At 42.0% G+C, this 52,597-nt stretch overlaps 2 protein-coding genes across 2 annotated transcripts in view; both read right to left on the bottom strand.

The window, feature by feature from the left end:
* Nucleotides 1–20,213: 20,213 nt before the first annotated feature.
* Nucleotides 20,214–32,370, bottom strand: LOC125466484 (patched domain-containing protein 3-like). Its single transcript, XM_048561010.2, has 4 exons — nt 31,396–32,370; nt 28,291–28,412; nt 28,045–28,190; nt 20,214–23,512 (listed from the first exon to the last, which is right to left on the bottom strand). The coding sequence occupies exons 1-4, from the start codon at nt 32,113–32,115 to the stop codon at nt 21,744–21,746; spliced, it is 2,757 nt and encodes a 918-aa protein (XP_048416967.2). The 5' UTR covers nt 32,116–32,370; the 3' UTR covers nt 20,214–21,743.
* A 17,821-nt stretch (nt 32,371–50,191) lies between these two features.
* Nucleotides 50,192–52,597, bottom strand: part of LOC125466994 (patched domain-containing protein 3-like) — a 15,560-nt gene continuing 13,154 nt past the window's right edge. Inside the window, exon 4 of the mRNA XM_048562275.2 lies at nt 50,192–52,597. This exon is cut by the window's right edge and continues 363 nt beyond it. Within this exon, the coding sequence (XP_048418232.2) occupies nt 51,324–52,597 (1,274 nt within the window). The 3' untranslated portion in view covers nt 50,192–51,323.

The following is a 52,597-nucleotide window of genomic DNA, read 5'->3' as shown; positions in this document are numbered from 1 at the left end:
ATTCAGAAAAAAAGGAAATCAAAGCAATGGTGAGCAAAGATATTGAGTTAGAAATTCATGAGGTGGGATCCCTATGGGGAGATAAGAAACAACAAGGATCAAAAAAAATAACAAAGTGTGTAGCAGGATGAACACAGCAGGCCAAGCAGCATCTCAGGGGCACAAAAGCTGACGTTTCGGGCCTAGAGACTTCAGCTTTTGTGCTCCTGAGATGCTGCTTGGCCTGCTGTGTTCATCCAGCTTCACACTTTGTTATCTGGGAAATAGAGGCATTCAGTTATAAGGGAAGGCTGGACTGGCTGAGACTTCTTCTTTCTCTGGAGTGTAGGAGGTGACCTTTACAGGTTTCTGAAATTATGCGGGATATAGTTAAGATGAATGGTAGAAGTCCTTTCCATCAAGTGGTAGATTTCAAGACTAGGGGCATATTTTTAAGGTGATAGGGGAAATATTTATGGAAGATATGAGATGCAATTTTTTTAATATCAACAGTGGTTCGTGTGTGGAATGAACTTCCAGAGGATGCGTTGAATTCGGGTCATAGTTACAATGTTTAAGCGACATTTGGGTATGTACTTGAAGAAGAAATATTTGGAGGGGCATGAGTCAAATGCACGCAGGTGGGAAGGGTTTAGTTTGGGATATGGTTGGCATGGTGTGGTTGGACTGAAGGGTCTGTTGCTGTGCTGTATGAATCTATGAATCTATGAACAATTCTCTTTTTCGCAATTTTAACCAATCCATAAACATAACTTTTGCTAAGCTAAAACTGGTTCCTTTGCATTTCAAAGTCTATGTGAATGAATAGTTTCTCTGACTAATATTCATTCAGTATTTCTCCATTCTCGCCATCTTCGCTCAAAGTTGAATTATGACAAATGCAAATAAGCACTTGGAAATTTCAGTTCCACCATTTTGACCTTTGAAGGTGTGATGGATTTCCCAGTTATCAGACTTCCTTGTTTTTAATGCACTAAAAATTTCTATATATCTTCATCACTTTACTTCTGGAAAGGTGCTTTGCATTTTTAGTTAATAATAAATGAAACTGTACACAGCTGATTTACTCTCAGGACATAGCAACTAATCTTTACACAGTGGTAACTGTGTCGCTCTGTTATTCCTTAACATAGAAGAGTGTCAGGGAAACAAAAGTTTTTTTTGCAAAATAAGTAGCTGTTTTTGAGGGAAATATAACCTTTGAAAGGGAACAAAAACGTAAAGGTATGGCAGAAGGGCAGGGAGTGTGACTAAATAGTACTTCTTTGAGAACTGACAAAGGCAACCTGGACTGAATGGCCTGTTAAATGGGCAGTGCAGCTGACTCCAAGATAACAAAGTGTGTAGCAGGATGAACACAGCAGGCCAAGCAGCATCTCAGGGGCACAAAAGCTGACGTTTCGGGCCTAGAGACTTCAGCTTTTGTGCTCCTGAGATGCTGCTTGGCCTGCTGTGTTCATCCAGCTTCACACTTTGTTATCTGGGAAATAGAGGCATTCAGTTATAAGGGAAGGCTGGACTGGCTGAGACTTCTTCTTTCTCTGGAGTGTAGGAAGTGACCTTTACAGGTTTCTGAAATTATGCAGAGTATAGTTAAGATGAATGGTAGAAGTCCTTTCCATCAAGTGGTAGATTTCAAGACTAGGGGCATATTTTTAAGGTGATAGGGGAAATATTTATGCAAGATATGAGAAGCAATTTTTTAAATATCAACAGTGGTTCGTGTGTGGAATGAACTTCCAGAGGAAGCGTTGAATTTGGGTCATAGTTACAATGTTTAAGCGACATTTGGGTATGTACTTGAAGAAGAAATATTTGGAGGGGCATGAGTCAAATGCACGCAGGTGGGAAGGGTTTAGTTTGGGATATGGTTGGCATGGTGTGGTTGGACTGAAGGGTCTGTTGCTGTGCTGTATGAATCTATGAATCTCTGAACAATTCTCTTTTTCGCAATTTTAACCAGTCCATAAACATAACTTTTGCTAAGCTAAAACTGGTTCCTTTGCATTTCAAAGTCTATGTGAATGAATAGTTTCTCTGACTAATATTCATTCAGTATTTCTCCATTCTCGCCAACTTCACTCAACGTTGAATTATGACAAATGCAAATAAGCACTTGGAAATTTCAGTTCCACCATTTTGACCTTTGAAGGTGTGATGGATTTTCCAGTTATCAGACTTCCTTGTTTTTAATGCACTAAAAATTTCTATATATCTTCATCACTTTACTTCTGGAAAGGTGCTTTGCATTTTTAGTTAATAATAAATGAAACTGTACACAGCTGATTTACTCTCAGGACATGGCAACTAATCTTTACACAGTGGTAACTGTGTCGCTCTGTTATTCCTTAACATAGAAGAGTGTCAGGGAAACAAAAGTTTTTTTTGCAAAATAAGTAGCTGTTTTTGAGGGAACTATAACCTTTGAAAGGGAAAAAAAAATAAAGGTATGGCAGAAGGGCAGGGAGTGTGACTAAATAGTACTTCTTTGAGAACTGACAAAGGCAACCTGGACTGAATGGCCTGTTAAATGGACAGTGCAGCTGACTCCAAGATAACAAAGTGTGTAGCAGGATGAACACAGCAGGCCAAGCAGCATCTCAGGGGCACAAAAGCTGACGTTTCGGGCCTAGAGACTTCAGCTTTTGTGCTCCTGAGATGCTGCTTGGCCTGCTGTGTTCATCCAGCTTCACACTTTGTTATCTGGGAAATAGAGGCATTCAGTTATAAGGGAAGGCTGGACTGGCTGAGACTTCTTCTTTCTCTGGAGTGTAGGAGGTGACCTTTACAGGTTTCTGAAATTATGCGGGATATAGTTAAGATGAATGGTAGAAGTCCTTTCCATCAAGTGGTAGATTTCAAGACTAGGGGCATATTTTTAAGGTGATAGGGGAAATATTTATGGAAGATATGAGATGCAATTTTTTTAATATCAACAGTGGTTCGTGTGTGGAATGAACTTCCAGAGGATGTGTTGAATTCGGGTCATAGTTACAATGTTTAAGCGACATTTGGGTATGTACTTGAAGAAGAAATATTTGGAGGGGCATGAGTCAAATGCACGCAGGTGGGAGGGTTTAGTTTGGGATTATGGTTGGCATGGTGTGGTTGGACTGAAGGGTCTGTAGCTGTGCTGTATGAATCTATGAATCTATGAACAATTCTCTTTTTCGCAATTTTAACCAGTCCATAAACATAACTTTTGCTAAGCTAAAACTGGTTCCTTTGCATTTCAAAGTCTATGTGAATGAATAGTTTCTCTGACTAATATTCATTCAGTATTTCTCCATTCTCGCCAACTTCACTCAACGTTGAATTATGACAAATGCAAATAAGCACTTGGAAATTTCAGTTCCACCATTTTGACCTTTGAAGGTGTGATGGATTTTCCAGTTATCAGACTTCCTTGTTTTTAATGCACTAAAAATTTCTATATATCTTCATCACTTTACTTCTGGAAAGGTGCTTTGCATTTTTAGTTAATAATAAATGAAACTGTACACAGCTGATTTACTCTCAGGACATAGCAACTAATCTTTACACAGTGGTAACTGTGTCGCTCTGTTATTCCTTAACATAGAAGAGTGTCAGGGAAACAAAAGTTTTTTTTGCAAAATAAGTAGCTGTTTTTGAGGGAACTATAACCTTTGAAAGGGAAAAAAAATGTAAAGGTATGGCAGAAGGGCAGGGAGTGTGACTAAATAGTACTTCTTTGAGAACTGACAAAGGCAACCTGGACTGAATGGCCCGTTAAATGGGCAATGCAGCTGACTCCAAGATAACAAAGTGTGTAGCAGGATGAACACAGCAGGCCAAGCAGCATCATAGGAGCACAAAAGCTGACGTTTTGGGCCTAGACCCTTCACCAGAAAAAGAGGATGGGGAGGGGATTCTGAAATAAATAGGGAGAGAGGGGGAGGCGGACTGAAGATAGATAGAGGAGAATATAAGTGCAGTGTATTGTATGGGTGGGGAGGTAGGGAAGGGATAGATCAGTCCAGGGAGGACAGACAGGTCAAGGGGACGGGATGAGGTGAGTAGGTAGGAAATGGAGGTGCTGCGTGAGGTGAAACTAGGGGATAGATTAGAGGAAGAACAAGTTAGGGAGGCGGGGACGAGCTCGGCTGGTTTTGGGATGCAGTAGGGGGAGGGGAGATTTAGAAGCTGGTGAAATTCACATTGATGCCATTGGGCTGCAGGGTTCCCAAGCGGAGTATGAGTTGCCTTTCCTGCAACCTATGGGTGGCATCATTGTGGAACTGCAGGTGGCCCAGGATGGACATGTCGTCTAAGGAATGGGAGGGTGAGTTGAACTGGTACGCGACTGGGAGGTGCAGTTGTTTATAGCGAACCGAGCGTAGGTGTTCTGCAAAGCGGTCCCCAAGCCTCCACTTGGTTTCCCCAATGTAGGGGAAGCCACACCGTGTACAGCGGATGCAGTATACCATATTGATGGATGTGCAGGTGAACATCTGCTTGATGTGGAAAGTCATCTTGGGGCCTGGGGTTTGCAGGAATGTGTATTCCAGGTAGCTGTGGGAGTTGATGGGCTTGACCCATCTTCTTGCAAAAATTTCATCCCCTATTCACAATTCCTTCACCTCCGCCACATCTACTCCCAGGATGGGGTATTTCACTCCCATACATCCCAGATGCCCTCGTTCTTCAAGGGCCGCAACATCACCACGGCAGTGGTCGAGAAGGCCCTCGACCGTGTCTCCCGCATTTCCCGCACCTCATCCGTCGCACCCCGCAATAACGGCCCAAAGAGAATCCCCATAGTCCTCACATACCACCACCAATCTCCGGATACAGCGCATCATCCTCCGACACTTCCGTCATCTACAATCCGACCCCACCACCCAAGACATTTTTCAATCCCCACCCTTGTCTGCCTTCCGGAGAGACCACTCTCTCCGTGACTCCCTTGTTTGCTCCACACACTCCTCCAACCCCATCACACCCGGCACTTTCCCCTGCAACCACAAGAAGTGCTACACCTGCCCCCACACCTCCTCCCTCACCCCCATCCCAGGCCCCAAGATGACTTTCCACATCAAGCAGATGTTCACCTGCACATCTGCCAATGTGGTATACTGCATCTGCTGTACACGGTGTGGCCTTCTCTACGTTGGGGAAACCAAGCGGAGGCTTGGGGACCGCTTTGCAGAACACCTAGGTTCGGTTCGCAATAAACAACTGCACCTCCTAGTCGCGAACCATTTCCACTCCCCCTCCCATTCCCTAGATGACATGTCGATCCTGGGCCTCCTGCAGTGCCACAATGATGCCATCCGTGGGTTGTAGGAAAGGCAACTCATATTCCGCTTGGGAACCCTGCAGTCCAATGGCATCAATGTGGATTTCACCAGCTTCTAAATCTCCCCTCTCCCTACTGCATCCCAAAACCAGCCCAGCTCGTCCCTGCCTCCCTAACCTGTTCTTCCTCTCACCTATTCCCTCCTCCCACCTAAAGCCACACCTATTCCATCCCTACCTCCCCACCCATACACTCCTCTGCACCTATCTTCTCCTCTATCTATCTTCAGTCTGCCTCCCCCCTCTCCCTATTTATTTCAGAATCCCCTCCCCCTCTCTGCTGAAGAGTCTAGGCCCGAAACGTCAGCTTTTGTGCTCCTAAGATGCTGCTTGGCCTGCTGTGTTCATCCAGCCCCACACTTTGTTATCTTGGATTCTCCAGCATCTGCAGTTCCCATTACCTCTGATTGCAGCTGACTCTTCTGGATGAGCTGCTGCTCTTATTGAAGTCTGAGGTCACCATTCTCTGAGGAGACTAAGGGCCTGCTTGTTCTAGTGTGGCAGAGGAAAACAATTTCCTGCACTAACTAGAAGAGTCTCTTGCAGTTAACAAAATATAACTTAATGCATACAAAAACAGAAATTGCTGGAAAAACTCAGCAGGTCTGGCAACATCTGTGAAGAGAAAGCACAGTCTATGTTTCGGACCAAGTGACCTTTGTTCAGAACTGGTTATTTAATGCATGTTATTAATTGGTTACATCTTACATTGATATGCAGGTGAACATCTGCTTGATGTGGAGGTCGAGGGCGTTCTCGACCACTGCCGTGGTGATGTTGCGGCCCTTGAAGAACGAGGACATCTGGGATGTATGGGAGTGAAATACCCCATCCTGGGAGTAGATGTGCTGGAGGTGAAGGAATTGGGAATAGGGGATGAAATTTTTGCAAGAAGATGGGTCAAGCCCACCAACTCCCACAGCTACCTGGAATACACCTCCTCCCACCAACATTCCTGCAAACCCCAGCCCCCAAGATGACTTTCCACATCAAGCAGATGTTCACCTGCATATCAATGTAAGATGTAACCAATTAATATATGATAGGCATTGTCACTGGGACTTTGTGGAAGAATAGCTGTTAAAACTCATTCCTTTAAGATCCTAGATAACAAAGTGTGAAGCTGGATGAACACAGCAGGCCAAGCAGCATCTCAGGAGCACAAAAGCTGACATTTCAGTCCCAGACCCTTCATCAGACCAACCTTTAAGATCCTACACTGCTTTATTTAGAGGTTCACATGATATCATCATGTAAAGTCATTGTTTTAGCTGTCGTTTGGTGGTAGTTCCTCAATAGTAACCCTGTCAGATCCTTTCAGGGTCATGTACACTATCGTGCCCCCACCAACTAGTTTTCTCTTTTATTATTAGTATGATATATAGTGCAGATATATTGCATTTATTGGTACTTCAACTCTTTGCAGTTTTCCAAGTTTACAAATCCAGATGACCTGGAGGTTTCATTATCCTCCCCAACATAATTCTCTGGAACTGGAAGTTGGATAGTTTGCTGGGTGGGAGATCATTGTCTTTGATTCTTTTTTGACTGTTCCTGAAGATCATTTTAAATTGTAGGATTTTTAATCTTTTGAATTTCCTGAGTGGAGGATGTCTTCCTGCTGAAATCACAATTTCTTCTTTGCATGATCCAGAATCTCTGAGACAGCCACTTTCTTTCTTGCAGTATCTTTTATTGTTAGAAATTGATCTTCCTTTTTCATGTCTTTCATAGTGTTGGGGCACCACTCTTGGTAAAACCGGTATATTCTCTCCTCAAGTTCTACAGTTTGTGGATTGCTTCTAGCTTGGTATGATCACTGCCACAGTTACTGAGGATTCTTCCTGGGAAGAAGGTCAATTATTCTGCTTCAATTTGTCACTTCCACATGTCATTTGCATCGTGTACCAGACTTGAATCTATCTTAGCTGTGTGTCCACCGAGCTGTGTTGCACTTAAAATTCCTTCATTTGTACATTTGTCAGTTAGCTTGTGTGGGATAAGCTAGTCATTGATTGTTTTACTGCTTGTTTTTCTTCCAAACCTTGCTCACTCTCGCACTCTGAATGCTTACTAATGTTAATAGTAATGGAAAGCATTTGTGTAATTTCAATAGTCACATGCTTCCAGCTTATTGACAGCATGAAATTTTTTTTTACCAACGTAACTGACCTGGTTCAGTTTTAGTTTAGATTATACAATGACTCGAATGATCCCTGTAAAATCTTCTGACAGCTGTCGTGTGAATGTTTTCTCCTCAACTTGTTGTTTCTTGACTGGTAGTTCCTTGATTTGCTGTTCATTGACTTTAACTCCTTCTGCTATTTGAAGGTGATTGTGTTCAACAAATGCCTTCTTACCCAAGATTCTTGATGGTAAAATATTTGTAGTGTTTCTATTACTTGGCATCACATAAGTTGGAGAGTTGATGTTAGCATAGTTTGAAGTTTGCATGCTGACCTTCCCAAACCGTGTAGATGTTTTGTCACTTTCTTAACCACGGATCACAGTCTGAAATTGGTGTGACAATCACTACTAATGTCTAACTGAAAATTTGTGAGATGACCACTGTTATAAATTTCAGTTTACCAACATGTAATATCTGGATGGATCATGGATTTCTCCCAGGAATACTTGTTAAGTTTTTCCGTGTTGTAGTCTATGCTACTACATGAATGTCATTAAGTGGGTAGCTATTGGATTTCATGCTTTTCTGAGACTGTGTCCACACCCTTTAAGAAAAAGATCCATTGTGTGACAGATAAAGCATTCACTTCTGATAGCTGAACACTGTGCTCGTGAGATTTCTTTGCACCACAGTGCTTTCAGTGCTTTTTGCCTGACCTACATGCTGAGTTGGTTTTTCGCATTATGCCTTTTTTTAACCTTAAGAATGGAATGCAATTTTCTGCTCTCCTGTAATATCACCAGCTATACTCCCAAGTGAGTACAATGGTGCATGTTTTTTTTGATCAATTTCTGATTTAGTGGATAATTTGGATCATATCTTAAAAAGTATTTTCTCCAACATGTCCAATTTCATAAGAACCAAAAGAACTGCGGATGCTGTAAATCAGGAAAAAAAAAACAAAATTGCTGGAAAAGCTCAGCAGGTCTGGCAGCATCTGTGGAAGAGAAAAAAGAGTTAACGTTTTAGGTCCGGTGACCCTTCCTCAGAACTGCCAAACCTGATGAGCTTTTCCAGCAAGTTTGTTTTTTTAATGTCCAATTTCATGTTATATTTGAAGTGGTTTTGAACACACATGTGGAGACAATTGTTAAGAAGGATGTTGATAGCTAGTGCCCTAAAAAATGCCAACGAAGTGAATAATGACCAGAAGCATGAAAAGAGATTTTAAATGATGCTTTTTCTTAAAAAAAAACAATTCTCTTGTCTATCGTTTTCAAATGGGCATGTTTTGCTTTGGATTCTTGAATTGAAACTGCACTCATTCAGGGAAGTGGGGAGTGTTCCATGTTCTATGACTCTATAAATTCCAGTGAAAACAAGTCCAGCCTGTCCAATCCTTCCTCAGAAGTCTACACGTGGAATTTTGGTGAGCTTTCATCAATATTCTCCATCACTTCTTCAAAAATCTCAATCAAATTAAAGTTCTAAATTGGGGGTAGACTAATTTTGACAGCATTAGGCAATAACTTTAAAAAGTTGATTGGAGGCAAATATTCACAGGTAAAGGGATGACTAGAAAGTGAGATGACTTCAAAATTGAGATAACGAGAATCCAGACACAGCACATTCCTGTTAGGGTGAAGGGCAAGGCTGGTAGGTGTAGGGAATGCTGGATGACTGGAGAAATTTAGGCTTTGGTCAAGAAAAAAGAAGCACACACCAGGCATAGACAGCAGGGATTGAGTAAATCCAAAGAAGAGTATAGAGGCAGTAGCAGTATTCTTAAGAGCGAAATAAGGAGATAGTTTTGGCAAATAGGGTGAGGAAAATCCAAAGGGATTCTACAATAACATTAGGGACTAAAGAGTAATGAGGGAGAGAATAGGGCCTTAATACTTAACCGAAGAATAACATCATGGATTCATGTTATCATTAGACTCTTACTTCTAGATTTTTTTCACAGAAATTCAAATGCCACCATTTGAAATGGCAGGATTCAAACCCAACTCCAAACCCAAATCCAAACCCAACAGAATATTACCTGGGTCTCTGGATTAACAGCCCAATGATAATACCATTAGGGCATTATCTCCCATATGCCACGCAGTATTAAAACATACCCAGGTGTTTCATGAGAGGAGTATGTAACAGAATCTGATAATGGGCCACATAAAGCGTTATTAGAACTGTTGAGTTTTAAGGAGTTTTCAAAGGAGTTTCAAGTAAGAAATTGAGATAGACAGGCAGAGAGGTCTGGGGAGAGAATTTCAGAATTTAGGACAAAGGCAGCGAAATTCAGGCATATTGATGGTGGAGCAGACGAATTAGGGATGTTCTTAAGGTCAGTAATTAAGGAGTGGAGATAACTTGGAGGGTTGTGGGACTAGACGAGCATACACAGGGGCAAGACAATGCAAGGATTTGAATAAAAGGACATTGGTTAGAACAATTTTCCCTCTAAGCTGCGTGGCAGCATGTTTGATGCTCTGCGCACTGCCATCTGCACGCCAGTTGTAGCATTAACTTCTGGGTCTGGAAATAGCTGCTGTGCACTGGCCTTGGAGGATTACGCAGCCAATGAGCAAATTAGAGGGAACGTGAGTTCAAACCAGGGTGCAATCACTATTTAAATGTAAATTACTGAATATTGTGTGATATGTAAATACAATGGTCACGGACACTGGAAATTTTGCTGACCTCAAGTTTGTAAAGTATACAATGTAGAAGGTGCACATCAGAATAGTTAACACTAGACAAAAAACAAAAGCATCAATACAGATTTTAGTGAGCTAAGCCAGCAACAGATTTACAGTATGTTACTGAGACTGGAGGCTTTGAGTTAAAAGGAGAGGCGAGCTCAACCGGGAATTCTTTCCCTGTAACAAGGGGTGACCTTATTGATGTTTATAAAATCGTGAGCGGCACATATAAGGTGAATAGCCAAGGCCTTTTCTTCAGGATAGGGCAGTCCAAAACTAGAGGGCATAGATTTAAGGTGAGCGGGAAAAGATTTAAAAGGGACCTAAGGAACAACATTTTCAGACAGAGAGTGGTGCGTATATGGAATAAGCTGCCAGAGGACAAAAACAGTAATTACTGGGAATGCTCAGCAGGTCTGGCAGCATCTGTGAAGTAAAAATCAGATCTAATGTTTTGTATCCCGTGACCCTTCCTCAGAACAGCGAACCTGAAACGTTAACTCCTGATTTTTTTCTTCATAGATTCTGCCAGACCTGCTGAACTTTTCCAGCAACTCCTGATTTATAGCATCCACAGTTCTTTCAGTTTTTTATTTAGCTGCCAAAGGAAGTGGTAGAGACAAGTGAAATTACAAACTTTAGAAGAGATTTGGACATAGATAGGAAAGGTTTAGAGGGATATAGGCCAAATGCAGGCAAATGGGACTAGTTCACTTCAGAAAACCTGGTCAACACGGACAAGTTGAACTGAAGGGTCAGTTCCCATGCTGTAATATTCTATGGACATATGACAGAGTCAGACAATGTTATAGAGGTGAAAATAGGAAGTTTTAAGGGCACAAATACATTATCAGAAGCCAAACCCCAGGTCAAATATGACACCAGAATTGTGGACAGTCTGCCTTAACATAATGCATCTGCCAGAGAAATGCATCGAGTCAGAGTTTATTGGTTAGAGATTGTGGTGGGGCCCAAAGATAGTGTCTTCCGTCTTCCTAATACTTAGCTGGATAAAATTTCAACTCATCCAATATGCAAGTTAGTCAAGCAGACTTAGAATTCAGAGAAACTGTTGGAATGCCGCTGATGTAGAACTACCTGTGACCAGTGTGCACGTGAAAATTATTAACTATACAAACAGATCAGCACTTCAGTTGCACAACTGGCATTAATATTTATGCTCAAAGTGCAGTAAGTCCACTAACTTTATTGTGATGTTACCATTCTACTATTCTTTTGCCAAGCTCAGATTAAGTCCTTTGCAATTCTACGGTGATGCAAAGTATTATTTGGTATTCTTCCCTTGTCAACTTCACTCAAAGCTGAATTATGACAGTTGATGAGAATTGTGTTGGAAAGGACTTATTGCCCTTTGAAAGCACAGTAGATTTCCCCATTTTCTAACTTCCTTGTTTTAATGGGCTATAGATTTGCATTTTTCAAAATCAATTTCCTTATGAACAAATGTTTTACTTACGAATAAACCAAAGAACTTCAGATGCAGGTGACCTGAAATAAAAACAGAAATTGAAAATTGATAAGCAGAACATCAAATAAAGAGTCATCAGACTCAAATTTGAATTCTATTTTCCTCCCTCAGATTCTGCCACACCTGCTCTGTTTCTCAAGCAATTTCTGTTTTTTTATTAAGTTAATTTATGGAAAAACATAGTAAGTGTACAACTAAGAGTTCACTAATTTATTCCTCAGTGTTCCTAGTTTATAAATTAATTGTCAAAAAAGCCAGAAGTAAGTACTAGAATCATACAGTATAGACAAGGCCCTTCAGCCCATCAAGTCTGTACTGCCAAAGATACACAAAATCTACACTAGTCCCTCGAGATTATTTGTTCAAAATTCGGAAGGTTATGACCTGGAAACAAAATTCGACATTTATTTTTCAGAAATTTCAGGCCCTTTCCAACCTCGTTAGTAGCCCACTCTGAAGATCGAGAGCAATTTTTTTGAGAGACCACACATGATCAGCAACACATTATGATGGAGGAGGTGGTGACAGTGCTAGGAGTGTTCAGCAACATTGAGTAGAGACACAAATGGCAACATGAAAGACTGCAAGGTGGATCTTGAGTGCCATAGCACAGGAATTAGAAAGTTTGCAGCAGCAACACATTCCACTGGATCATTGGAGAGGGAGGACACAGTATTAGCTCAGAAAAGGGGCAGGGAGTTATGATCTAATGCTGTCAAATCTTTAAGAATAGTCAAAGTGAGAGAACAGGCTGGCACTTAAAAGTTAAGACACCTTTTTATTATCTACTCTTTTCTAAAGGTCATTTCTAAACATACCACTGAGAAGGATGTCTCTCCACCACAAAGAGTTGCACATTTGTAACCATTTATAACTCTTTTGCCTCTGTGGATCAGGAGTTGAAAGGTTCAGCTGCCTTTCCCCTTTGGGTGATTGCATCAAGCCTTCTCCTAACATATTCTCTTACCATTGTAATGTTCTTTCTTGTAATCCCTGATGTCATCTCACCAAGTTGTGTATCATTCACTGATAAGATATTTCCCACAAAATCAATTTCTAGTGACAAGGGTGTTTATTGAAAGGAAATGCAGCCTTTGGCTAATGCACAATCCATTGGTAATAACAGAGCAGCACTTCAGTAAATTTTCTCAAGCCCCAGAATCTAGGCCCAGCAGAAGCAAATTTATTGGACACTGGAAAAGGTGTTCTCTTCCCGGATGTATCCAGAGGAAGTTGTACCACCTGAACCTGCCAGACTCTTCTCTTTGGAGAAAAGAAGGTTTGATGGGGACTTAATAGAGGTATTCAAATCATGATGGGCTTGGAGGCGATAATTAGTAAGAAACCATTCCCATTAAGGAAAGGATAAGGAAACAGTGGACACTGATTTTAAATGATTTGGCAAAAAAAAATGGAGTGGTGACAAGGAAAAGTTTTTATGCATTGAACAGTGATCTGGAATGCACTTCCTGACAACAATGTGACAGAAGAATTGATCATGGCACTTCACAAAATAGTAAATTACAAGAAATGATAAAGATGAATGACAAATGGCAGTATGGTTGATTTTATATATGTGAATTTTCAAAAGGTGTTTGGTAGGTTCCATAGAGTAGATTGTTGAGAAAAATAGTGGCTGTGGCAAAGTGGAAACGGAAATGGGCTATTTGACAGAAAACAGATGATGGTGATAAAGAATGTAAGAACATAAGAAATAGGAGCAGGAGTAGGCCATCTAGTCATCAAGCCTGCTCCATCATTCAATAAGATCATTTCGTGGACTGAGCTCCACTTACCTGCCCTGTCCTTAGTAACTTTAAACTTTAATTTCTTTACTGTTCAAAAATCTATCTATCTTTGCCTTGAACACATTTAAAAAGGTAGCCTCAACTGGGCAGGGAATTCCATAGATTCACAACCCTTTGGTGAAGAACTTCCTCCTCAACTCTGTCCTAAATCTACTCTATTATTTTGAGGCTATGCCCCTGGTTCTAGTCTCACTTGCCAGTGGAAACAACCTCCTTGTTTCTTTCTTATCTATTCCCTTCATCATTTTACATGTTTCAATAAGATCCCCCTTCATTCTTCTAAATTCCAATGAGTATAGTCCCAGTCTACTCAATCTCTCCTCATAAGCCAGCCCTCTCAACTCTGGAATCAAACTAGTGAAATTCCTCTGCACGCACCCCAGTACCATAACATCTTTTCTCAAGTAAGGTGACCAATAAGGAGACCAAAACTATACACAGTACTCCAGGTGTGGCCCTCCCAGCAGCCTACGCAGCTGCAGCATAACCTCCCTGTTTTCAAACTCCATCCATCTAGCAATAAAGGACAATATTCCATTCACCTTCTTAATTACCTATTGCACCTGCAAACTATTTTTTTGTGATTCATGCACAAGGACAAACTATCGCAGATATATTCTATGGACTTCTTGACTGTTGACTGACTTGGTTTGACCAATCAACATGTAAATTAAACGCCCCCCCCCCCCGATAATTAACATACTATTCTTACATGCATTTGTTATTTCTTTGTTTATTGCCCACCCCACTGTGGTGTTATAATTTGGTGGCCTATAGATTATGCCTATCAGTGACATTTTCCCCTTTCTATTTCTAATTTTCACCCACACTGATTCAACTTTTTTCTCCATAGAACCCATATCATTTCTCACTACCCCGCTGATGCCATCCTTAAATATCTTCCAAATCGTCTGATACCTCTGGATATTTAACACCTGGTCATGATCACCCTGCAACCATGTCTCTATCATGACCGCTAAATCATGCCCATTCACAATGATTTGTGCTGACAATTCATTTACCTAGTTTCAAAAGCTGCAAGCATTCAGGTAGAGTGCCCTTCTGCAAGTTTTTATACCTTTTTGAATCCTAACACCTCCATCAGAAGAACCTTTGTTTGAAAGTGGGGTACAGGAACAAAGAGACATGGAAAACTAATATTTACAAAGTTTTTAAAAGCCAAACTCATAAAGCTATTTAATAAAAAAAAGCACATAGAATCATTAGAATAGAGAAATGAAGTATAAAACCAAGAAATTTATGCTAAACTTTTTTCTCTCACTAGCAAGGCTTTAATTCAACTATCATGTCCTAACCTGGGAAGAACATTTTTAGAAAGGAAAACGAGACCTTGTAGAGCATGCAAGTCAGATTTGGTAAAATGTTATCAGGAATGACAGAGAAATTGGGATTGTTCTTAGAGCAGAGTAAGTTAACAGAAGATTGAATACTGTGGGTCAAAATAGTCAGAAAATAGTGCAAAACTCTCTATTGACAGGAAGGTTGGTAACCAAAGGGCACAATTATAAGATCAAGAGAATTAAGAACACATATTTAGGCGGTCATTTATTATGATCTGGGATGAGATAACTGAAAGGATGGTGTAGCAAATTCATTGGTGACTTTTAAAGTGACTTTTGAGTGACTTCCAAATAATTGAAGAGAAAATAAAGACTTTCAGCTTTGGCCAGGTACTTTAGCCTTTGGTACACCCAACTGTGTGCCTAATGTTTCCATGGTTGCATTGTACCTGAACCCTTTAGTTGTAATGGGACTTTGAAAGGGTACTATGGAGATGGCGATGTTGTGGTGCTGCCAATGTGCTAGTAATTCAGAGGCTATGAGGACATATGTTCAAATCCCCCCATGGCAGCTGGTGGATTATTCATGATTTAATGATTAAGTCTGAAATATAGCTAATTGTAATAATGACAACCATGTAGATTGTTGTAAAAACCCAGTTGTTTCACTGACATCCTTTCAGGAAAGAAATGTGTTGTCCATACCTGGTCTGGTCTATATGTGACTTCAGATCCAATGTGACTGACTTTTAACTACCATCTGAAATGGTCCAGCAAGCCATTCATTCAGGGGCAATAATAGATAAGCAATAAATGCTGGTTTTGCCAGCAATGTTATGATAAAAAAAAGCCATCAGCTATGTGTGCAGCAACCTTGGCCCCAAACTGGTATTCTATGAAAGAGTTGGGAAGTGATAGAAGTGAGTGCTGCAGGAAACCTGTCAAACTAGCCCAGATATTTGCGATCCTTCTTCAACTGGATTTTGATTGGATGGCAAAAGCTTCTGGCTCATTTGTTCGCCTTCCTGCTCCTCTGAAGCTGCTTGGCCTGCTATCTTCATCCAGCTCTACACCTTGTTATCTCAGATTCTCCAGCATCTACTGTCTACTATCGTACTCTCTGGCTGATTTGTTGGTGCTTAAATGGATACAAGAATGATATCTGCAAACACTATTCCTGTCAATCTCACACCTGATTTTTTAGTGTTCTCATCATGTCAAAGGTGATACTTTGTCTCCATCCCAGTATCCCCTTGATGTTGCTCTGTATTGCTGACCTGGAAATGCAGGCAGAACTGCATATAACAGCCTGGAAGGCATCTGAGTTACTCATTGGCACAGTACTGCTATCTATTTCATTAACGAATAGCAACTGGTTCAGGAAGCTGTATAGCCTATCTGGTGACTTGAAATATTCCACTTCAGAAATATTTGGAAATTGTTTCATGACCTATATTGACCAAATTCAGGCTTCTTCAGGCACTTGCCTCACCTGCAATCTTCTCATTGCTCTGCATACTGACTGCTGTAGCTGCTGCTGTTATAGCTACTTAAACTCTTCCAAAGTAATGAAACAAAAATGATTCGAATTCTGTGACAGCTTAACCCTGGGGTGGGGGGAAGTGTGTGTGTGTGTGTGTGTGTGTGTGTGTGTGTGTGTGTGAACATTGGGAATCCACTAAGCAAAATGGCGTAATGAGCCAAGAACCTTTTAAATAGCATTTCCTGTCAAACAGTCAGGGTCTCTGACACCTGGTCGTTCTTTTCACTCATGCAGTACATATGTCATTAACAAGGCCAGCATTTATTAGTCATTCCCGATTACCCTTGAGAGAGTGGTGTTGAGCTGCCTACTTGAGCCATTGTAGTTCATGTTAGTCTGTACTGTGATGGGCTGATTGAGAACAATCTATCACAAGTCTTACCTGAAAATATAGTTGTCATTTGCTTAACATGATGGTGCACAAGTTGGCACAGGGACATAGGACTTTGGAGTCCTGTGGCCTTTCAAACTTGCTCCGCCATTCAATGAGATCATGGCTGATTTGATTGTGGTTTCAACTCAATTATGAGAAAAGACAGGCAACTAACAAAAAAGGGAATCCCAAAGTGTTCTGCAGGCTTACAAATAGTAAAAGAGTGGTTATAGGAAGAGTAGGGCTGAATAGAGACCAAGAAGGTGTTTTAAACATGGAGACAGAGGCATTGAAAAGGTATAAGTTCCCAGGCCGTGATGACAGAGGAGGAAACTCGGTCACTAGAACAGTTCAAGCTTAATAAGGAAGAACTATTGGATAGACAGGTAGTATTTAAATTTGATAAAGCATTGGAAACAAATAAGATACATAAAGGATTTTAAATCAACATGAACAACCTGCTTACTGACATCCAGTTTGGGTTCCACCAGGGTCTTTCAACTCCTGATACAAAGATAGGTGGATAAGTGGACAGGCAGGTAGTACTGAGGGGATGGGGAAGCTGCAGAAAGATTTAGACAGTTTAGGAGAGTGGTCCAGAAAATGGCTGATGAAATTCAATGTGAGTAAATGTGAGATTTTACACTTTGGAAAAAAGAATACAAGCATGGACTATTTTCTAAATGGTGAGAAAATTCGCAAAGCAGAAGTACAAAGGGATCTGGGAGTGTTAGTCCAGGATTCTCTAAAAGTTAACTTGCAGGTAGAGTCCGTGATTAAGAAAGCGAATGTAATGTTGTCGTTTATCTCAAGAGGGTTGGAATATAAAAGCAGCAATGTGCTTCTTAGACTTTATAAAGCTCTAGTTAGGGTCCATTTAGAATACTGTGTCCAATTTTGGGCCCCACACCTCAGGAAGGACATACTAGCCCTGGAGCATGTCCAGCAGAGATTCACACGGATGATACCCGGAATGTAGGTTTAACGTACGATGAATGGCTAAGGATCCTGGGATTGTACTCATTAGAGTTTAGAAGGTTGAGGGGAGATCTAATAGAAACTTACAAGATAATGTATGGTTTAGAAGGGGTGGACGCTAGGAAGTTGTTTCCATTAGGCGGGGAGACTAGGACCCGTGGGCACAGACTTAAAATTAGAGGGGGTAAATTTAAAATGGAAATAAGGAGACATTTCTTCAGCCAGAGAGTGGTGGGCTTTTGGAATTCATTGCCACGGAGTGCAGTGGAGGCCGGGACGTTAGATGCCTTCAAGGCTGAGATCAACAAGTTCTTGATGTCAGAAGGAATCAAGGGCTACGGGGAGAGTGCAGGGAAGTGGAGTTGAAATGCCCATCAGCCATGATTTAAATGGCGGAGTGGACTTGATGGGCCGAATGGCCTTACTTCCACTCCTATGTCTTATGGTCTTATTACAGCCTTGGTTCAAACATGGACGAAAGAGCTGAATTCAAGAGATGAGGTGAGAGTGACATCCCTTGACACCAAGGCTGCACTCAAGGGAATATGGCATCAACTCGCCCTAGCAAAGCTGGAATCAATGGGAAACAGGGAGCAAACTCTCTGTTGGTCGGAGTCAAACCTGGCACATAAGAAGATGGTTGTGGTTATTGAAAATTAATCATCTCAGCTCCAGGTCATCCCTTCAGGAGTTCATCAAGGTAATGTCCAAAGCCCAACCATCTTCAACAGCTTCATTAATGAACTCAAGGTCATTCAGGTCATTGTGCAATCTTTAGCAAACATTCCCACTATGTTCAGCATCATTTGCAACCCCTCAGATAGTGAAGCAGTCCAGGTTCATGTGCAACGAAATCTGGACAATATCCAGGCTTAGGCTGACAACTGGCAAGTGTTAATTGTGCCATGCATTGCCAGGCTGTGACCATCTTCAGTTCGAGACATGTAACAATCCACTCCTTGACATCAATAGTGTTATCATCACTAAAACCCCACTATCAACATCCTTGGGACCTCCATTGACCAGAAACTGAACTAGACTTGCCACATAAACACAGTGGCTGCAACAGCAGGTCACAGCGTAGGAATACTGCAGTGAGTAACTCACCTCCTGACTCCCCAAAGCCTGACAGGAGGTGAGACTTCAAAGCCCGTCCACCATCTATATGTCAGCAGTGTGATGGAATACTCCCCATTTATCTAGAACAGTGCAGCCTAACAACACCCAAGAAACATGACAACATCCAGGACAAAGTCTCCGCTGGATTGGCAACACATCCACAAGCCTCCACTCCTTCCACCACCAATGACCCATAGCTGCAGTGTGTGCTATCTTCACTGCAGATATTCACCCAAGCTCCTGAGACAGCATCTTCCAAACCATGACCACTTCCATCTAGAATGACAAGGGCAGAAGATAAATGGCAATACTATCAACTGAAAGTTCCCCTCCAAGCCACTCACCATCCTGACTTGGAAATATATCACTGTTCCTTCATTGTCGCTGATTAAAAATCTGGAATTCCCTCTCGAAGACATTGTGGTCAACTTACAGCACGTGGTCTACAGCAATTCAAGAAGGTAGCCCATCAGTACCTTGTCAAGGATTACTAGGGATGGGATGGGCAATAAATACTGGTCCAGCCAGTGAGGCAAATGCCATACGAGAATAAAAAAATGGACGTTAATCGATTTAATGAATAGACAAAATGCGGCATAAGAGATAACAAAGTGTGAAGCTGGATGAACACAGCAGGCCAAGCAGCATCTCAGGAGTACAAAAACTGACGTTTCGGGCCTAGAAGGCTCTAGGCCCGAAACGTCAGCTTTTGTGCTCCTGAGATGCTGCTGGGCCTGCTGTGTTCATTCAGCTTCACTCTTTGTTATCTTCGATTCTCCAGCATCTGCAGTTCCCATTATCACACAAAATGTGGCAGATGGATTTCAAGGCAACCTATTGTGAAAACATCCACTTTGGACCGCAAGATATATCAGAATACTTACTAAACTATGTAAAGCTAGAAGCAGTGGTGGTCCAAAGATACTTAGAGGCCCTGATAAATAAATAATTAAAATATCACAAATAGGTACAACAATAATCACAAAGGCTAATGGATTATTGACTTTTGTATCCAAATGACTAAAATGCAAAGATTTAGAAGTCAAGTTGCTACTCTATAAAAGCTGGAATACTGTGAGCACTCCTGGACACCAAAATAGTGTTGGAGGGAGTGTTGCATAGATCTTTTACATTAACAGCTGGATTAATGCTGAATTGAATTCATATTACCATGCAACATAATTGTAAAAGATAGCAATGAAAACCTTTGAATTATATAAAGTTAGACAACAAATAAATATATATTGCAGTATTGGTGAGTATAACGTGTTTTCATTTGGTAAATTACGTTATTTAAAAAGTTGTAACACAATAAATTGTAAAACTCAGAAATAAGTATTCAACGAGTGGAATGACTATTTTAAGCATTTCTATAAAATTATTCTGTGCACTCTAACATGAACAAAACTGATTTTTGCTTATTAGAAATCATAAAAGCCCCATGATGCCCAGGTTTTCACTTTATTGTAAATTATTTAAAAAAAGAACACATCATCTGGTAGAAATTATAAGTGAAATATCTTCTCTGATAAAAATTATGTTGTAAAATGTTTTGAAGTATTCAACAAAGTGTTTTTCAAAAGCTGTAACATTCCAGTGCAACATTAAAAGATGTGTGCCCAAGGTATAATGTGCTAATTTCACTACCCCAGCAAGAAAAGAGTCTCACTGATATCAGGCAAATATCTAATTGAGTCTACTGATAGATGACGTTCTACTCAAATGTAAAGTAGGAGAATTATTCCTTGTTACTTGACACAGACAGCTTCTAGAATTCTATAAATCATCACATAAAATTTATAAAGATATTTTGCTTTGACATCCGACAACGCAATAAATGTCTCCATGCTCAACACTTGTTGATTAATTGTGTTGTAGGATGAATAATTTCATCACACATCTTAAGGTGTTGACAAATAAATATTAATATTTTCATCTGAAGTTCAATTTCTGGTCGCTTAACCACATCAGTATGCTATTACTTTGTCAAGGATCCATAACTGCATGGCAGATACATCCAGGGAAAAAAACAACTTGTATTTGAATACTGCCATACCACATGCTCAATACAGCCATTGAATTGCACTTGAACTTATGCTGTTGTCATGAAAGCCGACAATCCTATGTGGATAAATGATGTTCCAAATTGACTTTTCTGCCCCTGAATTTTAATGTTTTGATAAATTCACCTCATCAAGAAGAAGAAAAATATAAGAATAAAAACAAAGAACAGAGAGAAAGAACATTAATAAGGAAAGAGAAATGAAACAGAAAAGGGACAAAATAAACATATTTCACAGCAAAACTCAAAGTACCACAAATAAACATTGCATTTAATTATTGGAATGTGTCTGCTAAAACCATGGAGAGAAACTCTTTACAAGTTCCCGGTATGGTCCTATCCATTATTGCATGGCATTTCTGGTTAAAATGTCATCAAAACATCCTAGAGAACTATGGAAAATCTGGAATAAAAACAGAAAGTGCTGGAACAGCCAATAAGGTCAGGCAATATCTGTGGAGACAGAACAGTGTTTCACATGTAATATGGCTCTTCTTTGGAGGTGAACAGTGGAAGAAATGTGATGGATTTTATCCTGGAGAAAAGTGGGCAGGGTCAGGTAGAATGAAAGGGAAGGTCAGTGATTGTATACAGGGCGTGGGAGAAATTAAACAACAAAGATGTCAAGGGTCAGAAGGTTCAGAGAGTACTAATGGTTCTAGTGAATAAAGATTGATCCAGGGCGGGACAGAAATGTCTGTGTGAGAAAAAGGGGGTGAATTAGAATGACAGGCCGCTGAAGGTTGGGGTCATGCTCATGAACTGCCCAGTGGTGTTCTGCAAAGTACTCACCAAGTTCATGTTTGATCTCCCCGGTGTTGAGGAACTCACATTGTGTGCAGCAAATACAGTCAGCTAAATTGAAAGAAGTTTAGGAAGATTGTTGCTTCAAACGGAAGGGATGTTGGGGGCCTTGGGAAGTCAGGACAGGTGATCCAAAAGGGTGGGTGTTACATTCACGCGATTACAAGGGACGGTGCGAGGAAGGGGAAAGCTGTTGGAGGCATTTGAAACAAAGAAACCAGGACAATCGCGACTCAGCTCTCCTGAAATGCTTTTAAGTGGATTTGTATAACTTGTCTCATTCTGTTCAATTGCCTTATTGGAATGGATATGGTTGCCCGGCAGGTGAGACATCTTATCTGATTTTGCACTGCTTGACTTTTCACAGCTTGCACTAAATGTCAGAAACACAGGCAGAAATATAAGACCATGAACAGCCCCAAATGTTATGACAAGAAACATGATTTTAAAAAATGTCCTAAATATGTAACTTGCTGCAGCAGCCAATACAACCACACCCAGTATGGTTGAAAGGGCTCCCTGGATGATGGGATATCCAAGGCTATATAATGCATCAACACTTCGCTCATTTGCACTTTTGCTGTCACTGGACACAAATGCATACGAAATATGAGCTGAAAAGTCCACAGAAAAACCAATACAAATGACCAGATTAATCATTGATATAGAATCTAAATTGACACTCCAAAAAGCCATAAAACCAGCAACACCCACTAAAACTGATGCAGTGGAAAGTGTTACCCATACAGAGCAAATTAGGTTAGGTATTAAAAATAGTGCAACGATCAGCATTACACCAGCAGCGACAACTACATTCTGTATTGTGTTGGATACTATAACAAGATATTGATCAAAATAGATAAATGCAGGATGATACACCGACAGAGGGATTTCACATTCCTCTGCAAGCTTTCTTAATTCATTCAGCATGTTTTTCTCAGCAACTGAAGTATTTATATTAATGGTCTGAATGAAAAAGCGAGAAGCATTAATTTGTTGCTTACTTTCTGAAAACCTAATGTCTTGTTTAAATAAAGGAACAACTTGAAACAATATAGATAAATTTCCCATGAATGCAGTTTTCTCCTGTATGTCTATTGACATCTTTTTAGATAGATCAATGTAAACACGAAGCCAAGACTCTGACAAATCAGGATCGACATACGAGCTGTTTTCCAATCTGCCCATGCAGGTTTCAATTTCATCCTGAGCAGTGGAATCCCAATATTCCACGGGTTCAGTGACAGCAACCATAACACGTGGTCCATGTTTTGAGAAATAAGCACTTTGATCATCATAGAATTTAATCACATATGAACCATCAAAGGCAAGATTTCTCAGATCAATTCCCTCTTTGATATTTAAACAGCCATAAATACTGATGGACAAATAACCAATGTATAGGACAACCACAATTGCCTTGGCCCAAATGTTTGTAAGGCATGGACCGTAATATTTCTTAAAGAAGAAATAAATTGGATGTTCTATTTCTGTACCAGTCTCACTATCGTAAGCTCCCCCTACACAACACATTGCATAACATTTAGATTCTTCTGATTTATTATCACTTTCAACTTTTCTAAACGTCAGCCAATGCCTGTTACTGGCTTCTCTCCTCCCATTAAGTGCAAGAACAGCTCCAAAAAATGTAATGTTATAAATGAAGCAAAACAGAACTGTTGTGCCAGTGTAAACACAGAATGACTGCACAGATCGAAAAGGTGTCATAATGCCAATATAAAAGGCCAAAACATCAGTTAGAGTGGTGATTGTAACAGAGACAGCTGCTTCAGCATATGTGTCCGCAAGGCGATCTTCAACTTTATCTGTGACCTTGGTCTTTTGCCAGCTGGCAAGCATAACAAACATATCATCTACGCCAATACCTAGAGAAATGAGAGAAGGTGAATTAGTATACCATTGATTATCAGTCAATAACTACAAATATAGGTGTTTAAAATTCAACATTCTCATCAGCATGATGAAGAATCATTACTTATTATCAAACTTTTTAAATTCATTCCATGGGATATGGGCATTGTTTACTAGTTTTAAAAAGACCTACCTCCTTTTGTACTTCATTCCCTTTGAAATAAAAGCCAACTTTCCTACTACCTGCCTTCCCAACTACCTGCTGAACTTGCAAGCTAACATTTTGTAATTTTTTTGTTCATTCACAGAATGTGAGCCTCACTGGCTAGGCCACCATTTCTTGCCTATCCCTCATTGTCCAGAGGGCAGTTGAGCATCATTCCCATTGCTGAGTGTCTAAAGTCATATATAGGCCCAGACCAGAAATGAATGACAGATTCCTTCCCCAAAAGATATTTGTGAAACATATGGTGTTCTGAAACAATTAACAATTGTTTCATCATTGGATCATCATTAGACTCTTACTTCCAGATTTTTATCAAATTCCATTTCACTATTTGAACCCATGCCTCCAAAACTTTACCTGAGTGTTCGGATTAATCGTCTCATGATAATACCACAAAGGCCTTGCCTTGAATTTTTAAATTACATTTCAACAATTCAAAAGAAATTAAAATCCAAATGCTGCAAATAAATGGAGACAGTATGCCAAAGTTGCTATTGTAATTATATTTTCTACCTGATTACAGGGCTAACCTGCAATTTTTCCAATGAATACAGACATAATTCTGCATTATAGTTATAGTCTGTGCCATACAGGAGTGTGATACAAAATGGTTAGCTCATTTGGCTGGCAGATGGTGAATGGTGCCAATTGTGTAAGTTCAATTCCTTCATCAGCTGAAGTTACCATAAAGATCCTGTCTTCTCAAGCCCTTTCGTAGCTTGAAGCATTGTGACACCCAGATTACACTCACCACCAGCTGTCTCTCTGTAATGAAAGAGCAGCCTTGGGTCTATGTGATGTTATCTTTACAGTTAGAACCAGAATAATATCTGTTCAACTTCGATGGTTCCTGCAAGCCTGCCTGATCACATCAAGAGAGTACAGAGCAAGGACATTGTGCAATATACTTCACTACAGACTTAAGAACTTCAACAACTGTTACCAACAGCAAGACTTTCACTCCTCTAAAATATAATGACAGACATGTATGTTTACAGCAGAACACAGAACTGCAGAATAGAATAATGAACGCCTACAGCACAGAAGAACATCATTTGGCCTGACGTGTATGTTCCGGCTCTTGACAAGCATATCTCATGGGGATCCACTTTTTGAATCTGCCTTCACCTCTATAAGCCAGTGTGTTCTAGCAGTGCTGAATTTAGACATAAGCTTAGAACGCTACCTCGCAAGAATTTTTCTTACTATTTCATGTGATGTGAGTGCCATAGGTTTGGCCAGTATTTATTGTCCATCCCTAATTGCACTGGAGACTCCAAATCCAATCGTTATGCTAAACATGACATGTCTTTCACTAAGCCATGCTGACTCTTCCCTTTAATTTTTCAAAGTACACAGCGAAAATCTCTTTATTGATTGATTCTAACATGTTACCCACAACAGACATCAAGCTAACCGGGTTACATTTTCCTGTTTACTGCCTCCTTCCCTTTTTGAATCATATGGTATTTGTTGTTTTCCAATTGGATGAAACATTTTACTAAATTTAGGGAATTTTGGAAAAGGAAGTACAACATCAGATAGTACCTAGTTACCACCCCATTAGCCACAGCTTTTAAGACTCTGTGAAGAAATCCATCTGAACCCAGAGACATGTCGGCCCACAGCTCCATCAGTCTATACCACTTCACTTGCGATTGTAATTTCTTTAAGTTCCTCACTCCCTCCTCCTCCTGATGTACATGTACATGCCTTTTCCTTACGTTTGTTGCTTTCCTTTCCTTCTTTAGTTAACCACTACTGGTGGGGCCTTTCTTAAGAACTTTCCCTTATAGTAGCAGTATGCCTATCCTCAGTATTCTGAAATACCGTTTACAATACATATTAATGACTTGGATAAGTAAAGTGAATGTAATATGGTCAAGTTTGCAAATGACTCAAAAATAGGAGGGATGGCAAGTGGCAAGTCTGCAGATTGATATAGCCAGGGTAAGTGAGTGGGCAAAAGCTTGGCAGATGGAATTGAATGTTGGAAAATGTGAGGATATGCACTATGCCAGGAAGAATAGAGTAGTTGAATATTATTGAAATGGAAAAAGACTGCAGAAAGCTACAGAACAGTGGATTTGTGACTCTTGGTCAATGTATCACAAAAATCTAGCAGCAAAGTTCAATGGGTAATAGTGAAGGCAAATGTTTTGTTGGTCTTCATTTCAAAAGGAATCAAGTATGTAAGTTGAATGTCCTGGCAGAAGTAAACAAAACACTAGTCAGACCACAACTGGAATAATATGAACAGATTTGATCCCCTTATCTAAGGAACGATATACTAGCACTGAAGTCACTCCAGACACTGTTAACCTCATCAGATGAAGGGTCTAGGCCCGAAACATCAGCTTTTGTGCTCCTGAGATGCTGCTTGGCCTGCTGTGTTCATCCAGCTTCACGCTGTGTTATCTCGGATTCTCCAGCATCTTCAGTTCCCATTATCTCCCATCTGACCCAGGCCCATTTGCCAGCATTTGGCCATATCCCTCTAAACCCTTCCAACTTATGTACCCATTCAGATGCCTTCTCCACCACTTCCTCTGGCAGCTTATTCCAAACATGCATCACCCTCTATGTGAAAAAGTTGTCCCTTAGGTCCCTTTTAAGTCTTAACCCTCTCACCTTAAATCTAAACCCCCGAGTTTTGGATTCCCGCACTCTCAGAAAAAGACCTTGACTGTTCACTCTATTAATGTCCCTCATGATTTTATAAACCTCTACAAAATCACCCCTCAGTCTTCAACACTGCGAAGAGCCCCAGCCTGTTCAGCCTCTCCTTACAGCTCAAACCCTCCAGTCCCAGCAACTTTCCTGTAAATCTTTTCTGCACCCTCTCACGTTTAACAACTTCCTTCTGATAAAATAGTGACCAGAGCTGAAGACTGTATTCCACCTGTGGTGGGAAAATTGTTGGAGTTTATATTCAAGCGTCGGATAACTGAATATCTTGAATTTTTTTTCATTAATCAGGGATAATCAGCATGAATTTATAACAGGTAGGATGTTCCTGAGAAAATTCATTGCTTTTTCGGAAGCGGTGACTAAATTAGTCAAGGGGAGTGTCTATAAATGTTGTTCATATGGAATTCCTGAAGACATTTGATAAAGGCACACATAAGAGACTGTTAACTAAAGTAAAACCCCATGGAATTGATGGCAAATTACAGACATGGTTTGAAATTGGTTGACTGGCAAGCAACAAAAGTGAAGCATAATGGGTAGGAACTCAAATTGGCAGGATGTGGCCTGCAGTGTCTACAGCGATCGGTATTAGGGCCTCAATCGTTCATTAACATTACTTATGAATGACTTGGACAATGGCCTGGAAAGTTACATATCCAAATTTGCCAATGACATAATGTTAGGCTGCATTGTAGCCTGTGAGGATGATAGCACAAAATTACAAAGATACAAACTAGAATAGGTGGATGGACAAACCTTTGGCAAATGGAATTCAATTTGAGGAGGTGTGATGTTGTCAATTTTGGACCAAAGGAAAGATCAGGGTGCTTTCTCAATGATATGAAGTTAAATACAGTGGATGCCCAAGAGACTTGAGCATTCAGATATATCAATTTTTAAAATGTCACAAACAGGTGCAGAAAATAATCCAGAAAGTGAAGGGAATGCTGGCCTTTACATCTAGAGATCTGGAGCACACACATACAAAAGTTATGCTGCAGTTATACACAACTCCCTGTTTAGAACCTATTTGGAGTACTGTGTGCAGATCTAGGTACCACACCTAATGAAGGATATTGGATTTGGAGTAAGTACAATGTAGGTTTACAAGAATGATAGTTGGACATCAGGGGTTAGGTTAAGAGATCAGATTATATAAATTAGGCCTGTTTTCTCTAGAATTTAGAAGGTTAAGACCCAACCTAATTGAAGTCCTCAAGATATTAACAAGAAAAGATAGGGTGGATAAAATTAGACTATTTCCACTAGTTAAGGGTTTGAGTGCTAAGGGATATCATCTGAGAATTACAGCCAGGATGTTCAGGCAAGATGGTAGGCAACACTTCTATACAGAAAAGGTGATACATGTTTGAAACTCCCATCTACAAACAGCAATGGATGTGGGATCAGTTCTTAATTTAGAGTCTCACATGAATGTTTGTTAAGCAAAGGTATTAAGGGATATGGGCCAAAGGCAAATATATGGAATTTTGCCACAGACTAGCCATGATCTCATTGAATGGCAGAACAAGCTCACAGGGTTGAATGGCCTGTTCCTGTTCCTATGGTCCTCTGTAAAATCGTTTGAAATTTGATCAAACTTGTATTTGTAAAGTAAGTATTACTGACCCAGAATCAGAAAAGGTGCGTTGGCGGTATTGATGGCAAATTTCATCCCACAGTATAACAGCAGTCCAAATCCTGATAGTACAGCTAATCCAGCCGATATAACGCCAAGAGCTGCAACCCATACCTTATTTCTGACAGAGTCCAACCTGTAAATAGAGTTAAGAATCTTCTAATACACAACTGATTTTTTCTGTGATGTATTCTATAAAAGCATGTTATAAATAATTATGAAAAAATAAATGTTACCTCATACACGATATGACAGAAAAGAATATTGAAAGAAAATATGTGAAAGAGAACAAAGGAATAATTTTCTTCGAAGTGCCTTCAAATTCTTCTTGTCTTGATATTGATGTGAAATAGGAAACCTGTAATTCAGGAACAAAAGTTAGGAATGATCAGAAACACTGTCATGTTATTTTCAGAAAACAATATCCTGAGCAGCTGCGGTATGTGGGAGCTAGTGGAAGCTGGAACAATCTATGGTAACCACATCTGTAACAAATACTGGCTGTTCAAGGAAATCGGCTCAAAGCTAATGCGCTGGAGTCCGAGCTGCAGACACTGCGACTCATCAGGGAGTGGGAGACATATGGGACACATCATGGTCAGGGACAGTAGGGTGTCACTGTGGATGAGATGGCTACACCAATTCACAATTTAGCTTTGGAGGGTCCTCAACTAGCACTTTTCTCCTGTAGCTAGGCGGTCCTTGCTCCCAGTGAGGTCAAGGGCACAAGCTGCAGGCAGGATGAGTAAATTAACGCTGCACTGTGGTTCAGAGCACCATTCAAATAGGGGGAGAAAAGAGAAATAGAGTAGCAGGAGGAGGTAGCTTTGTTCAGAGAACAGATACTGTTCTCTAGAAACAAAGTCAGAGGGTGCTGAACACTGTGTTCGCGACCTGCTACCATGTTCAAGACATCTCTTTTGGGATGGGGAAGGACATGGAGTGGAAAGGGAAGGATCCACTTGTTGTGTTTGAGGTAGGCATTGATCACAAAGGTTGGCCTTGGAAAAAGGTTCAGCCGTGGGATCATGAGCAGTTTGGGGACAAAATTTCAAAGAAAGTACAAAGATAATAATCTCATGATTATTACTTGATCCAGGTGAACTAGTGGGCTAGGCAAAAAGAGGTGGAGAAGTAACACTGGCAGCGGAATAGAATGATTACAGTTTAGTGATTACAAAGTCAATGAGCTGCTTATAGAATGCAGGCAGTATGGAAAATTGGGTTAATCAGATGGAGAGGAGTGGATATAATTAACTGGAGATTAATTTTGTATTTAACACTGATTCTGCAACTGCCAGGAATTTTTACAGAGAAAAACACACAGTACTGGATTATGTGGTCCAGGCAAATCTGACAAATGATGAATGGCTAAGCCAATTGTTTACCGTAAATATTCACCCACATTCCATGAAATGAAGTGATTGGAGATGACCAGCACAACAAAGTGTGAAGCTGGATGAACACAGCAGGCCAAGCAGCATCTCAGGAGCACAAAAGCTGACGTTTTGGGTCTAGGCCCTTCATCAGAGAGGAGGATGGGGAGAGGGAACTGGAATAAATAGGGAGAGAGGGGGAGGTGGACCAAAGATGGAGAGAAAAGAAGATAGGTGGAGAGGAGAGTATAGGTGGGGAGATAGGGAGGGGATAAGTCAGTCCGGGGAAGACGGATAGGTCAAGGAGGTGGGATGAGGTTAGTAGGTAGGAAATGGAGGTGCGGCTTGAGGTGGGAGGAAGGGGTGGGTGAGAGGAAGAACAGATTAGGGAAGCGGAGACAGGCTGGGCTGGTTTTGGGATGCAGTGGGTGGAGGGGACGAGCTGGGCTGGTTTTGTGATGCAGTGAGGGGAGGGGAAGAACTGGGCTGGTTTTGGGATGCGGTGGGGGAAGGGGAGATTTTGAAGCTTGTGAAGTCCACATTGATACCATTGGGCTGCAGGGTTCCAAAGCGGAATATGAGTTGCTGTTCTTGCAACTTTCGGGTGGCATCATTGTGTCACTGCAGGAGGCCCATGATGGACATGTCGTCAAAAGAATGGGAGGGGGAGTTAAAATGGTTCGTGACTGGGAGGTGCAGTTGTTTATTGCGAACTGAGTGGAGGTGTTCTGCAAAGCGGCCCCCAAGCCTCTGCTTGGTTTCCCTAATGTAGAGGAAGCCACACCGGGTACAATGGATACAGTATACCACATTGGCAAATGTGCAGGTGAACATCTGCTTAATGTGGAAGGTCATCTTGGGCCTGGGATGGGGGTGAGGGAGGAGGTGTGGGGGCAAGTGTAGCACTTCCTGCGGTTGCAGGGGAAGGTGCCGGGTGTGGTGGGGTTGGAGGGGATTGTGGAGAGGACAAGGGAGTCATGGAGAGAGTGGTCTCTCCAGAAGGCAAACAAGGGTGGGGATGGAAAAATGGCTTGGGTGGTGGGGTTGGATTGTAGATGGCGGAAGTGTCGGAGGATGATGCGTTGTATCCGGAGGTTGGTGGGGTGGTATGTGATCATCGGAGATGACCAGCATTTTCAGTTTTCTCCCATTCTGAAGAAGAGTCATACTGGACTCAAAGTGTTAAGTTTGTTACTCTCTCCACAGATACTGCTAAACCTGCTGATTCTCTCAAATACTTGCTACTTTTATTTTAGATTTGTAGCATCAGCAGTAATTCGCTTATATTTGAGATGACCACAGTACCAGGGTGATATACAGTAATGGGGACAAAAGTTTAAAGTTGGAGATGAACTCACATTCACTGGAAGCTCACCAATCAGGGAAATCACGTTGAGAAATCAAATAGCTAAATTGCAAGTCGTGAATTGAACTGATGAAAGCATTCTGGGAAGATACCGTCACCTGTGGTGAGGGAAACATGAATACCCGTCCTTGCTTCATCATTTGAAAAACTTGCCCGGGGCCTTTACAGTCATGCCTTCAGTAATCCTTGGACAGTCTACTGAATGCACCTTCCTGGTACTCCATACAATGAATGGAGCGAACCTGAAAACTTTCTCAGTTTAAGAATTCTCATACTTCTATTTAAATTCGTCAATGGTCTCTTCCTTCTCTGTGTCTGTAACCTCCTCCAGCCCTACAACTCTCTCTCAATCAGCACTTCTAATTCCGGCTGGTCCAGCGTCCCTGAAAATAAATTACTCCTGCATTGCGCGCAGTGTTTTCAGCTGTCCAGCCTCCAAACTGTGGATTTCCTCATTCCCCTTTATTACACTTTTCAAAATTTATCATTGATAGAGTTCCTGGTCAGCCCTCTAATTGCTTCTCATCTTCATCATGTTATTTTTGCTTTATAATGTTTCTGAAAACACTTCCAGAAATAGATGCAGGTGAAAAACTCACCATAATGCTTCTCCCATTCTTCAGTTCGTTTGGAAAAACTTGAAGGAAATTCTTGAGCCACAACAAACTGAGATTTTTATTGTTATCGTTGTCTTCTTGCAAATAATAATCCAGTCTAATCGCCTTTGCTTTTTTGATATAATTTCCATCTAGGTCGACACCTCCAACAGCCAAACCAATAAAAGTCTGATTCATTGTAGGGTAAGAAATCCTTGTGTTGGCTTCTAGACTGTGATTTATAATATTTAAAATTTCATTTCCAAAACACGAGTTTGCCATCCGTGTACAAAGACAAGAATAGCTGCATGTGATACCTTGACTATTGTTGATGCTGAGCTGCTTTACATCGTCATCAAGTGATAAAATCTCTTCAAATGCAGCCGTTGTCAAGATATTGTCACCTTTCGATACAGCAATGAAAGAAGCAAACGTCCCCTCTGTGTAAAGCCTCTGACCGGAGAAGGTTTCTGAATCAGTGGTTGGAAAATGTTTTTTAATGAACTCTCTCTCAGATTTTGCTGGTCCATATATGGGTGTGAATTGCTCCTCGATATCATTGCTTTCATTTGTCGGTAAGAAGTAAAAGCCCGAACCCAGAGCAGCAGAAAGTATCAGAGGAAACGTGAGAAAGTACCAGGCATATTTACTCACGAGGATTCCAAGTTTACGGAAAGCCCGGCAGAGAGGCTTCTCGACGCAATCTGTCTGGCACCGAGTCATGGTTAGAGATACAGCGTGAACCAAACCTGATCCTAAAACTTTCACCTCTGTAAAGTCCAGTGTTTACTAGAAAAAAGGCAACTTTCTAGACATCAGCTGGACGCTGCCGTTTCACTGAGCTGCTGAAATGAAATCACACAGTAAGAACTGCTTATGGGTGCTTCTGATACGTTTGTTTCCGGAACAATTATTACAGATTGCTTTCCGTCCGTTACTTGGAGACGCTCCTGTTTTAGTTGTTAGATGGTCTCGGCTGTTCAGTCAGGGATCAGTAGTTTAATAATTAAGCAAGTCTGTCTCATTACTATTGACGTCTGAAACATTAGGGGAAGGATTCGGTCATGCTATCATGGAATCAAAGGTAGAGGAGGTAAAGTGTGATAGGCTAAGGCTGCAGGGATGGTGAGATGTTAGGCTGATTTTTCAGACTTTGCCAAGGGCGTTGGCTCAAAAATACCATTCATGGGGGAAGTCCAGAACTGTGGCTGAGCAACAGCCCAGAAACAGCCATACACTCCCAGATCAGTACCTACACAGGCCCTAAACCCAACCTCTTCCTCCGTTACATTGACGACTGTATCAGTGCCACCTCGTGCTCCCAAGAGGAGCTCAACCACTTGTTCCATTTCACCAACACCTTCCACCCCAACCTTAACTTCACTTGGACCATCTTTGATACCTCTCTCTGCTTCCTGGACCTCTGTTTCCGTCTCTGGTAACCACCTGGAAATCGGTATCCATTTCAAGCCCATGGACTCTCACAGCCACCTAGAATACATCTCCTCCCACCCACCTTCCTGCAAAAATGCCATTCCCTATTCACAATTCCTTTGCCTCTGCTGCATCTATTCCCAGGATGAGGGAATCCACTCCCAAACATCTCAGTTGTCCTCGTTCTTCAAGGACAGTAACTTCGCCCCCTCAGTGGTCGCGAATGCCCTTGACCGTGTCTCCTGCATTTCCTGCAACTCATCTCTCACGCACCTTCCCCGCAATAACTGCCAAAAGAGAATCCCCCTCATCCTCACATGCCACGCCACCAACCTCTGGATCCAACGCATCATCCTCCAACACTTCCGCCATCTGCAATCCAACCTGTGAAGCCAAAGACATTTTTCTCTCCCCACCCTTATCTGCTTTCCGGAGGGACCACTCTCTCTGGGACTCCCTTGTCCACTCCACATTCCCCTCCAGCCCCACCACACCCGATGCTTTTCCCTGCAACTGCAGAAAGTGCTACACCTGCCCCTTCACCTCCCCCTCACAGCCATCCCAGGTCCCAAGAAGACTTTCCACATCAAGCAGATGTTCACCTGCACATCTGTTAATGTGGTATCCTGTATGCGCTGCTCCCTTTGTGGCCTGCTCTACATCAGGGAAACCAAGTGGAGGCTTGGGGACCGTTCTGCAGAACACCTCTGCTCGGTTCGCACGAAACAACTGCACCTTCCAGTCGCCAATGATTTCAAATCTCTCTCCTATTTGTCAGGCGATATGTCCACACTGGGCCTCTTGCAGTGCCACGACAATGCCACCTGAAGGTTGCAGGAACAGCAAGTCATATTCCACTTGGGAACCCTGCAGCCTAATGGTATCAATGCGGACTTCACAAGCTTCAAAGTCTCCCCTCCCCCTACCGCAACCCAAAACCAGCCCAACTTGTCCCTGCCTCCCTAACCTGTCCTCCCTCCCACCCATCCCCTCCTCCCACCTCAAGCCCCAACCCCATCCCCTACCTACTTACTTCATCCCGCACCTGTCCATCCTGTCTGGACTGACCTATCCCTTCCCTAACTCCCCACCTACACTCACCTTTACTGGCTCCATCCCCGCTTCTTTGACCTGTCTGTCTCCTCTCCACTTATCTTCTCCTCTATCCATCTTCTATCCGCCTCCCGCTCTCTCCCTATTAATTTCAGAGCCCCCTTCCTCTCTCCCATTTCTGAAGAAGGGTCTAGGCCTGAAACATCAGCATTCCTCCTCTCCTGATGCTGCTTAGCCTGCTGTGTTCATCCAGCTCTATACCTTGTTATCTCAGTCCCAGATCATGATGGTATGTGGCTTGGAGAGGAATTTACAGGCTGATAAGTCCTCATTCATCCACAGGCCTTTATCTCCCTGATGGTAGAGGGCATGAATTTGAAGGATCTGCCTAAATCGGCCTTGTGAGTTGGTGCAGTACATGTTGTAAATCGTGCTCATACCTGCCAGCGTGCATCATTGGTGGACGGCGTGAATGTTGAAGGTGTCAGATGGTGCACGAGTCAAATGAGCTGCTTTGTACTGGATGGTGTGGAGACCGTAGAATCGTAGAGCCTCTGTGTGGAGACTCTTCAGTGGAACTCACTAGTCCAGGCAATTAGAATGTATTTAATCACACTCCTGACTGTGCTTTGTGGTTTGTGGGCAGGGTGCAAGTAGCTAGGATGTGAATTACTCACAACAGAATTCCCAGCCTCTGGCCTGTTCCTATAGCAGTAGCATATATATTGCTGTCCCACTTCAGTTTCTAATCAATGGTGATTCCCAGTACATTGCAAGTGTGGGAAGGAGGGGTGGGGTTAGTGATGGTAATTCCATTGAATGTCAAGGTGTTAGGTGATTGGATTCTCTGTTGCTTGAGATATTTATTGCATGGCACTTTAGATGATGTGACTGCTATTTCCTAGCAGTAAACCCAAAACTGAATATTATTGATTTATTTGATTTGATATATATATATAGTCAAGTTACTCTTGTAGTCCAAAATGAATGAAAAGTGTTGTTTGATTTCATCTCTACTGACACCTTCGCCACGACGATTCCTTGCTGGACTTCACTAGTGCTGATGCCAACAATGGGTACTGCATTGATCCAAACTCGATACCGCTGCCACCATGGGTCTGCTTCGGGCCCACCTCACCAATGCAGCTGCTGCCGATACCGCAGGGTCTCATACTGGGCCTAAAATCACCTCCATCAATCTGTGTTGGACACGAGCGCCATCAACAACCGAAAACTGACTCCGCTGAGGGCAGACATGTGTCGGCACTAGGACCGCCCCGTCATTGCAGAAGGCAGCGGGAACCAAAACCCGCCTCCGATGCCGTCACCATGAGTCCGTCCTGCTGGGCCGACTGGAGTCCTCGTTGGGTTCACATGCTGCTGCTGCTGTTGTTGCTGCTGCAAACCAGCTCTTCACCAAGAGGTAATTAAAATGAAGTAGAAGAGAGAAAACAAAATAAATGAAAAGTAAAGCAAACAGAACGAATGCTGGAAATCTGAAACAAAAATCAGAAAATGTTGGAGGAGCTCAACAGGCCTGGCAGCATCTATGCAGAAAAAAAAGCAGAGGTAATGTTTCAAATCCAGTGACCCTTCATCAAAACTTGACTCTAGCTACCTCTGCCTTAAAAACATTTAAACTTTCAGATCCCACTGAGTTTTGAGGAAGGGAACTCCAAAGACTTCCTCTGAGAGAGAAAAAGATATTTCTTCATCAGTGTCTTAAATGGGCAAACCCTTACTTTGAAACTATAATTAATATAGACAGCTTGCTGGCAGCCAGGAAACGAAGAGTAGGAATAAACAGGTCATTTTCTGAATGGTAGTCAGTAACCAGTCTGATATATAATAGGTATCAGTGCTTACACCCAGCTATTCACAATATATGTTAATGATTTAGGTAATTATACCAATGGTATTATCTCCAAATTTACAGAAGACATGAAGCTGAGTGAGAGAGTAAGTTGTGAGAAAGATGCAGTGATGCAGAGCACATTTTGATGAAGTCAATGAGGGGGCAAATGCATGACAGTGGCAATGGCCTAGTGGTACTATCACTGGACTGTTTATCTAGAGACTAGGAAAATGCTCTGAAGACCTGGGTTCGAATCTCGCCACAGCAGATGGTGGAACTTGAATTCAATAAAAATATCTGAAATTAAGAATCTAATGATGACCATGAATCTATTGTTGATTATCAGGAAAAACCCACCTGGTTCCTAATGTTCTTTAGGGAAGGAAACTGCTATCCATCCTCGTTCTGGCCTACGTGTGACTCCAGACCCACAACAATGTGGTTGACTCTGAACTACCCTCTGGGCAATAAATGCTGCCAGTGATGTCTTCACTCCATTAATGAATAAAGGAAAAAAAAATAAAGTGTAATGTGGATAAACGTGGGGCTGTTCACTGTTATAAAAAAAAAGAGGCAGATTGTTATCTGAATGGTATTGGTTTGGGAAAGAGACTTGAATGTCCTTGCACACTGGTCACTGCAAGTAAGCATGTAGATACAATAAGCGGTATAGAAGTAAGATGGTATGTTGGCCTTCATAACAAGAGGATTTGAGTACAGGAGCAAGAATGTCTTGCAGCAATTGTACAGGCCCTTGGTGTGACCACATCTGAAGTACTGTATGCAGCTTCATTTTCCTTATCTGAGGTAGGATGCTTTGTTATGGAGGGGTGGCAAAAAAGGTTTACCAGACTGATTCCTGGAATGGTAGGACTCACAAATGAAGAATGTGGATCAAATTAGACCATGTTTGTTCCAGTTTAGAAGAATGAGAGGTGCCTCAGAGAAACCTATAGCATTCTAACAGGACTAGATCTGTAACACAGGTGAGTTCCCATCCAACTTTCCCAGACAGGAGATGGGAAATCCAACATCCAAAAACCTCTGCACAAAGCATCCATCAGTGGATGTGTCTTTTGCAGTTGGATCGATATTATCTGGTATCAATACTCATTCCCTAGACAGATCTCATAAACAAATGTTCAATGTAATTCTGGAAGGTTTCAGCTGCGACTGAAGCCTCTTCTGACTGAGTGAAAAGATATAGTTTTGATTGATTATAATCTAAATTTCAAAGCATGTTCTCTGAGTAAAGGCTGTCAAGTATCCAGCTCCTTCTATTTTTGAAGAGATAAGTAATATATTGGGTGAAGTCTGTGGATGTTATTGAAATGAATTTTCAGAAGACACTTGACAAATTCCCTCATAAGATACTGTTAACTAAAGTCAAACTGACAGAATTGAGGGCCAGTCATTGAGCAGCCAGAAATAAGGCATTGAAATAAAGGGCAAGAACTCAAATTGGCAGGAAATAACAAAGTGGTGTTCCACAAATATTTGTGTTGGCTGAGACCCTGATCATTTGTTATATTCATAAATGATTTAAATGCTGTGATATAGAGCCATATATTCAAATTAACAGAGGACAAAAAGAAAGGGCAGCATTAAAAGCATATGAACACAAAAATGTTAATCAGTTTAATGAATGGACAAAACTGTGGCAGCTGAATTTCAAGGTAAACTAGCCTGAAATCATTCACTTTAGACCTCATAATATATCAGAATACTTACTGAATTAAGATGGAAACAGTGGAGGTCCAAAAAACATTGAGAGGACCTGATAAGTAAATCATGAAAATGTCACAGACAGGTACAACAATAATCACAAAGATGAATGGAATGCTGACTTTTGTATCCAAAGGAATAGATTGCAAAGATTTAGAAGTCATGCTGCAGCTCTGTAAAAGCTGAAATACTATGGGCAGCACATCTAATGAAAATTAAAAATAATGTCAGAGGGTGTGCGACATTGATCTTTTATATTGACACCTTCAATACTGCTGTATTGGACTCACATTATGATGTAACATAATTCAAATACAGATTGAAAGAGTGAAGACAGAGTCACAAATAAGAGTTTACAGGTGGGGTAATTATGCAGGACTAAGAACGGAGTTGGCCAAAATGGACTGAATGGATTTGTACAGATTTAAACAGACTTGGGGATTAGTGTCCGAGGTGTGAAAAATCTGTTTGATTTCGGTGGTTGGCTAAATGAAAAGTGGGAAAAAAAAATCGCTTTTAACATTGCTAAAGAGGTCCTGGAGGTTGAGGATGCTTCCCAAATTTGCCAAGAAAGTTGAGGAAAACAGTGAAAGGATATACTTTTAGAATTAGCAAACAGACTAGAATTGGGTTTAACTAGGGACAAGAGGAAAGCTGAAATTGTCAAGGAATTAATTAATTAACATATACCAGAGAAATAGGAAACTGCAGGGAGCTAGAAAAAAAGGTTGCAAATAAGACATCTGGAGTTAGAGAATGAAAGGGAATTGAAACAATTTGATTTGCAGTTAAAATCAGAGGAAAATCAAAAACAACCGACAAGGATGAGGTGAGGTGTGACCCCTTCAAAGTAAGGTTTAGTGGTCCTTATCTGACTGAGCAGAAGTTGAGTGACTTTTTGGGACTGAGTGGATTCTGTCAGAGCTTACAAGGTGTAGAGCTGGATGAACACAGCAGGCCAAACAGCATCAGAGGAGCAGGAAGGCTGACGTTTCAGGCCTAGACCCTTCATCGAAATGGAGGAGGGGAAGGGGAATAAATAGGGAGAGAGGGGGAGGTGGATAGAAGATGGATAGAGGAGAAGATAGGTGGAGAGGAAACAGACAGTTCAAAGAGGCGGGGATGGAGCCAGTAAAGGTGAGTGTAGGTGGGGAGTTAAAGAGGAGATAGGCCAACCCACTCCTGACCACCAAACCATCATTTCCCAAAATATCCTCAACTTCATCACATCTGGTGACTTCCCACTTCATCGTTCCCCGACCCTGCACTGCCCGTATCTATCTCCTTCCCAAAATCCACAAACCCGCCTGCCCTGGTCGACCTATTGTTTCTGCCTGCTCCTGCCCCACCGAACTTATTTCCACCTATCCCGACTCCATTTTCTCCCCCTTGGTCCAGGAACTCCCTACCTAAGTCCATGACATCAACCACACTAGCGAGTTTTGAGAAGATTTGTAGCTCAGTTTGAGGTTCTGGATGTGAGTTTGCTCGCTGAGCTGGAAGGTTAGTTTTCAGACGTTTCATCACTTTTTTTATTTGAAAAAATATACTTTATTCATAGAATGTACAAAAAATAAAACATTTATACACCTACCCAGTCATGCAAGCCACTCCGGGTTACCCAGGGGGTACGTACACCAACTGAAGGAAAAAACAAAACAGAGAAAAAAAAACAAAGCAAAGAAACCGCCCCAGCAGTCGTCACCCCGCACAGTCCCAGTTGGCCCCCTGACCAGTTGGGAAAGGCGCCAGCTGGGCCCAGTTACCAGATAGGGTTCTTTTTCCTATTCTGGACGAGGGGTTTCATATGGTGGTCTTTCCCCACCACGCCTTGGCGGCGGCTGCCCCAAGCTTTAGCGCGTCCCTCAGCACGTAGTCCTGGACCTTGGAGTGCGCCAGTCTGCAACACTCGCTCGGGGTCAGTTCTTTCAGCTGGCAGACCAGCAAGTTGCGGGCAGACCAAATAGCGTCTTTCACCGCATTGATGCTCCTCCAGGCGCAGTTGATGTTGGTCTCGGTGTGCGTCCCCGGAAACAGCCCGTAGAGCACGGAGTCCCGCGTCACGGAGCTGCTCGGGACGAACCTCGACAAATCCCACTTCATCCACCTCCAGACCTCCTACACATAGGCACACTCCAGAAGGAGGTGATCGACAGTCTTGTCCCCCCCGCAGCCACCTCGAGGGCAGCGTGCGGTGGCGCAGAGATTCCAGGCATGCATAAAGGATCTCACTGGCAGAGCCCCTCTCACTGCCAGCCAAGCAATGTCCTTGTGCTTGTTTGAAAGTTCTGGCGATGAGGCATTCTGCCAAACGACTTCTTCAGTCTGCGTGGGGAACCACACGACGGGATCCACCCTCTCCTTTTCCCGAAGGGTCCTGAGGATACTACGTGCTGACCACTGCCTGACGGCCTTGTGGTCAAAGGTGTTCCCTGTCAAAAATTTCTCCACGAAGGACAGGTGGTACGGGACGGTCCAACTACTCGGAGCATTCCACGGCAACGAGGCCAGGCCCATCCTTCGCAACACCGGGGACAGGTAGAACCTCAGTAAGTAGTGACACTTGGTGTTTGCGTACTGAGGATCTACGCACAGCTTGATGCAGCCGCACACAAAGGTAGCTGTCAGGGCAAGGGTGGCGTTCGGTACGCCCTTTCCCCCATTTTCCAGGTCTTTGTACATGGTGTCCCTGCAGACCCGGTCCATCCTCGACCCCCAAATGAAGTGGAAGATGGCCCGGGTGACTGCAGCGGTGCAGGTCCAGGGAATAGGCCAGGCCTGCGCCACATACAACAGTACCGAAAGCCCCTCGCACCTGACAACCAGGTTCTTACCTGCGATGGAGAGGGACCGGAGCGTCCACCTGCCCAGCTTCTGCTTCAATTTGGTGATACGCTCCTCCCAAGTCTTAGTGCACGCCCCAGCTCCACCAAACCAAACACCCAACACCTTCAGGTAGTCTGTCCTGATGGTGAAGGGGATGAAGAAGCGGTCGTCCCAGTTCCCGAAGAACATGACCTCGCTCTTACCCCTATTGACTTTGGCACCCGAGGCCAGTTCAAACTGGCCGCAGATGTCCAATAGTCTACTCACCGACCGACAATCGGTGCAGAAGACGGCGACATCGTCCATGTACAGGGAGGTCTTGACCTGAAGGCCTCCGCTGCCTGGGATAGTCACGCCCTTCAGGCTCATGTCCTTCCTGTTGGAGGCGGTGAAGGGCTCCACACAGCACATGAACAAGGCAGGAGAGAGCGGGCAGCCCTGCCTGACTCCAGATCTAACAGGAAAACTGTCTGATTCCCACCCGTTGATATAGACTGCACTAATGATGTTGGCGTAGAGCAGCCGGTTCCAATTGCGGATGCCCTCCCCGAACCCCAATTTGGAGAGGACGTCCCTCATGTAAGCATGAGAGACCCTGTCGAAGGCCTTCTCCTGGTCCAGGCTGACGAGACAGGTGTCCACCCGCCTGTCCTGTACGTAGGCGATCGTATCCCTGATGAGCGCGAGGCTCTCAGCGATCTTCCTGCCCGGCACAGCACAGGTTTGGTCAGGGTGAATTACTGACTCCAGGACAGACCTGACCCGGTTGGCTATGACCTTGGCCAGGATTTTGTAGTACACGTTCAAAAGTGAAATGGGACGCCAATTCTTAATTTCTTCCCTCTCCCCCTTCCTCTTGTAAATGAGGGTGATGGTGCCCTTCCTCATGGACTTGCACATTTCCCCTGCCCGAAGCGCACTATCCTGCACCTCCAGCAGGTCCTGGCCGACCAGCGGAATACAGCTCGGAATACAGCTCGACCGGTAAGCCATCGCTTCCGGGAGTCCTATTCCTCTCCAAGGACTTGAGGGCTCTGGTCAGCTCGTCCAGGGATATCGTCGTGTCGTACACTCGGCCGTGTCACTTGCATTTCCCACAACTCATCCCTCACACCCCCTCCCCACAAAAACAACCAAAACAGAATCCCCCTCATCCTCACAGACCAGCCCACCAACCTCCGGATCCAACGCAACATCCTCCAACATTTCCGCCATCTGCAATCTGACCCCATCACCAAAGACATTTTTTCCTCCTACCCCTATCTGCTTTCCAGAGGGACCAGTCTCTCCGGGACTCCGTTGTCCGCTCCACATTCCCCTCCAGCCCCACCACACCCGGCACTTTTCCCTGCAACCACAGGAAGTGCTACACCTGCCCCTACACCTCTCCCCTCACCCCCATCCCAGTCCCCAAGAAGACTTTCCATATCAAGCAGATGTTCACCCGCACATCTGCTAATGTGGTATACTGCATCCGCCGTTCCCGTTGTGGCCTCCTGTACATCGGGAAAACCAAGCGGAGGCTTGGGGACCGCTTTGCAGAACACCTCCGCTCGGTTTGCAATGAACAACTGCACCTCCCAGTCATAAACCATTTCAACTTCCCATCCTATTCCTCAGACGACATTTCCATCCTGGGCCTCCTGCGGTGCCACAACAATGCCACCCAAAAGCTGCAGGAACAGCAACTCATATTCCGCTTGGAAACCCTGCAGCCCAATCATATCAATGAGGACTTCACAAGTTTCAAAATCTCCCCTCCCCCAACTGCACCCCAAAACCAGCCCAGCTCGTCCCCGCCTCCCTAACCTGTTCTTCCTCTCACCTATCCCCTCCTCCCACTTTAAGCCCCACCCCCATTTCCTACCTACTCACCTCATCTCACCCCCTTGTCCTGTCCGTCCTCCGTGGACTGACCTATCTCCTCCCTACCTCCCCACCCACATTCACCTTAACTGGCTCCATGCCGGCCTCTTTGACCTGTCTGTCTCCTCTCCACCTATCTTCTCCTCTATCCATCTTCTATCCGCCTCCCCCTCTCTCCCTATTTATTTCGGAATCCCCTTCCCCTCCCCCCTTTCTGAAGAAGGGTCTAGATCCGAAACATCAGCTTTCCTGCTCCTCTCATGCTGCTTGGCCTGCTGCGTTCATCCAGCTGTACGCCTTGTTATTTCAGGTTCTCCAGCATCTGCAGTTCCTACTATGTCTGAATTCTATCAGACATTTGCACCAAACTTTAGTAGCATGATGGCAGTGCTGACAGATTTGCTCAAGAAAAACAGAAAATTTTGATGGACAGTACAATGCCAGCTGGCATTTGAGAACTTAAAAGCTGTGTTAACCCCTGCACCAATTTTACCACACCACACTAAGTTGCTTGAAACCCTTTAAAGTTATTGTGAATGCCAGCACTGTCGAGGTTGGAGCTGTGTTGATGCAGGAAAATGATGGCGGAATTGAAAGCCAATAGATTATTTTTCAACAAAACTCAATATCCATCAGAAAAAACACTCCACCATTGAAAGAGAGTTATTGAATTTTGTACTGGCCTTAAAACATTTTAACGTTTGTGTACCTTTTTGTAGCTGAAGATGTACAGCAGTTGTGAAATTGAAACGTGTATCAATTGGCTGTATGATAAGAAATCACACACACACACACCACACACACACACACACACACACACACACACACACACACACACACACACACACACACACACACACACACACACAGAGATGGTACACAGTCACTCTCAATCCGGATCGCACATTTTTAGAAGTCTTAACATCATTATCATGTGATATATAGGACAGTAATCTAAAGTTACACCCTGTATACTAATTCTGCATACAAGTGAAAAACATTGGACCACACCGGTTCTGTCTTATCTACACATTTTCTTTTAAAGCCATGATAATGCAATTGCAATAACAAATTTATAACCACAACATGTACAATCTGTAAATCTGATGGTTTATTCTTTTATAAACTTAGAGATTTACACAAAGAAAAAAAAGTCTGTATGCAGCTGAAGATGTATAGCCAGTTCTGAAATTGCAACATATATCAATCGGTTGTGTGATTGGAAATCTTAGGCTTGCTTCGATGTTTTCACAACTAGCTGAAATCAATCACTTAATTTAAACTAAGCACTTAATGATTGGAAACCAATTGAATTTAAATCTGATATAAGGTGAGGATTTCTGAAAATTGCTGAGAGAACGAACCGCCATCTGAGAAATAAACATTTAGCTCTCACAAGAAATTGCTAAGCACTCTAAGAAAGCACCACCATCCATCCATAAAAGGTACTTCACCACTTCTCGATAAGAGTCCTCAGAGAAGACTTCACAGAGAAAATATCCCTGACTGCCGGATCAACAGAAGAAAAGCGTTTATAACTTGAGAACAGCAGAAGAAAGGCATGTAGACTTTGAGAGACGAAGTTTTAATTTATTTTCTTATTATTTGAGTTTATATAAGTGGGGCTTATGTTTATTGGAGCAGGATACCAATAGAATTTAGTTCATTTAGGGAATAGTTAGTAGTTAAGGGGGTTGGTTTGTTAGTAATTCTGTTAATTTGTTCAGTGTTAGTGTTAAATAAATAAATTGTTAGTTGTTACATATACAGTGAATATCAGGGATTTTCTTTCATTTAACCTCCCCTTCTCCATAACAGTTTAACAGATTAAGCAAGGTGAGGCGAACTTCTCTGGGTGTTTTGGGTTTAATTATTAGAAGGGATCCTCTACTCCTGCTGAAACAGATTGGGAGCTTGTGTTTGATTTTAATTATCAGAGGGTTCAATCTCCCCTTCCTAACATCATACTACAAAGTTAGTGCCATTCTGGAAGATTGGGAGAACTTGAAACGTCAGAAAACGATCACTGAAAACAAAATCGAAAGAGCTAAGGTGAACTATGAAAGGACACTAGCAGATAACATCAGCGACATCAAAAAGCTTCTGTAAATTTATCAAAAAGAGAATAGTAAAAGTAAATTTTGGCTTTTTAGAGGATAAAAATGGTGAGGTAATAATGGGAATCTGAGAAATGGCTGAGGCACTAAACCAATATTTTGTCTCTATTTTCACAGTCAAAGATAATAATTTCTTCCCAGGAACTGAAGTTATGACAGAGGGATGAAATTATTGTAATTAGGAAGAAGGAATGAAAGCAACTAAAGGGATAAAAGGCAAATAAGTCCACAGGGCCTGAGGGTCTGCATCCTAGGGTAATAAAGGAGGTGGCAAAATTTAGAGAATGCATCAGTTATGGTTTTCCAAACTTCCCTAGATTCTGGAACGATAGCAATGTATTGGAAACATGCTAACGTGACGCCCTTATTCAAAAAAGGACATAGGCAAAATGTGGAAAACTATAGACCAGTTAGTTTGACCTCCATGGTGGGAAGTTGCTGGAGTTAATCCATACAAGTTTTCTGCAAGCAAGCACAGAGTGCAACATAGCAGAGTTCGTGGATGATAATAAAATAGCTGGGAAAGCAGATTGAGGAGATAAAATGTTTACAGATGGATATTGAAAGGATAGGAGAATGGGCCAGAATCTGGCAGATGGAGTTTAATGATGATAAGTGCAAGGTTTTTGCCAGAAAAATAAAAAGGCAAATTAGCACTTAAATGGAAAGCAGATTGGAAGTGTATCAGAGCAGAGGGATCGGTGTGTCATTGTGCATGATTCACTAAAAATGGGCATGTAGGTGCAGTAAGGCAAACGGAACCTTGGCATTTATTGGAAAATGACTAGTCTATAAAAGTAAAGCTTTTGTGCTCCTAAGATGCTGCTTGGCCTGCTGTGTTCATCCAGCCCCACACTTTGTTATCTTGGATTCTTCAGCATCTGCAGTTCCCATTATCTCTATAAAAGTGAAGTTTTGTTACAATTATATAAGGTGTTGGTGAGACCGCATCTGGAATATTGTGTCTAGTCTTGGTCTCCTTTCTTGAGAAAGAGTGTCGTGGCACTGGAGTCAGTTCAGAGAAGGTTCACCAGATTGATTCCAGGGATGGAAGAGCGTTTGAATAGATTGGGTTTGTACTCGCTAGAATTCAGAAGAATGAGGGGGATCTGACTGAGGCATATAAAATGCTAAAAGAAATTGATAAGTTGGATGTTGAACAGATAGCCCCCCTTGTGGGGCTGTCTCGAACAAGAGATCACAGACAAAGAGTGAGAGGAGGTACGTTCAAAACTGAGATGAAGAGAAACTATTCTTCCCAACAGGTTTTGAATCTGTGGAAGTCACTGTCCCAGAGTGCATTGAAGGCAGAATCAATCAAAAGATTCAAGAAAGAAAAGATACATTTCTGATTGGGGTAGTCTGTTTGCAGGAAAAGGCACGACTGGCAAGTGGAGGCTTTCAAAAGTGAGATAATCAGAGGCATTATATTTCTGTTAGAGTAAAGGGTAAGGCTGGTAAAGTAGGGAACAATGGATGAATAAAGAGATTGAAGCTCTGGTCAACAATAAGAAGGCATTTGTTAGGTATAGACAATTGGGATGAAGTGAATCTGTTGAAGAGTATAAGGGGTGTGGGGACTTACTTGAGAGCGAAATCAAGAAGGCAAAAAGAAGATATAAGATTACCTTGGCACATAAGATTAAGGATAATCCAAAGAGATTCTACAAGTACATTAAGAGCAAAAGAGCTGGTGGGGAGAGGATAGGGCCCCTTAAAGGTCAACAAGATCATCTATGTGTGAAACCACAGGAGATGGGACAGATACTAAACAAATATTTTGCATCAAACTTTACTGTGGAGAAAGATATGGAGGCTAGTAAACTCAGCAAAATAAATATTGATTTCTTGAAAATAGTCCACGTGACAAAAGAAAAGTACTGGAGGTCTTAAAAAACATGAAGGCGGATAAATCTCTGGGACCTGATCAGATGTATCCCAGGATGTTGCAAGAAGTTTCAGAAGAAATTGTGGGACCCCTAGTAGAGATATTTGTATCATCTATAGCCACAGGTGCGGCGCCGGAGAACTGGAGGCTGACCAATATTGTGTTTTTATTTACAAAAAGCTATTTGGAGAAACCTGGGAACTATAGGCTGTTGGGACTGATATCAGTGATAGGTACGTTGTTGGAGGGGATTCTGAGAAACAGGTTTTACATGCATTTGGGGAGGTAGGAACTGATTGGGATTTTTTGCATGGCTTTATGCATGGGAAATCATGTCTCCCAAACTTGTTTGAGTTTTTTGAGGACGTAGCCGAAAAAATTGATGAGGGCAGAGCAATAGACATTATCTACATGGACTTTACTAAAGTCTTTGACAAGGTTCCACATGGTAGATTGATTAGTAAAGTTGGATCACATGGGACTCAGGGAGACCTCGTCAATTGGATACAAAATTGGCTTGACAGAGGGTGGTTGTGGAGGATTGATTTTTGTACTAGAGGCCTGTGAGCAGCAGTGTTCTGTGGGGATCGGTGCTGGATCCACTTCTGTTTGTCATTTCTATAAATGATTTGGATGAGGATTTAGAAGGCATGATCAGTAAGTTTGTGGACAACTCAAAAATTGTTAGTATCGTGGACTGTGAAGACAGTTATCTAAGATGACAAAGGGCTCTTGATCAATTGGGTTGATGGGTGGAGGAGTGACAGATGGATTTTAATTTGGATAAATGTGAGGTGTTGCATTTTGGTAAAGCAAACAAGGGCAGGACTTATAACAGTTAATGGCAGGGCCCTGGGTACTGTTGTCAAATAGAGACCTAGGGGCTCAGATACATAATTCTTTGAAAGTTGCATCACAGGTAAACAGGGTGGTTAAGAAGTCGGTTAGCACATTTGCCTTCATTGCTCATACCTTTGAAAATTAGAGGTGGGAAAACTGTACAGTTCTGGTCCCCCTGCTATAGGAAGGATATTATTAAATTAAAGAGAGTTCAGAAAAGATTTACCAAGACGTAGCTGAGACTGGACAATTTGTGTTATAAAGATAGGCTGGATAGGCTGGGACATTTTTCGATGGAGTGTAAGAGGTTGAGTGATGACCTTATAGAGGTTTATGAAATCATGCGGGACATAAATAAGGTGAAAAGCAAAAGCCTTTTCCCAAGGATGTGATTGTTCAAAGCTAGGGGACATTTTTTTTTAGGTGAGAAGAGAAAGGGACCTGAAGAATAACTTTTTCACACAGAGGGTGTTTCATATGTAGAATGAACTGCCGAAGGAAATGGTAGAGGCAGGTACAGTTGCAACATTTAAGAGAGTATGAAGGTAAGCTTGCAGGGAACATAAACACTGACGCCAAGAGTTTCTACAGGTATGTGAAGAGAAAGAGGTTGGTAAAGACAAATGTAGGTCCCCTACAGACAGAAATGGGGGAATGTATAATACGGGGCAAAAGAAATGGCTGAGGAACTGAATGCATACTTTGGCTCTGTCTTCACAAAACAGGACACAAATCAGATACCAGAAATGTTGGAAAATGCAAGATTCAGTGAGAGAGAAGAACTGAGTGAGGTCAATATAAGTAGAGTAATAGTGCTGGGAAAATTGTTGGGATTGTAGGCCAATATAACCACAGGGCCTGAAAATCTTCAACTTAGAGTACTGAAGGAAGTAGCTCTAGAAATAGTAAATGGTGGCCATCTTCTAGGATTCTGTAGACTCTGGAACTATTGCTGCAGATTGGAGAGTGGCTAATGTCATTCCAGTATCCAAAAAGAGAGGTAGAGAGAAAACAGGAAATCTTCAGCCAGTGAGCCTAACATTGGTAGTAGGGAAAGTTCGCAAATCCATTATTAGGGATTTTATCACAGAGTATTTAGAAAGCAGTGGCAGGATTAGACAGAGTCAGCATGAAGGGGAAATCTTGTGAAACAAGTCTGTTGGAAATATATGAAGTTGTAACTGGTCGAGTTGACAGGGGGTGCCAGTCGATGTAGTATATTTGGACTCTCAGAAAGAATTTGACAGAGTCCCACGTAAGAGATTAATGTGCAAGATTAAAGCATATGGGATTGGGGAAGTGTATTGAGATGGAAAGGAAACTGGTTGGCAGAGAAGAAACAAAGAGTAGGAATTAAAGGTCCTTTTCAAATTAGTGGGGTGCCACAGAGATCAGTGCTGGGATCCCAGGTATTCACAATATACATTAATGAATTGGATGACGGAACAAAATATAACATCTCCAAGTTTGCAAATGATACCAAGTTGGAGGAGAGGGGAAACAATTACAACGATGCAGAGATCCTTCAGCATGATCTTGACAGGTTAGATGAGTGGGCAAGTCAACAGCAGATGCAGTATAATTTGGATAAATGTAAGATTATTCACATCGGAAGCAAAAGCAAGAAGGCAGATTGCTACCTGAATGGCTGTGAAATAGGAGAGGGGAGTGTGCACTGGAATCTTGATGTCTTTGTGCAACAGTCGCTGAAAGTAAGCATGCAGGTGCAACATGCAGTAAAAAAGGCAAATGGTTTGCTGCTCTTCATTATGAGATGATGTGAGTACAGGATCGGGGATATACTGTTGCAGTTGTACAGGGCCTTGGTGAGACCACACCTGGAATATTGTGTGCAAGTTTGGTCTCCTTTTCTGAGGAAGAATGCTCTTGCTCTCAAGGTAGTGCAACAAAGGTTTACCAGGCTGATTCCAGGGAAGGCGGGATTGACGTATGAGGAGAGATTGACTAGGTTGGGATTGTTTTTGCTGGAGTTCAGATGAATGAGGGAGGATCTCATAGAGACTTATAAAGTTCTGACAGGACTGGGCAGGGAGGATCTGAGGAAGGGTCACCAGACCCAAAACATTAATTTTTTTTCTTCACAGATGCTGCCAGACCTCCTGAGCTTTTCCAGCAACTTTGTTTTTGTTCGTGATTTACAGCATCCACAGTTCTTTCAGTTTTTATCTGGATGTTTCCAATAGTGGGTTTGTCCAGAACTAGGGGTCACAGTATGAGGATTCAGGGTAGACAATTTAGGACAGAAATGAGGAGACATTTCTCACCCAGAGAGTGGCGAGCCTGCGGAATTCATTACCAGAGGAAGTAGTTGATGCCAAAACATTGAATGTATTCAAGAGGTGACTAGATATAGCACTTGGGGCAAACGTGATCAAAGGTTATGGGGAGAAAACAGGATTAGGCTATTGAGTTGGACGATCAGCCATGATCGCAAAGAATTGTGGACCAGACTTGAAGGGCTGAATGGCCTACTCCTGCTCCGATCTCCTATGCTTCTATGTAAGGCATGTGGACAGGTACATGAATAAGAAAGGCTTAGAAGGATATGGCCAAACACAGAGAAGTGGGACTACTTTAGTCTGGGAAACTTGGTCAGCATGAATGAGTTGGACTAATGGTTGATTCCTGTGCTGAATGACTCTATGAAAAGCAGGATAAAGAGCTAGAGGGATCAGGCAGAAGATTGAAGTAGTGACCAGGAAAACATCATCCATGGTCATGTTAAATGGCAGAGTGGACTCAAAGGGGTGAATTGTCTGCTTCCTCTCCTAACTTCCATGTTCCTATGTTGTTCGTTAGAACTGAGAGGAAATGGAATTTCATCAGCCAGAGGGTGGCGAATCTGTGGAACTCATTGCTGGAGAAGGCTGTGGAAGCCAAGTCATTGAATGCATTTTAGATGGAGATAGATAGGTTCTTGATTGATAAAGGACTAAGGGTTACTTAGGAGAAGGCAGCAGAATGGGGCTCAGAGACATACCAACCAAAATTGACTGCTGGAGCAGACTTGATGGGCTGAATGGCCTAATTCTGCTCCTAAATCTTATACCTGTAAAATATAACATTTTAAAACTTTGAAATATGTATAGATAGATAAATCTATAGCACATCTTTGGTTCCATAATGTGTTTTATTTTTGGGTAAAATTGTGTTTTTACAACAAACTGTACCAGCATAAAATGTAAAACTCAGAAGTAAATATTCAATGAATGAAACACTTTCTTAATAATTTTTATAAAAATAGTCAGCACACTCTATGTTTGCAGCTCCTGGCAGAGCCAATTGTGGTCACCGACTCTTATCTTGAACACCAGTCTACGAGTCATATAGGATTCATTCATTGACTGCGCCCTGGCCTGCAGATTGTATGTTCAACACCCTGTGTTCAGAGTAAATGTTAATGGTAAGAAAATTGAGAGCTCTGTCTGAAAGCATGCTCGTGAACTGTTCAGGGCAGTCATCAAGTTCACGTTTGGTCTCCCCAGTGTTGATGAAGCCACATTGGTGCATTGAATATAGACTAGATTACAATAAATTTAAGTAAATCACTGCTTCACTGAGAAGGAATGTTTTGGGACCATGGACAGTATGGGAAGAGGAGGCACATGGGTGGATGTTCAATGTCGTGCACTTGGATAGGAAAGTGCTTGTGCAGTTTTGGCCCCTTATCTGGACAAAGATGCTGTTCCTGAATAGGGAGTGCAGAAAAGGTTTATCAAATTAATTCTAAGGATAGCCGTACTTGGTTATAAGGACTGGCGTATAAGGAGAAACTGAAAAAGTTAGGATTGTATTCATTGGACTTTGGAAGAATTTGGGGCATCTCACAGAAACCTATAAAATTCTATAAGGGCTGGGCAGATTAGATGCAGGAAGGATGTTCCCAACAGTAGGGGAGTCCAGAAACAGGGGTTATAATTTAAACACTTTATGACTAAAATGAGGACATTTCTTAACTCGCAGAGTGGGGAGTGCGGGGAATTCATGCTCAAAGAAAATTGTTGAAGTCAAAACGTTAGGTGTTTTGACAACGGAGATCAATATTATTATTTTGGCTAAAGGGACTAGGAAATATGAGAGGGAAAGTGGGATTAGGGTGTTACGTTCCACGATCTGCTGTGAACATATTGAATACTGGAGCAGGCTACTCCAGCTACTATCTTCTGTGTTTTCATGTTTCAATATGGTTGAGATGTTGGGAATATTTGGAATAGGGAAACTGGGGCAATCGAGATCTTGTCTACCTAAAACGCCCCAATCAATGCTTATTGAGCCCAATAGCCTAATCCTGAACTCCTTGTTACTTTTAGAAAACTGTATTTGAATCACTTCTCATCTTTTGTGCCAATGCCTCATCAGAAGAGACATGGATTTTCGAAAGGCTCATTGTCTTATCTGATTTTGCACTGTTTGATTTTCTGCAGCTTGCACTCAATGTTAAAAACACAGGCAGAAGTATAAGACCATGAACGGCCCCAAATGTTATGACAAGAAACATGATTTTAAAAAATGTCCTAAATATGTAACTTGCTGCAGCAGCCAATACAATCACACCCAGTATGGTTGAAAGGGCTCCCTGGATGATGGGATATCCAAGGCTATATAATGCATCAACACTTCGCTCATTTGCACTTTCGCTGTCACTGGACACAAATGCATACGAAATATGAGCTGAGAAGTCCACAGAAAAACCAATACAAATGACCAGATTAATCATTGATATAGAATCTAAATTGACACTCCAAAAAGCCATAAAACCAGCAACACCCACTAAAACTGATGCAGTGGAAAGTGTTACCCATACAGAGCACATTAGGTTAGGTATTAAAAATAGCGCAACGATCAGCATTACACTAGCAGCGACAACTACATTCTGTATTGTGTTGGATACTATAACAAGATATTGATCAAAATAGATAAATGCAGGATGATACACCAACAGAGGGATTTCACATTCCTCTGCAAGCTTTCTTAATTCATTCAGCATGTTTTTCTCAGCAACTGAAGTATTTATATTAATGGTCTGAATGAAAAAGCGAGAAGCATTAATTTGTTGCTTACTTTCTGAAAACCTAATGTCTTGTTTAAATAAAGGAACAATTTGAAACAATGTAGATAAATTTCCCATGAATGCATTTTTCTCATGTATGTCCATTGACATCTTTTTAGATAGATCAATGTACACACGAAGCCAAGACTCTGACAACTCAGGATCGACATACGAGCTGTTTTCCAATCTGCCCATGCAAGTTTCAATTTCATCCTGAGCAGTGGAATCCCAATATTCCACGGGTTCAGTGACAGCAACCATAACACGTGGTCCATGTTTTGAGAAATAAGCACTTTGATCATCATAGAATTTAATCACATATGAACCATCAAAGGCAAGATTTCTCAGATCAATTCCCTCTTTGATATTTAAACAGCCATAAATACTGATGGACAAATAACCAATGTATAGGACAACCACAATTGCCTTGGCCCAAATGTTTGTAAGGCATGGACCGTAATATTTCTTAAAGAAGAAATAAATTGGATGTTCTATTTCTGTACCAGTCTCACTATCGTAAGCTCCCCCTA

This window comes from Stegostoma tigrinum, chromosome 2 (assembly GCF_030684315.1).
Source record: "Stegostoma tigrinum isolate sSteTig4 chromosome 2, sSteTig4.hap1, whole genome shotgun sequence".
Lineage (NCBI taxonomy): Eukaryota > Metazoa > Chordata > Chondrichthyes > Orectolobiformes > Stegostomatidae > Stegostoma > Stegostoma tigrinum.
This window is presented reverse-complemented; position numbering and strand designations above follow the sequence as displayed.

What these genes read in the sequence shown, in the direction of transcription:
- LOC125466484 (XM_048561010.2), bottom strand. Translation starts at nt 32,115, where the DNA reads ATGACTCGGTGCCAGACAGATTGCGTCGAGAAGCCTCTCTGCCGGGCT. An exon ending in AGAATGGGAGAAGCATTATG is followed by an intron (nt 28,413 to 31,395) that starts GTGAGTTTTTCA and finishes CCTGAATTACAG; the next exon opens with GTTTCCTATTTCACATCAAT. An exon ending in CGCACCTTTTCTGATTCTGG is followed by an intron (nt 23,513 to 28,044) that starts GTCAGTAATACT and finishes TCATTTCTCTAG; the next exon opens with GTATTGGCGTAGATGATATG.